Below are 59,282 nucleotides of genomic sequence, written 5' to 3'. Positions count from 1 at the left end.
TGACGCCATCAGGGGTAAAGCAGCGCAACTCTACTGATCTGTTCTGCTCTCTCCAGTCTTCCCTTTCTTCCCAGGGCTTCTGTCAGCAGGGTTTGCTCCTGAGCTCTGGCAGATGCAAACAGAAACCCTTCTGCTGTGGCCGAGGAACTAACTCACCCAGGAGCTGTTTTTCAGAAAGGGCTACGGTTCCTTGTCTGGCATAAGCAACACCCAAACAGAGTTTCTGATGCACCTCCTGAGCACAGCCATGCAAACAAGGGATTGCTAAGACTCAGAGTATCTCTCATCATTTAAGAACCCACAACAGGTACGCTGAATGTGAAAATGAGCACAAAGAAAGGGGTCTTTTCAGAATCGCTGTTTTTTTTCCCTGTCCGTATTTTCCTCACCGTGGGGAGGAAACACAGACTCTGCAGCCCCTGCAGTCAAATATGGTTCTGCAGGACAGGGGGCAGATGAAAGTAGAGAGACCTGAACAGGGAATTTTCAAATCTGTGAAGAATCAAGCAGAAACAGTTGCAAAGCACAGCATCAATTTACAGAAATTTAAACCTGATGGAGCAGAGCAGCAGAAGTATTACAGAGAACTAGAGGGCAGCACTGCAGTCAAAAGGGGCAGCAACGCAGACAGCTCTAACCGCACATTTTCCCCTGATTGCCTTGAACAAAACAGGCTTGGGATCCCCGCTGCTCACTTCAGCCTGGAACAGTCCCATTCCTCGTCTGAAAGCTGCTGTGTGCTCAGCTGAGGACAGACACAATCCACACAGAGAGCAACCACAGCTAAACACTGCACTTTGCTTGGCACAGTATCCTTGGAAAAAATACATTTACTTAAAAAAAAAAAAAAAGTGTTACTGCAAGAACCGGGAAGAAAAAAATCCCTGACAGGTTGACTGGAACTTCCCGGCTGTGGTAAAACCATCCGCCCTCTGTACCCCCATTTCCCAAGAGCCGGCAGCACAGCTTGGCTGGGGGAAAGGCAGGTATCAGACCCTGGGGCCGAGAGAGGGGCACAGGCATCTGCCAGGGGAGCTGCATCCAACCAGGAACATTCCCCGCTTGCTTCTCTGACAACAGAGCCCCACTGCGTGCTTCCACCAGGAGGGAGAAACAACTTCCATGTCTGGAAATCCCCATTTATCAAAGGCTGCCAGCACAGATGGGGCTGTCCATGAGCACCAGACCCACACAAAGGCCTGGGGACAGCAAAGGCCCCTGGCCTGTCCCCACCACAGCATGCCTGCTCCAAAGCCTGGAGCCGCCTGGAGAGAGGAGGCCGCTCTGCCTTCCCCTGGCCTGTGGACATCAAACACCGACCCCCCGCTGTCAGGGCTGGGGCTGGAGACCCTCGGGGCAGCAGCAGGGACCGCCCTGACCCTCCTGGTGGGGCTGTGCCTGGGCTGAGCACTCGGGCCCAGGGCTGGGGACTGGGCCCTGGCGGGGCCCCTGGGCGGTGAGGCCTCCAGGTCCCTCCCCCCAGGCCCATCCGCACTGGCAGATACCTGCTCCTGCTCCTGCTCCTGCTCCTGCTCCTGCAGCTCCCCCGGCCCTGGCCCTGCTCCCCCCGGGCCCCGGCTGCCCCCGGCCCGGCTCTCGCCCCTTTCTCCTCAGGCCCCTGGGCCTCGGCCCCCTCCGGCCCCGCCCCACCCGGCTGTGACTGACAGGCCGCCTCCGGCTCCGCTGATTGGCTCAGCCGTGGCCAATGGCGCGGCCGTTGCCGGGCAGGCTCAGGCAGCCCGGGCCTCTCCTCCCAGAGCCGCCCTGCGCCCGCTGCCCCCCGCAGCGCAGCGGCTCCTCAGCCCGCCGGGACACGGGGCCTGCGGAGAGACGGCCTCCAGAAGGGCCATGGCGCCGGGAGCTGCTCTCTCAGCAGCGCAGGGGGGTGTGTGCACAGCTCTGCCGTCCCTCGGTCCGCTCGGGGGGTCTGGGCCTGCGCAGGGAGGGAGGGGAGGGCAGGGCAGGGGCCAGGGCAGGAGGGGAGGGGAGCTGGCAGGAGGGAGCTTCCCTGGATTTGCCCCGGATCGGCAAGTCTTTCCCAAAACGCGGCTCTGTCTGTGCTGTGTGACGGGAGCTGCTGGCGTGGGCCAGGCCGGCAGCTGGCAGGAGACGGGGCTCTGCCCCGGTCCCAGCGCCCGTGCTGAGCCCAGCACCCAGGGCCTCCCGCAGGCCTCGCCTTGCCCCGGGCGGTGAGGAGGAGAGACGGCCTGTGCTGGCGGGGCCCAGGGCATCCTCCTGCGGCCAGAAGGAAGGACGGAGCCCCGTCCCTCTCCCCACAAGGGCTGACCACTGTCCTTGGCTTCTGTCCCCGGGGCTCCCCAGCGCTGGCAGGCCCCGCAGGGCTCCAGGGCCAAGCAAATGCTGGGGCGCCAGGGGCTCCTGGGGCTCAGGGCAGCTCCGGGCAGCTCCGAAGCTGAGTCACAGCTGCCCCTTTGCTTCTGCAGATGCAGTTGTTTGCTACCCCCTTCGTGGTCAAACCTGTTTCTCCTCGTGGCCTGTGGACTGGACAGATGCCACATCCCTGTTAGTCTGGGAGGACGCCAGGGAAACGAGGAAGCCGCAGCAAGCACACAGGTATGAGGACAGTGAACAGGAGCCGTGTCAAGGTTTTTCTGCTGTTTCAGAGCTGAACTCTGACATTTGTGTGCATCCCAGTACCAAAGTCAGAATTGTTCCTCCAAGCTGCGCAGGTTTTCACCAGCAAAAGTGAGTGGGGCTGAGCTGGCCTTCAGGATAACTTGACTCCTGTCTTTTTTAATTGCCTGCCTACACTTTCCCTTTTCTCCAGTAATTGCTTGTTTTCTCCCGCCCACCCCCACCCCTTCCCCCTCCCATTTCCATCCTCTTTCAAAGGTAATTATAATTTGACTTTCTGGACAGATCATCGAGTAGGTAGACACAGGATATAAGTGTGGTCTGGTGTATACCTCCGGAACTGCAGGCCGAGCTATTCTGCCTTTAAAGGCTGGATAGAGATGGTCTATGGGTAGAGTTCCCGTTTGGCAGTTATTATTTCTTTTGGGGTCCTGTGACAGTGATGGTAAGGTCGTCAGCCTGCAGCTCTGCAGCAGCTCAAACTACCAGTGAAAGAGTTTTGATGGCGGATGCTGTTCTGTGTGTTTCATTTTCAATAATCATTTCATTGAGCTGGAATTATTTTGATGCGGTTAGGTGATGGGGATCTTCTTGCACTGGTCTTCTGTTTCTGGAGCGCGTCCTGACAGCCTTTGTCATCCAGAGCTTTCCCGTCTGTTCCTGAGAGGAGTGATGGCCAGGATGCAGAACGGCTCCTCTGAGTAATGGCTTCACCAATGGGCTTGGATTTAGTGACTCCTCATGGGCAAATGGGTGTAGCAGGTGCTCCAGCCAAGGATTTTGATGTGCTGACACTCTAGAGTGAATTTGGAGGTGTTTCCTCTGCCTCCTCCTCCTCCTCCTCTTCCTCTTCCCTGTTCTTCCTCCGCCGTTTTATCCTCCTTCTGTTCCTTCTCCTCTGGTTCTTCGTCATCGTTGTCCACCTCTTCCTCCTTCTCCTGTTCTTCATGTTGTTCCTCCTCCTGTTCCTCCTCCTCCCTCCTCCTCCTGCTTTTCTTCCTCCTCCTTTTCCTCCTCATCCTCTTTCTCTTCCTTCTCCTCCTCCTCCTTCTGTTCTTCCTCCTCCTGCTCTTCTTCCCCCTCCTCCTTTTCTTCCTCTGCCTTCTGTTCTTTTGCTTTCTTTTCTTCCTCCTCCTTTTCTTCCTCTTCCTCCTTCTGTTCTCAGTTCTTCTCATCTTCCTTCTTTTTTTCTTTCTCCTCCTTTTTGTCATCCTCCTCATCTTTTTCTTTATTCTTCCCTTCCTCCTTATCCTGTTCTTCCTCCTCTTCCTTCATCTCTTCTTCTTTCCTCTCTTCCTCCTCCTCTTCCTCATCCTGTTCTTCCTGTTCTTCCTTCTCTTCCTTCGCTTCCTATTCTTCCTCCCCCCCGTTTCTCTTCCGCTTCTTCCTCCTCCTGCTCTTCTTCCTCCTCCTATTTCTCCTCCTCCTGTTCATTCTCTTCCTCCATTTCTTCCTCCTCTACCTTCTCTTCTTCCTCTTCCTCCTCTTGTCCTTCCTTCTTTTCGTTTTCATGTTCCTCCTCATACTCCTTCCTGGTCTTGTTCTTCCTCTTCCTCTTCTTGTTCTTTCTCATGTTCTTCATCCTGTTTTTCCTACAGTTCTCCCTCCTCCTCCTGTTCTTGTTCTTTCTCGTCCTTTTTGTCTTCATCCAGTTCTTCTTCCACCTCTTCTTCCTCGGTCTCCTTCACTTTCTCCTCCTCAAACACCTTTGCGTGTTCATCTTCTGCATGTTCATCCTTCTCCTGTTCCTGTTCTTCATAGTCCTTCTCCTTATACCCCTCCTTCTCCTCCTCCTCCTCCAACTCTTCCTCCTATTTCCTTCTGGTTTTCTTCCTCCTCTTCCTGTTGTTCTGTTACTCTGTTTACCCTCCTGTTCTTTATCCTCATCCTCCTGTTCCTTCTGTTCTTCTTCCACCTTCTCCTCTTCTTCTACCTCATCCTCCTCCTTCTCCTTCCTTCTCCTCCTCCTCCTGTTCTTCACCATATTCCTCCTCCTTCTTCTCTTCATCTTCTCCTAACTCATATTTCTCTTTTTCTTCCTCCTCCTCCAAATCCTGTTCTTCCTCCTGTTCTTCCTTCTCCTTGTCCTCGTATTCTTCCTAATTTTCGTCCTCTTATTCCTCCTCCTCCTCTTTCTCCTCCCCCTCATCCTCCTGTCTCCCCTCCTCCTTTTTTTTCTTCTCTTTCTCCTCCTCCTCCTCTTCCTCATCTTATTCCGGTTCCTTTTCCTATTTCTTCTCCTGTTCTTCCTCCACCTTTTCTTCTTCTTCCTCTTGCTCATTTCTCATCTTTCTCCTCCTTATCCTGTTCCTTTTCTTCCTCGTCCTATTTCTTCCTCTTCTTTGTCCTCCTCTTCCTTCTTGTGTTGCTCCTTCTCCTTCTCCTTCTCCTACACCTTTTCGTCCAACTTTTCCTCATCCATGTCCTTTTGTTGGTCTTAATCCTTCTCTTGCACTTTCTCCTTCTCCTACAACTGTATGAGATTTAACAAGGCTCAGTGCCAGGTCCTGCACTTGGGTCATAACAACTCCATGCAACGCCAGAGACTTGGGGAAGAGTGGCTGCAGAGCTGCCTGGCGGGAAAGGACCTGGGGGTGTTGGTCGACAGCTGGCTGAAGATGAGCCGGCAGTGTGCCCAGGTGGCCAAGAAGGCCAGTGGCATCCTGGCTTGTATCAGAATTAGAGTGGCCAGCAGGACCAGGGCAGTGATCGTCCCCCTGTACTCAGCACTGGTGAGGCAACACCTTGAATCCTGTGTTCAGTTTTGGGCCCCTCACTCCAAGAAGGACATCGAGGTGCTGGAGAGTGTCCAAAGAAGGGCAACGAAGCTGGTGAAGGGTCTGGAGCACAAGTCCTATGAGGAGCGGCTGAGGGAGCTGGGGTTGTTCAGCCTGGAGAAGAGGAGGCTGAGGGGAGACCTTATTGCTCTCTACAACTACCTGAAAGGAGGCTGTAGTGAGGTGGGGGTCGGTCTCTTCTCCCCAGTAACAAGTGATAGGACGAGAGGAAACATCCTCAAGTTGCACCGGGGAGCTTGAGGTTGGATATTAGAAAAAAATTTCTTCACCGAAAGGGTTATCAAGCATTGGCCCAGGCTGCCCAGGGAAGTGGTTGAGTCCCCATCCCTGGAGGTATTTAAACAATGTGTAGATGTGGCACTTAGGGACATGGTTTAGTGGTGGACTTGGTAGTTTTTGGTTTGCGGTTGGACTCGATGATCTTAAAGGTCTTTTCCAACCTAAATGACTCCGATTCTGAACCCCTCAGCCCCACATGCCGTTCTCCGTGGCTTTGGTAAATCCCCTGTCAGCCTCACCTCACCAGTCTGCCTTCTACAGCTGTATGGTGGAGCCTTGCTCACGTGCTGGAGCGCAGGGCGGTCATGGGAGAAACGCAGGAGGCAGCCACGTGCGTTGCATTTGCTGAGCAGGGTGGAGAGCAGTGGCTTGAAGGGGGGCAGCCTCAGAGCTCGTGAAAGGTTAAGGGGGAATGATGCGAGAGGTGGCCGCACTTCACAGATAATTGAAGGAAGAGCTGGGGTCATTTTGGGGAGAGGAATCTGTCAGGGACAGCGGTACCCAGGAAACCGCATCAGTGATGCCATGGAAGTCCCAGGTGACCTAGCTAACGGCACCTGAAACCCCAACTCTGTTCGCAGATGGGGCAAACCTGGGAGCAAGGGGGGAAAAATAACTGGGGGTGGGCGCCTTGTTTGGGAGGAGACAAAGGCGGAGAAAGGGAGGAGTGAAGGAAGAGGAGGGGGGTGTATAAGCATGGAAAGTGGGGAGAAGGGGGGATCAAGGAGCCAGTCACACATAAGCAAAGTGCTGGTTGATTTGCTTGTTTGCCTGAGCCCTGCACCTGATCACCACAGTCCGTCCTACCTTCTTTCTGAGAGCAATTCCAAATCCTTTTCTGTGTGACCCCACTCTGTGTCCCCAGTGTGACGGGGGTGGGTCCAGAGGCCTGGCTGCTAGCAGCGGCAGAAGGGAACACAGGTCACAGGGCCCCAGCAGCTGGAAACAGCGAGTGTCTGGGGCCAGCTGCTGGTGGGAGCGCTGTGGGCGTGTGCAGTTGGCTAGTGAACTCAAAGCTGGACTAGCTCACGAGCAAGAGGAGAGCGAGCCTTTCAGTCATTTTCAGGAGGCTGGCGTGTGGTTGCAGCCCACCTGGTTGATCAGCCCCAGCACCCACAGACCTCACAAGAGGACCAGGCCTGCCAAGCACCAGCCACATCTCCACCTCCTGGAGTCACGAAGGCCTTGGAGGTGCTTGAGCATGCATACCCTGAGCTGTTTCCCACCTCAGCACGTCCCCTCTGCCCTAGCCGCACAAGGTCCTGGCTCTGAAGCTGCCAGGACCATCCATCCCATCCTCCTCTTGCTGTGCTCTTGGCCCCTGGCAAGTGCTGGTGCTGCAGCTGCCAGCTCTGTTCCCACCCAGGGGTGCAGAGCGTGCCTCCAGCTGAGCTGGGATCTCTGGAGACTGGGGCATGTCCTTTGCTTCACCTTGATGATGGTTTGAAAGGAGCTGTTCTGGCTCTGGAGATGATGCTGTCTCCTGGTCCCTCCCTGAGCCAGTCAGGGTTTCTGTCAAGAGGCCTCAGCTTGAACGTCCAGCAGAGAGCACAGGGTCCCCTGAGCTGCCCTCCTAGCAGGGCTGGCAATCTCCCCAACGCACAGTTTGCTGCCCCAGTGCTCCATCAGTCAGCGGTGTCACTGAGCCAAAGCTGCAGGGTAGCTCTAAGGCTGAGCTTGGGTGGTTGGGGGCGGGGGGGTCTGGTGGATTTGGGATAGGGTTCCAGCACGGAGCAACGGAAGGGGATGGAGCAGCAAGAGGCCAGGAGCAGTGGTGGCAGGAGGGCTTAGGAGTGCAGTTTGGAAGGCAGCAGGGCGGGATCCCTGCCCTTCCTGACCTGGCTGTCCCCAGACTCCATGTGCTGTTCAAAAAGCACTTTCTGCAGTTTGATCTCCTTCAGGACTTGCAGCCGCTCCAGCCCTGCGCCGCTCTGCAGCGGATCATAGTTCTCGGCTGGGTCTGACTCCAGGCCAAAGAGCAGCGGGGGCAAGTGAGGGGTCAGCGGGGTCAGCCCATGGCAGCGCTGGTCTGGGGTTGGAGCACTGTGAAAGGACCCTGCAGCAGAAACCCCCAGGTGGAGCTCAGTTTCTTCTCTTGGAGCTTTGGACAGGCAAACCATAGGGGACTTCACAAAGCTGCCCGTGCAGAGGAGAGGAGGCAGCCCTAACCTGGTGTGAAGCACCGGGCCTTGTACTTCCCAGAGCAGCCGGAACCAGTAGACTTGTGCAGACGGGGGATTTCTCCTTTCAGGTCCACTGGAGCTGAATCAGGTGGGCTCTCGCGCCCAGGAGGCTTGTCCTATCCCAGCCTGATGGATGTGGCTGCTGCTGTTGCCGTGTGTGTGTTCAAGAGACTTACGCTGCATTCCAAAGAGCCAGGTACACAAACACGCACACAGGCTTACACAGTTAATGTGAACGGCAAAGCAGATTCGCATAGAGACAGCAATGCCTTTACCAGCACCCATGTGTACGTAACCACCACTTACGTAAACATGACCACAGCCCCGGCCTTTTCTGCCTTTGCAGATGATCAGGATTGGATGTTTGCTAGTGAAACATAAAGCCACCTTCACTCCCTGGATTCATAAGCACAGCATGTTCCTAGTTTCCTCAAATAACAGTATGGAAATGAAGTCCAGGTAATGTCTGTGGCTGGATGTCAAGCTCCTAAACCTGCCCGATTGTGTTGTTATTGGCCTTGGCCTCTGAACGGGGGTTGAGGCGGTGAGAAAATGCCCGTGATGTTGGCACAGCCCTTAGTGCTGGGTGCAGTCCCATCTGTACCAGGATCCAGTCGTAGAAGTGCTGAGTGGAGGTGTAGACCCCGGGCTGTTTTGCTCTCGCACAGCCTTTCCCCCAGCTGGTCACTCCAACAAGCCAGAAGTAGTCGGTGTTGTTCTCTTTGCACACAAGAGGACCACCGCTGTCACCCTGCAGCGGAGGAGAGAGCGTTAAGGTGTTGTTGGGTGGCCACTGTCGGCACCATGGCTGGCTCCTTCTCTCTCACAGCACCTGCCAGAGCTGTGTTCACTGCACAGAACGGCTCTGCTCAGGTGCTGGAGCCTCCAGCACCTTGTCTGGGAGGGGGCTGTGGGCCTGTAAGGCAGGGCTCTCTCATCTCTGCACAGTGATCCTGGATGGGTGGAAGAGGGAGGTGCCAGGGTTGGGATCTGGAGCTCTGGGCTGCCAAGAGCACTAGATGGGCTTTTTGGGGAAGGGGAGGTGAGCCCCAACAGCGGTGGGGACCCAGCGGTGGCAGGGTGACTTGCCAGGCAAAGCCCGTGCTGGGGTGCGTTTGGGCGGTTGTGTCAGGGCTGCCTGTGCTGCCGGGGGTTGACTTGTAGCACGCCCCTACCTGGCAGGTGTCGATGCCACCCTGCGGATAGCCAGTACACAAGTTGTAGCTGTGGATGGCCCCTCTGTACCACCGGCTGCTGTTACAGAGGTTGACATCAATGAGGCGGACCTTGGCCTCCTGCAGGACATCCGTTGCTCCTCCAGCTGTGAGCACAGAAAGGAATTAACACCCAGCAGCTCATTGCCAGTTCTCCTCGCCTGTCTGGGTGAACCCCTTCAGTGGGGCTTGGCTTTGCGTCGTGAGAGGCGTTGTACCGGTGTTTCCCTTCTGCCCTGCTTTGGGGAATGGCTCAGGCCCATCTCTCTGTAGGCAGACGTCCCTGCAGCCTGACTCTGGCTTTCGCCTCTGCTCTCAGGAAGCCCAGCCCGTCTCCCCAGTGTGCCAAGCTTGCACTCAGGACACGAGCACTTTTTGGGAACTCTCATCTTGTGGTTGTGGAACCCCAGCCACTGACGTAGCAGGTTGTCAGCTCTGACACTCTCAGCGAGGCGTCGGGCACACAGGCAAGCTGTATGTAGTAGCTGCACTGGACAGGCTGGTCCAATTCCAGCAAGGCAATGTCGTTCCTCTCCAAGATATTACTGTAGTGCTTGTGAACGAGGAGCCGCTTAATACGGCGCACTTGGACCTCAGGGCCCAGCTGAGTCAGCTGGGTGGCCCCAACCACCGCGCGCCACATGGTGATGTGCCTGGAAGGCAGATGGAGGGAGGGGTCAGAGGGAGCAGAGCCGTGTGCTGCAGCAGCCCAGCAGTTCCCTGCCTTCTCCTTCACAGGGGAGAGAGGGCAGCAGCGCTACGGAGAGTGCGACTGCCCTCGCATGCCTTAGGTGCAAGGGATGTCGAGCTGGAGGCTGCTAGGAAGCAGTGGCACGAGCCCAGCCTTCTCCTGAGCAGTCTCTCAGCTGGGCTCTGGAGTGCCCAGGCACTGGGCGTGCTGCAAGGAAACGGGATGGGAGTAGCACATGGTGCTGTGTCCAGGGCAGCTGCTAGTGTTGTGGGGAAATGCTCGTTCCCTGGTCCTCCTTACCTGGCCTTGATGAAGCAGTGGGCTGCTGTGAGGACCCACTGTGGGCTGATGAGGGAGCCTCCGCAGATGTGCCCTGTGCCTAATTCCCAGGGCCCCTGGATGCTGACGATCCAGGGCCAGGCCCCTGGCTGGGCATCTCTGCCCCCCACGACGCGCCACGTGCCGTAGTGAGCAGCCATGGGCCGGAGCCCGCAGGTCCCTCTGCAACCAGAAACTCATTACTGTCCTGCTCGACCGCTCGCTGCTGTTGAGGCTGAAGGTCAGCCGTCTTCCCTCCCCACAAGGCGTTGCATGGACAGCAGGGCCAGGGAACCCCGTGGGGTGTGCGTCCGTCTGTCCCTGTTTCTGCTTGAGCCCCGTAGATGAGTTGTGCCGGCAGCCTGGGTGCTGGCAGGGAACTGAGGCTCCCACATGGGGTTCGGGAAGCTGTGGCGTGGCCATGGGGGACAAGCAGGCACCCTCCAGTGAAGCCCATAATGGTTGCCCCAGCTCCCTCCCAGAGCCTCGGGCCACTTACCCACAGCTGTCCCATGTGCCATGCACAGGCCAGCACACGGCCAGCAGGACGAGGAGGGGGAGCAAATTCATCACTGCCACCAGTGCAGCAGCCAACGTAGTGCCCGCAGTAGTCACATTGCCCGCGGTGGCCTTGTCCCCGGGGCTGATGTCACAGAGTCGCTGGTTCCGGGTGCTGGGCACGGTGGCCTGTCAGGGGAGGGGGGCAAAACAGACACCAGAGAAGATAGCTCCTACAGGCAGCATGCACGTGTTTGTTTGGGTGTTGACCCAATCTGGTTACAGCGGCAGCGGGCAAGCAGTGATGTGCAAGGCAAATAAGCCAAGCGTACCCATGCAGTGTCAACCTTCCTGCACAAAGCGCAGTGAAACACGGATGCAGCACGGCCCACACTGGCTCTGTCGGCCACAGCAGCACCCGCTGGCAGGCTTCACGTCCTTGCTGTCTATGAGTTATAGCGCTGTTCTGGGCCAACGCTGACAAGGGCACTTGTGGCGCCTGGTATGCGTGGCCACGGACATGCAACTTTAAGCTCTCGACAGAGAAGGGTGCTCCTGCTCTCAGCCCCACGTGCCATTCTCCATGGCTTTGGTAAATCCTCTGTCAGCCTTGGCAGATTGGCATAGAGTACATCTTCTTCTTTCAGCCTCTCAGGATTGGGATGTGATTCTCTTCTGAGCTGGCTGAGAAAGAATGTCATTCATCTGTTAGGTCCAGATGAGTTCTTGAGTATTAGTCCCTCGGGGCCGTATTTTACCAAACAAGTAGCTGGGTCCTCTCATGACCTTGCATGCTGTCTTCTAGGCTCTTGTTCCTGTTTTACTAGCAATGAAAAATACAAATTTGATCCCTTTAAAGTTTATTCAAGTGATGTCCTTCCAATTCTGTCCTTACCACGCTGCCCATTTCATCCATCAAGAACCCAAAAGGTGATTGGAGCAGTACCTAGTCAAAAATTGCAGGACGTCTTGCTGGAAAAAGAGCATAACCTATTGTGTGGCTTCCCCTGATACAGTCAGTAACTGCCTTTGTCTTGCTAATTCAGCCTGCAGGTTTCCGTGGGACTCCTCTGTGCTCCAGTGTCTAAATATACCTGCTGGCACAAGTGTTCACCTTCCTCTGCAGACACCGGGATGATGCCCTCCTCTTAGGAATGCCAGGTAGGCATCCGTTATTGCTGTCATGTGGGTTGTGATCTGTCTCCTGCATCCTGTGAGAGCACATAACGCGTCAGCTTTCTGCTCAGCATCAGCGAGAGAACACATACCCTTAGGAGCACAGCCTCCTGCTGTTCTCTATCAAGTACAGTGTCGGGCACGGGCTTCCTTGCTGACGTTCATGGTAGAAACCATTGCAGCTGTGAATTGGTGTCTGCACCTGCATGAGGGGTCTGGGCTCCCACTGTAGTCTACGGAAGTTTGTTTGTCGTGGTTTAGGGCGTGACTGATCTTATCTAATAAAAGCCTTTCCTCTAGGACGTGTCAAGCCAGCCTTGAACCCCCTGATTGCAGGGACTGTACGGGAAGTCCAAGGCAAAGGGACTTGGTGTTGACAGCCATATTGTAGACAGAACCTCTGTGTAGGTGTATCCTGCTCTTAGTGTTCTGTGTGTGAGTGGACGCTGCTCCAAGAGCGTCCTCTGCCTTGCCTTCATTTGCTGTATTGCACCCGGAGTAGGAAATGATCAGCCCACAGCTCTTAAGACAGGCCCAGTCTGCAGAACAGTAGATCCGGCTTCCTGCAGAGAGGTGGGGAGCGGCTGCCTGGGCAGTGCTCACGGGCGAGCATTTGGGGTCTGAACTACATCAGCTGTTGTTTCTATGAGAAAAGGCAGATCATCTGGAGCCCTCCTCCTCCTGTGCTGGCATGCAGGCTGTCTGTCTATCAAAACTCTGAGCTGTTACTGCTGTGTCAGCACGTCCTGTAAATACGCAGCAGCTTTGTTCCAAAAGTGAAATAAAGCCTCTGGCCTACTGAGGTTGGGGTAGCGGGACCGTGCTGCCTGTTAAGTAAAAATACATCCCAGTTGAGTCATTGGTACGCTGTGAGCGTGCCCTTGACTCACAGGAATATAGGTAACATGGCAGAAGGGCAGTGGGGAGTTCTGGCACGTTCCAGCTGTCCCAGCATGCTGGCAATGCCGTTGAACACATCCTTTCTAAACTTGACACAAACAGCTAGCACTGGCCCCAGCATCTGCATCAATGGCCAGGTCCAGCGGAGCAATCTGGGGACTGCTTCTGGCTCCTAGTGCCTAAAGGATGAGAAAAGGCGACGCAAGCAGCTCTCTAGTTAATGTCTTTGTCCCAGGATCCCCTGCAGGGCCATGTGCTGGAGGTCTGGCAGAGCCGATTTTCCAAATGCCCTGTATATCTCGTTCAGGGGGCTTGCTGCTTCCCAGCAGAGGTGACTAATACTACCAGTCCATGAAGGAGAATAAGGCCTGCCTGCCAGGGACTTGGAGTTGGAGAGGGGTTTGGGTTATTGGCTAGAGGTGGGGGTTTGTCTGGGGCTTTGTCTTTAAATGCAGCCCTGACGTTATGGGTCACAGCTTTTGGGTGCTTTCAGTAGCTGCTCGTGCTGGATATCATCGCAGGCAGGCAGGTGATTTCACTTTGACTTTTCCAGAAGTATATGCTTTTTTTTTTTTTCTTTTTGTTTTTTATTTTCCGCCCAGGGTGGGACATGGGGTTCAGTGCATCATTACTTAAGGATTTTCCAGGTTCGGTTTCTGAAATGCAGAGCCACTGTAGAGACAGACAGGCGTAGTGCAGCAACATCTCTTCCTACAAAGCAAAGAGAAGGCATTCACAAAAGCATAGGACTTCCTTTCTAATTCAGGATGCTCATAATACTCGAGGAAGACCTTTCTGTTACACAGAAACTCCTTGCAAGAATACCAGGAGAAGGACAAGTGCCAGCTTCTTCTCTTGACAGAGGAATTGTTACACATCCGTCATTATTATCAAAGGTAGCCTGTGGTTTAAAAAAAAAGTTTGAGGTGCATCACTCCCTTTCTTGTCACTCCTCTGTCCCCTGTCAGAAGCAAGGGCAACACAGGTGTTTGGACAAGGTTTTGGAACAAGTGTTTTCTCATGGTTATTCCTCAGAGCATGGTTAATCACGAGGCATTCCCATCTCAGTCTCCTTTAGAGCTGGCTTAGTCTCGGACATTGATTCCAAGTTTCTTTTCTCCTTAGTGTGGAATCAAACACTCCTGGGTACAAAAGAGGGGGTGCTGCTCCTGGCAAGAGCTGTTGATACCAAAGTCTCTCTCCTGATGACAGATGCAGTGAAGGCTCTGTGTACCCTCTGTGTCCTGCCTCAACCTGAAGGCATGTACGTGGTGATAGAAATCCTGCCCTTTGCTGCTCTTGAGCTTTTGACTGGTTCTGGCCTCTCTGTGGAGTCTCTCTTCTGCCTCTGGCTCTTCTCTTCATTTTGTAATTGGTCTGCACATGCGCACCCCTGTCCTGGCTTGTGAGGTGGCTGCTGATCCTCTCTCATTGCAGCTGTGAGCAGGTGCTGGAGACTTTTACTTCTCCTTAGAAGTCCCAAACCACTGACTTCCAGTCCATGCTCACAAGTTTTCTCTTTGATGTGTGTCTGTGTTTTTTTTTCAGGTGGCCTGTATGCAGTTGATCAACGCCATGATCCATCTTGGTTGTGACCTTGACTTGGGAGTTCAGATCCATAGTAAGCTGTCTGTAGACTCCATGTAACTCATCTTGAATTCAGAAAGCAGTGCCAGTCTTTTCGTGGAAAAAAAAAAAAAAAAAAAAGGAAAAAAGACAAAAAAGAAAGGTCGTGCTTTCAAAGGAATAAAATTTATTTAATTTTAGTGACCAGGTAGGTCAACAGAGCATGTACATGCCTTTCCTGGTGTCCAGCTATTAATGTGAGGGGGTATGATTATGAGAACCTGCTATGATACTCTGGTTTTTTTGCATTTTTACCATCTTTCATGAAAAGAACTACCGAAGGTGGTAGCATAAACTGTATGCATTTGACAGTGTTGTCTCAGTGGGGAACTTCAAACCGGTGACTTGCCCGTTATTGCTCCTGTAATCTGTGGCAGAGCTAGGACTTGGAGTGAGATTACCATGCTTAGTCTTACCATTCCAGAGTATTAGAAACATTTCCTTGAAGCACTTTGCCAACACACCAAGACCTGCCCTTCTGAAATAGCTGTTTTCCTAGGAGCTGCACCCGAGCTAAGGCAGATGAGAGAGTCTTGCCTGCTGTCAGCCACTGAGGCTGATGACAGGTCACCCAGCAGTTTTGGCAAGGACAGAACAAGGTAGATAAGTATGCTCCTCCGTGCTGATTGTAAATTCTGGAATTTGTCTTGCATAAAGTGGTCTTCAGGTTTTGCAGGTTGTAGGTTTGGTAGGACCGACTGTGTCTTAAACACAATGGTAATAGCAAAACCTGCAGGCATCCATGTAGGGCATTTTGGATTTCATAGAATCTGCAAGAGTATTGGAACAGTTCCATGTTATGTTGAGGTGCGGTAGTTATAGTGTTATCGGAGGAAAGTCTTGGCAAAGAAGATGAAGACGGCAAAGATACTCAAAAGCATTATAACCTTTGAGTGTGGAAACATGGCATTTACACTTTATATGAACAGTCTACTGTTCTTTTCAGAAATTTACAGAGGACGCTTTGCTTTTCCATATCAGAACTTAGTGATTTTAAGTTAAAGCTCTCCACTGGGATATGTAAAAATGAGCCATGTATCCTAGAAAGAAGAGTAATTACAGAGACTTGATAGTCTTACTCTTGTGTTTTTCAGTTCTCCTTAAAAAGCAGGTGTGGGCTTCTTCACTTGTGTTGTGTAGGGATTACAAAAAAAGCACCCTTGAAACTTCCGCTGAGATTAAAAGTAGGTGAGATGGATCACGTTTTCCTCCCCTTCCATGATCCTGCTTTCTCTTGAACTTGTTTATATCAGCATCATAAATTCTTTGCTTTCACTAGAGCCAAGAGAACATAAGATTTTCATTGTTTTTTCAGGCCGACCATCTCCTGTCAGACAGAGATATCCATGCAGAAGTGCTCGGTCAGAGAGGCCTCGCTGCAAGAGGACTAAGAGGTGGGTGCGTGGTTGGTGATGGTTCTCATCCATGCTTTGGAGGGTTTTCAGGTCGGTGGTAATTAGAGAATAATAGTATGATAATTACTGTGGTAGCCTGAGGGTAGGAGATAAACACAGATTTGGGAGGAGGAGAGGATCCTTTTTATTAGCCATTGGCTTTTACAACACAGTGTTTGTGGGTCACTGACAAGATGATCGTGGAGGCAAGGGCTGAGATTCTGTACTGGAAATTCTTTTGCTCTGGAGCTGAAGCCCCAGTCACCCTCTAACAGTCTTAGTCAGACGACTGAATCTGGAAGCATACAGCTTCTTTTCTCCAAACTGAAGATAATTCAGTTAGAGGGAGAGCCTGTTTGGCAGGTTTAGTAGTTTGGGGGCAGAGGCCAGTTGGGGGCTGGGGCCCTCAGGGGAGGGGGCTGTTTCTGCCCTGTGCCCTTGACCTGGAGCTCCCAGCTGGGAATGGGCTTTCCAAAATCCTGCTGGAAAGTGCTCCGTAAGAAAAAGCTGCAATGTGAAGATGGCTTCCAAGATGCGCACAAGAGAACTTGACAGAGCTTGACATCTCCTATGCAAGTGGGTTTGCTGCTAGAAGAAACCAGACCAAACCGGCTGAAAACAAGCAAAGCTGCAACAAAATTGTGTAAACTCAGCTCATAAATATGCCTTAAGCGCACTTGCACAGAGGGTTCGCCTGTACAAATACTCAAAAGTGAATGGTAACAGACGATATCGTGGCCAAAGCCAATAGGTTGTGTAAATTGTAAAAAGGAGTACATGAATAGTCTTAAGACTGCATATAAGGACTGAAGAGTTGTAACACAGCGTCCTTCTCATGCTCCAAGCTGAGAGCACCTTTATTGCTACCGGTAAAAAGGGATTTAGGCTAGCGTGTACTTCTGCTGCCTGCCTTTTTTCTCGCTACCTGCGCACAAACTGGAAGAAAAGGAAAATGCAAGCAAATCCCTTTTGGTAACAAGAGAGCCAGATGTGGGAGCTGTGGTTGAGCTGGGGGACAGGGAGCACCCCTGGACCAGCCTTGGGGCTTGCTGCCAACCTGCCTTGCTGCCAGCCTGGGAGAGCTCCTTCAAATGAGCTCTTCCCAGCAGGACACTGCCCAGGAGTAACTGTGAGGGTTGCTGTTCTCCCTCCGGAAGCACGGCCCGCACCAAGCACAGCCAGAGCTGCGCCTGTGCCAGGAGAAGCCTTCAAGCAGAGCCGGGGCTGATGGTGACAGCTGCCAGCAGCTGTCCAGGTCAGAGAGATGCAGGTAAGATGGCAGAGAGGGGACACCGACTGATGGCCACTTCTCTTGCAGGAACAGGGTTTAACAGCGGGAGGGAGCCAGGGCACAAGGGCCCATGAGGTGAAAAAATGCATCAAAGAGCCAGAGCACAAAGCAGAGGGAGAAGAGAAATAGGTGCAGGTCCCGTGGCTTTCAAGGTAACATCTGCCACAGAAGCAGAGTAACAGTAAAAGGCATTGGGAGGTCCTGGAGTGACGGAGCAAAGTGCCTGGCAGAGAGAAGAGGCCAGAGAGACAGGAGACAAGCTAGAGATGGAGGTGAAAAAGATGGCATGTGGAAACTGAGGATGCTCCTGCTGCGCAGGTCCTTGTGAAGACCCTGGTGGCTGAGCAGCTGGTGGGGAAGGAGCAGGAAGCTGGCTTCTGCTGCAGGTACTTGTGGTGTCACCTGCTGCTAAGGAGCTGATAGGGCAGGAGTTTTTCAATTGCTTGTGCGGATGCTACTGAGCACTTGCGGCTGAGTAGCAGATAGATAGGAAAAGACGCATGGCCTGCTTAGGTGTCTGTGATGTCATTCGTGGCAGGAACTGGCCTGTTGCTTTTTCAGGTGCTTGTGACGTTACTGGTGGCTGAGTAGCTGATAGGGCAGGAGTCTGTCTGTGATTTGTGAAGATGGTTTTTGATGTGCTATGGGCCTAGAGAAGATGCTAGGGCAGGCATGGAGAACTGTTTTATGCAGGTGCAATATGCGTGGCTAAATAAAGAGAATCAATCCCCTTGGTAATTCTCTGCTGAAGTCTCCTTGCCTCTCTCCTAGGCTGGCAAAGAACTGACTTTTACACAGGTCACCAGAGCAGGACTGCTGCCAAGAAAGATCCCTGTGCTTGGCTGCTCACCTCGACCCTGTTCCTGCTCACATCCCCATTCCCAACGCCTCTCTCGCTGGATTCGATGCCTAGAGGGCACAGTATTCCCAAGTGCTGGCTTCTGGAGATAAAAGAGGATGCCGATGGAGAAGCACCTTCGCTCCTTTTGCAGTGAGTCTCACGGTAGGCTTGGGAGCCGAGTGTTTTATACTTTCTGTGAGGAGAAGTGCCTACATGTTTCTGCCTCGGTTTTGCCTCAGAAACTGATTTCCTATCTAGGACGCCTTGTGACAGGCTCAGAAATGGGCCAGAAGGCGTATGAACTGCAGCTGTTGTGGGACACCGCAGAAGCATCTTCATGGTGAAGTGTGGTCTTTTTTACTCAAAGTCCACTGGCCAAGTTTGCCAGGAAACCAGCTTCTCAACAAGATGACCCTGTTGATGGGGACCGTCAGTGGCAATGCTTGTAATGCCTTGGTTTCCTTGTCTCTCTTGCACGGGATGCTGCACTTGGGAGAAGACAAGGTGAATCACACGCAGGCGACCTGAGCCTCTAATGGAGCAGCACTGGAGATGCTCTGTTCCCAGGCATTTTTTTTCCCTGAGATCTCTACCTGCTAATTTCATATGCTCAGCAGCTGTAAAAACCTTCCACCCTTCTGGATCACAAGGGTGCTTCAATAACGGAAGTCTTGAGTTAAAAAATTTCCAAAAACCCCCGAACCCTTCTGTTCTTTCTTGCATGGTCAAACTCTCTACAGAAATGAGAAGCACCACTTCGGACTGGTTTTGGTTATGATGGCAATTTTATTGTTTCACTTGTAAATGTCAAGTTTGATGGTTAGCATTCTTTTGATAATGTTTGTCTATGGCCTTTGATGGTAAATTGCAGGTTGTGGTGGCAAGCTCAGTCACAAGTCCTGAACGCTTCTTTCCATAAGCCACGCGCCTGAAACACCTGGCAAAGCGTGAGGCAACATTTGCTGGTGATGCTGCAAATGTTGCTTACTTTTGAGTCCTCCTCTCCAGAGTTCTCTTTGGATTTCCTTTTCTTCTTCACTTTCTTGCATTTCTCTATCAATTCTGGAACACCAGGATGCTCGCTTCTGTCTTTTGCTGCTTTCTTTCGGGGTCACTTTCACCCCCCCCTTCACAGGACTGTTTCCTCTTTCTGCATGGTTGTTCTTCATTTGCCTGGCAAGGGCCTGCAGACTCTGGGTGAACTGGCACAGGCGGGAGCGGACGTTGTTGAAGTGAGGATTTGCCCAGCTGCCGCTCACCCAGCGAACCAGGATGCGAGTCTGTTCTGTGGCCGCTCGAGCCGTGCACACCTTCCCCTCCTGAGCTTCTACCGTTATCAGGGCTGCTCCTCTCCCGTTGGGAAGAGCTGCACAGGTTCCCACTGCCATGCGGCAGCTGACAGTGAGGGCGCTTCTGCGTTTCCGCGAGGGCAATGCGCCTCCGCTTCGGAGGCGGGCAGTCTGGCTGGCTTCTGTTCAGCTTCTCCTCCTCCTCCTCGGTGTCAGAGCGTGCTCTCTTCCTGCCGCGGCGCTGATGGGGAGGTCCTGCAGAGTCCCGTGTTTGTCTCTTCCCTTGGATCCTGGGCATAATTTCTCTGCCTTCTTGATTTCTCAGTGCCAGGGTGCCTCCAGAAAATGCCCTCTTCAGCACTTGATCCAGCTTTGTCATGGAAATGCCCTTTGTCTCTTGGCATTCAGCGCCTGCTCCAGGGGTCAAATCGTGGTGCCTGGAGAAGCAACAGTGATCTTAGTCTAGGGTTGTTCTTGCAGCCTCCTCATGGCTTCAGTCTCATCCTGTCACTTTCTGGCAGCACTTGATACGACAGGCAGAAGACTGAAGCAGGGCTAGGAGCTGGAAATGAGATCGTGGTCTTCCAGCCATGTCTGTCCCTCTCAGAGCAGTAACTCATCCTAAACCCTCCTGGACCTCCGTTTGGCCTCTTTTTGCAGCTAGCCAGTCTCAGGGAGCAGACAGCTAGCAAGTTACACAAGCGCTACAGTTTAGTGCCTGACAAGGAGGGAGAAGGCAGGAGGTGGCGAACTGCAGAAGAGACAGAACTCAACGGGACAAACAGGCATTCTCTCCTAGGCCAGAAAGCAAAACCCACCGGAGGAGAACACCACCACCCAGATCAGTGACAGGAGAAGGAGTGTATTCTGAGCACTGTCGCACACTTGTTATTACCTGGCATAGAAGAGTAAATATGCACGCTGGCAGAGAACCGTCTTGATGTCACAACGATCCACAGAGGCATCGTTCATCTTGTACCAGTGTCCATCGCTGGCCTGCAAAGAAAGGCAGCACTATCTTTAGATGAACTGCAGGGGTTTTAAAGCAAAACCACAGGCAGAACACCACTGAAGGACACGGACACCATACACCAGTGCAAATCACAGAGTTGTCTGCTACCTTCACGAAGCAGTAATAGTGTCCTGCCTGGCAGCCGGAGCCTTCATGTACCAGGACAGCATACAAGGAATAGAGGAGTGGTTCTCCAGGGGCTTGAGACATGTACGCGGCAAGGTCCAGAGTTTCCGGATACTGCACAACCTAAAGAGAGACCAAGAAGACCCCTAAATTATCCTGAGAGTCTTGAGGAAGCAGCCTGAGAAAACCTTGCCAGCAAACCCAGGCTAGAGGCATAGAAACAGATCTTCTCAGTTCATCAAAACCAGGTGTTGCCATGTCATCATTGCAGTGGCAGAAAACTGTTGTTGGCCAAAGCAGCTCTTGACGAGCACAGGAAAGGGCTTCTCTTCACATTGGCACTTTCCTCTTCCCACAAGGGAAAGAGCAAGGCATTTGCCTTGATTTTTCTTAGAGGGCCGCACTCGATAGCCGTCGTGTGCAGACATGAACAACTTCCAAAAAAGAGTTCTCCTTCGGGAAAGTCTCCTTCCAAGCAGACAAAGTTGCAGTGCCCTTGTGTACATACCTTGCTAATCTTTCTGCCAGAGAAAGCATCAAATCTCTTCAAGCAGACTGTCAGGACGTTGGAGGAGCGATGTATTGTGAGCCTCTTGGATGCAGTGGCCAGCTGTTCACACCTTGAAACAAGCACAGACCCAACTGTTGCAACCCATCTTCTCCCCACTCTGCCCCCCACCCCTGCAGGGTTGAGTTAAGGCTTGTTTTGCCCAGCGATCGTGCGCACAGGTTTGCATTTCAGACCCCTGAAGCCCACACGCTCTCACCAAAGGCAGCTTTGGTCTGGGGTGGCTCACTTTGGAGAGCAGCACTCTGCAGACTTTACAAGACCAGACCTAGGCATGACACTGTTCAGAGAGCCGGCAGGGGCTGCTGCTGCTCCAAGGACTGAGGTCTCCTGGCCAGAGACGCAAGCATCCAAAAAGCCTTGGCAATTAAATGGGTGTTTGGCTTCTTGAGGAAGCTGCTGTTGCCAAATCCCTGCCCAGAGCTCCTCCTTGCTTTGGCTCCCCACTGCACATGGGGCCTGTCTTTTCCCTTCTGGCCCGAGGGGTAGTTCAGTGGGCAACTTCCTAGCTAGGAAGGTTGACCACCTCCAGGGCAGATGATGCCAGCAATAAAATTCTCATGAAAGCTTTCCAAATATTCAGGCAGAAGAGAAAAAATTACCCGTCTTAGAAATGAATGCATTATTTTCCAAGTTCTGGATGATTCAGGTGGATTAGTCGTACGGGGAAGAAAAAAAAAGGAAAAAACCCCAAGCTGTCTCATGAGTGGGTTTCTCAATTAAGTCAGAACATAACTGGTGCTCCCAGACATGCAATACCCTAAGCCAGTATCTGCTAGGAAGGTGTCATTAGCGATAATCTTACTTGCTACATTTATAGCCATTTTCGCCATCCAGCTGCTCAGGTTTGACAAAGTCTTCCAGAGCTGCAGTGAGAGTTGAGGCTGCCTGGATGAGAAAGAAAGGAGAGCACTAAGCTCCTGGAAACTCAGAATCCCAAGAAATAGCTGCCCGTGTGGGACCAGCGTTATCCCAATAAGCAGCTACCCCTGGGCGGTACCAGAGTTGCCTGTGGTACGCGTGGTCAAAAGCAGCAAAAGCAATCAACCCCATCCGTCCAGCAATCAGACACGTCTTGAGGGAGTCCAAAGCAGGGAGGCATGACAGTGCCATCATGGCTGCAGATACCATCCTTACTCTTTGCCCAGCTGACGCCCATCTGACACCCAGCATCCAGCACAGGCAGACCATTTAGAGAGTTTCCAGAGAAGGAGCCCAGAAGCCCAGTTCCCTTCCCATCCACCACCAAGCTCTGGCGTGGCAACAGCCCACAGTTTTAAGTCAAGGGAGGTAACTGGAGATAACCTCGGCCCCCTGCAGGGGCCTTGAAACCTTTTGCACCACAATTTCCAAACATCTTACCTGGATATCCAAAGCAATATCAAGGAATGCCTCGTAGGTGTCGGAAACGGCTTTGCAGCTCAAGCACGTTACTGGAAGGCAAAGAGAAATGCTTCTCAGGTTGGGAAGGAGGCTAACTGTGCCCATTTCAACGCCCAACACGTACTGCTTTGGAGACACTGGACACAACTGCTGCGTACTAGAAGCTGTTTACCATGACCAGAGAAAGAGCCACAGACACATCTAAGGCCAGTAATATTTGTAAAAAGTACCTCTCGATCTCAGAAAGCCCCCAAATATTTGATGGATGATGGTAGTTGCTTGAGAAGAGATGTCGAAGCTGGGAAGAAATGGTAAGGCAGAGAGTTATCTCCTCCAAGAGTTTTGCTTTGTCTGAAAACCCTGGGCATCGGGTTTCCTTGATGGGAGTACACCAAGGAGTCCAAAGGGCTCAGGAGCATGGAAGAGGTAATTTGCTTGTGCTTACTCGCTGCTTCCACTCAGACAAGCTCTCTGCATGGCATCAACAGTGTAGCGTAAGAACTCGTGGGCGTCTTCCTGCCTGCCAAGCTGCAAATGTTCTCCTATTCCTAAGAAAGAGGTAGTTAGTAGCTGTCTCCTACAAGAAGGGAAGAAAGCATGTAAAAGCAGCTGAAATGCCTTACGTGTGAGGACACTGAGGACAGCCCTAGGCTGGATGGCCCTGGCTGAAGAATGCAGGACCCCGTTGACGTGCGCTTCCATTATGCACATCATGCAGAAGCCTTGCTGGCGACCTGAAGAGGGAGGGAAGGAGGGAGGGAAGCTTCTCAGGTTAGCAAAACACCCACAGCAATGGGAAACTTAATGGGGATCTTGAAATTAGAAGATAACAGTCTCCAGTCCCCTTCTCCCAAGGTGCCAATGTCCCAAGAAGCCCAGGCCATTTTAGCGCATAGAAAGCTTTCTTCAAGGGGATGCTTAAGTGACAGCAGTTTTCTGTGCCATAAGCAAAGAGAGTTGAACTGGCAGGAACAGGGACCGAGACCTGGGGCCAGAAAGTGGTGCCTTTCTGAAGATGAACACACCTAGATAGGACAAGAGCCTTCTAGGCTTGAGTGTTCAAAGAACGCCACTCAGGGGGCCGACAAAGAAGAGCTGCTTTTCTCCTAAATCAGATTCCAGATGCTGGGAATCCTTGGGAAGTGCCCAACAGATGTACAAGGAGATGTTCCTGAAAGTACTCACATGACCGGCTGTGCTCACGCGAGAGCAGGTAGTTGGCCAGAGGGGGTGTGTACGTCAGGCACTGCAGGACGGAGTTGAGGTAGCAGGTATTGCCCAGGTTGTGGAGTCCTGCTCCAGCTCTCTGTCTTTGCTGCCAGTCCATGCAAATCTTCTCCAGGGGAAAGAGGATGCGTTGTGGCAGAGCCATTCCCTTGGCAAGGACTGCAGGGAAATGACGTTTGAAAAGAGATGAGACGATGCTGTTGTATGAGAACCTATTTTGAGAGTTGACTTCTGTAGAGAAGCACCGAGGTAAACCGGCTCTGACCTCCAAGAGAGAAACATTGGGGGAAGCCTAACACTGCCATTGGCATTTCCTGGTTAAGAAACAGTTTTGGAAAAGAGTCTGCTCCCCTGCTTACTTTGCTGAAAGTCCAACAAACCCACACTCTGATTTCTGTGCCTCGGGCTGCCTTCCTTTCCTTCTAGACTCTTGAACAGGCTTATCAGGTCAAGTCTTCCCTTTTCCTGATTGTAACTTGATGAAAAGAAGCAAGTCCCTAGCCCAGAAGGTAACCCTACTGATGTCAGATCTTTCTAGGAGCAATGTCATCTTTCCAAGTCTTGTACATAGTGGCAGAGGAGTGACCACACGCATTTTTCCTTTGTCTAATCGCAAACACCTGGGTGAGTCTGGCTGCTACCAGGAAACGCCCTGAATTCCCTCTAGGTTGTCAGCACATCAGCATTCAGGGATGGAGCACCAGCCACGTCCATTGCCTTTGGGGATTCATAAAGTCCAAGCCTGCTGGTGAAGGCGTTACTCACCAGAGTCGTTCCCCATTGTGGCCATGGCTTCTCTCAGGAACAGAGGGGAAAGCTTTGGGTGACAAAGGATGTCAGGACACGCTCGAGAAAGAGAAGATCAGCGCCAATCCCGTCACCTGATCACAAAGAAATAATTGTAGCTCAACAAAATGATTCCAAGAACCCCAAATGTAACCCACAGAACAGCGTCCGCCATCAAAAGTCTTTCAGTGGTACTTGTAACTGCTGCAGAGCTGCAGGCTGATGGCCCTGCTGTCCCTGTCGCCGGACTCCAGTTGACAGCATTTGCCAAGGCCCTTTTGAAAGGCTGCATTGCGTGTCACCTTCTCCGAAGAGGACCTGCTGCTTACCTGCTGCTAGCGTTAGCAGCAGAGCCCTCTGGCTCTCCAGCCCACACTTTCCCACCTTGTACGCAGGTGGGACCGGCTTTCAGCCGCTACTTTAACGGCTGCCTTTGCTGTGCTCCTTTTCTGTCTCCCTTCCTACTGCACCATTCAGGGTGGGCTTCTCGTCATTCTAGGCTGAGCTCAATGCCTCAGACTACACTGCCCCCCCGCTACTTAACCTATGCTAGGGTATGGTAAAGAAAGAAGAGTTAGCAACTAGGAACTCTAGCCGTAGCCCTGGCCAGCCTGTAAAGGTGTAAGAGCTCAGCCTACGGCTCAGAAGGTATAGACCAGCCTATACTTTTATCCCCTATTTACCTAGTCTATGATCTGTCCTGAAAGTCAAATCATAATTACCTTTGAAAGAGGATGGAAGTTGAGGAGAAGTGGGCAGTAAACGATAAATGGTCGGAAAAAAGTAGGCAAGCAAGTAGCAAAGGGAGGAGCCAAGTTATCCCGAAGGCCAGCTCAGCCCAACTGGCTTTTGCTGGCCCACTTTTCAGGATCCCAAGGCCTGGCCAGGTGAGCTCACAAGCACCGGATGGGTGCCGCATCACTGCCCCTTTGTGACACAGGGCCAGACGGGGACGTGTCCCCTCGGGGCCACACAGCTGCCACGGCCTGGGCACCTCCCGCAGCTGGCAGCCGCTGGGCTTCCCCACGCGCTGCTGGCGAAGGGCCGTTCGCCCACCGGCAGCACTCCCACCTCTTCCCCAAGCCGCCCCAGGCCAATGGATAAAAACCTGCCCAGGGCTGTAAGCGTGCCTGTTCACAGCTTTGGCTGGAACATTGCGGGTGCTGAGGGTTTCTTTTGCACTCTTCCCAGGTACAGGAACAGCATTTACCAGCAGAAGGGAGGCAGGACAGAAGGGCCCATGATGTCCAAAAGCGCATCAAACAACTGGTGCAGTGATGATGAGAGCAGAAGGAGATGAGAAGGAGATGCAGGTGACCCATCTGGGACAGTGCTTGCGAGGTAACATCTGCCACCCGAACCCAGAGGCAGCCAGAGGCAGTGGGAGGTGGTGGAGTGGGTGAGGAAGGTGCGTGGGAGAGGGGAGAGCAGGGGGAGATGGGAGACAGAGATGGAGATGGAGGGGGAAAAGTTGGGGTGTTGGCAGTGAGGATGCTTCTGCTGTGGAGGTGCTTGTGATGTCACTGGTGCCTGAGGAGCTGATAGGGCAGGAGCAGGCCCCTGGCTTGTGCAGATGCTAGTGAGGTCATAGGCACCAGAGTACGTGATAAGTTGTGAACAGGCCCCTGGCTTGAGCAGCTGCTTGTGATTTGAGGGGAGACCTCATCGCGGCCTACAGCTTCCTCACAAGGGGAAGAGGAGGGGCAGGCGCTGATCTCTTCTCCCTGACGACCAATGACAGAACCCGAGGGAACGGCAGGAAGATATGCAGGGGAGGTTTAGGTTGGGTGTGAGGAAAAGGTTCTTCACGCAGAGGGGGGTGGAGCACTGGAACAGGCTGACCCTGGAGGCAGTCACATCGCCAAGCCTGACAATATTCAAGAAGCATTTGGACAACGCCCTCAGAGATACGGTGTGAGTTTTGGGGTTGTCCTGTGCAGGGACAGGAGTGGGACTCGATGATCCTTGTGGGTCCCTTCCAGCTCAGGACATTCTGTGATTCTGTGATTTCCCAGGTGGATAAGTAGGTGATGGAGCAGAAGGAATCACCTGGCTTGTTCACGTGCTTGCGATCTCTCCTGTGCCTGAAGAGGTGATAGGGCAGGGGCAGGACCTGCGCTGTCCCTGGCAGCTCTGTAGCTGTCGGGGCAGGAGCATGGCGCTGGGCCGTGCAGGTGTTTGGGATGCCACGTGTACGTGAGTAGGGGCTAGGGCTGGAGCAGGCCCCTCCTGTGTGCAAGTGCTTATGGTGTCCGAGGTGCCTGAGTAGGGGATGGGGCAGGAGCGGGCCCCTGGCTGGTGCAGGTGCTTGTGATGTCATATGTGCTTGAGTAGGTGATAGGTTAGGAACTGGCACCTGGCTTGTGCAGCTGCTTGTGATGTCACTGGTGGCTAAGTAGCTGATTAGGTATGAACAGACAGCTGGCTGGTGCAGGTGCTTGTGATGTCACTGGTGACTAAACAAGCAGGCATGTGGTTTGTGCTGCTGCTTATGTTGTCACTGGTGGCCAAGGAGCTGATAGGGCAGGAGAATTCACCTGGCCTGCGAAGGCCCTTGTGAGGTAAGGGGTGTTTCTCTAGGCATTAGGGCAGGAGCATGCAGGTGGCTTCCACAGGGGCTTGCGGAGGTTTCAGACCAGGAGCAGGCCGCTGCCTTAGAATGACAGCACCACAGAATATGTCAGGTTGGAAGGGACCCCTGAGGATCATCGAGTCCAACTCCCTGCTCCTCCCCGGACTACCTAACACTGAACCATATGACTAAGAGCGTCGTCCAGACGCTCCTTGAACTCTGACAGGCTTGGTGCTGTGGGCACTTCCCTGGGGAGCCTGTTGCAGGGACCGAGCACCCTCTCAGTGAAGAACCTTTTCCTAATGTCCAGTCTGAACTTCCCCTGACACAGCTTCATTCCGTTGCCTCGTGTCCTGTCGCTGGTCACCAGAGAGAGGAGATCAGCACCTCCCCCTCCGCTGCCCCCCCCGAGGAAGCTGTAGACTGCAATGAGGTCACCCCTCAGCCTTCTCTTCTCCAAGCTGAACACACCAAGGGACCTCAGGCGCTCCTCGTAAGTCTTGCCCCCGAGACCCTTCACCATCTTGGTTGCCCTTCTCTGGACACACTCCTAGTTTGATGTCCTTCTTATACTGAGGCGCCCAAAACTGCACCCAGCGCTCGAGGTGGTGCTGCACCAGGGCAGTGTAGAGTGGGACAGTCGCCTCCCTCGACCGGCTAGCGGTGCTGTGCTTGATGCACCCCAGGACACGGCTGGCCCCTTTGGCTGCCAGGGCACGCTGTTGACTCCTGTTCAACTTGCCATCAACCCAGACCCCCAGATCTCTTTCCGCAGGGCTGCTCGCCAGCCTCTCATCCCCCCGTTTGTACGGATAACCAGGATTACCCCGTCCCAGGGGAGAATCCAGCACTTGTTCTTGATAAACTTTGTACGGTTGGTGATGGCCCAGCTCTCGAGTCTATCCAGATCTCTCTGGAAGGCCTCTCTAGCCTCGAGGGAGACCACAGCTCCTCCTACTTTAGGATCGTCAGCAAATTGACTTCATGTACCTTCAACTCCTGTGTCTGGATCATTCCTAAAAACATGAAAGAGCACTGGCCCTAAAATGGAGCCCTGGGGAACCCCACTGGTGACTGTCCACCAGCCTGATGTAAGCCCATTTACTCTAACGCTTTGAGCCCCTTGTGGTCCCCAAAGCCTCATTTTGAGGGCCCAAATCCTCCTTGGTAGGGTCCAAACCTCTCTTTTCTTACCCATAGCCTTTCTTCAGGGCTCACAGTTTAATTTTGAGGGTCTAAAGCCTCATTTTTTACTGCGTCCAGCTCTGGAGTTCTCAGCTCAGGAAGGACATGGACCTGTTGGAGTGGGTCCAGAGGAGGCCCCAAAACTGATCAGAGAGCAGAACACCTCTGCTATGAGGAAAGGCTGAAAGAGCTGGGATCGTTCAGCCTGGCAAAGAGAAGGCTGTGGGGAGACCTTATAGCAGCCTTTCAGTACTTAAGGGGGGGCCTGCAAGTAAGATGGGGATGGTCTTTTTAGAAAGGTCTGCTGCGAGAGGACAAGGGGGAATGGTTTTAAACTAAAGGAGGGTAGATTTAGACTAAACACCAGAAACAAATTTTTCACGATGAGGGTGGTGAAACAGTGGAACAGGTTGCCCAGATGCCCCAGCCTTGGAAACATTCAAGGCCAGGCTGGATGGGGCTCTGAGCAACCTCATCTAGTTGAAGATGTCCCTGCCCATTGCAGGGGGGATGGACTAGATGACCTTTAAAGGTCCCTTCCATCCCAAAGCATTCTATGCTTCTATGAGTTTTAGGGCAGAAAGCCTCATTTTTAGGGCAGAAAGCCTCATTTCTGTGGTCCAGAGGCTCAGTTTTAGTTTGAGAAGTCTCCTTTTTGGAGTCCAAAGACACATTTTTACTTTCCAAAGCCTCAGTTTCAGCCTCCAAAGTGGCATTTTTAGGACCCAGCCCGTCATTTTTTGCTCTGACTGAGCAGACTTGTCTTCAGCGATGGCCGTCTGTCAGAACAAGGGTGCCGATGGGCACTGGCCATGCCTCGTTGCACACTGCTGGTGTGTGCCTTGCACCTTCCAGCTGGCTGCGCCTATTCCCCTGGCACGCTTGTTGGAAACCTCATGTATTAGCAGAGCATTCAAAACGTCCGGATGCTGTTACTCCTTGGCTTTTTCTTCTCTTTTTGGCGAGGAATGTGAAGAAAAGAGAAAAAGAGTTGAGGAACAGCTAAAACACATGCCCCAGGTTTTATGAGAACACCAAAACAAATGACCTGACCCATCATCCCCTGTGCCCGAATTGTTGCCAATTCAGGGTGTTGGCAGTGAGGACGCTTCTGCTGTGCAGGTGCTTGTGATGTCACTGGTGCCTGAGGAGCTGATAGGGCAGGAGCAGGCCCCTGGCTTGAGCAGGTGCTTGTGAGGTCACTGGTGCCTGAGGAGCTGATAGGGCAGGAGCGGGCAGGTGTGAGCAGCCATAAAGGTGACTGCTTAGAAAGGGAAATGCCCGAGCAGAAGAACGTTCCTGCGAGCCCGGGAGCTGTGAGCCTGGCGATCAGAAGCATCCCTGAAACGTGCAGCTGGGCGCTTTGCAGCACAGCTGGGGACCGAGAGTCCAGGCACCTCCAGATCATCTCAGAGGTGAGACTCTGTCTATCACATTATTGTTTCCCCTTTTGGAGTCGGTTAGGTTTATCCACCCACCTCGGGGATGGCTGGGTCACCTGTGGGATCGCTTTGTCCTCCCCTCTGGGATGATGCTTTGGCCCTTTCTGGAATCTGTCTAATTCACTTTATGCACATATCTCCATATAAGTAATCCATCATCAGTATATCTGCTGCTATTTGGAGAATAAATTCCCTGCCTAATGACAACTTTTTAATAACCTGGTTGTTGCTGTTCTGTTGCTTATTCCTAAAGGATTGGTTGTTGCTATATGATTGCTTGCTGCTTTTACTGACTGCTGCCATCCTATTGATTGATGCTCTGCCATTGATTGCTGATAGGAATGGGAAGCAGGTCCATGCCCTGGAGCTCCCCAGGACTCCTCCCAGGCATCTGCCCCAGTGTTTTGTCCTGCTGTGGAGGGAGCTGAAGTCCTGGGTAGCAGCCCCAGCCTGCACCAGGGGAGATAGCTGAAGAGTTTGGTGCATGTCAGAGGCACTCTGGAACTCCTCGCAGGGATTTCCCGGAGTCTTTTGGTTTCCTCTGGAGACAAGTGAATTCCCAGGTAGCAGCCCCAGAATCTTCTAAGGTGGCTACCCAGAGAGCATTGTGCATGTTGGGGACAGGTCTATTCCTGGTTTTGCTTCAGGACTTTTCCCATATATCTAACGGACTGTTTTCATTTTCTTTACAGACAGCTAATGTCCCAGGTAGCTGCAACACAACTTTCCTGGTTAGTTAGTTGCAGAGTTTTCTTTGTCTTGGAGGCAGGCCATGCCTGATAGCTCCTCAGGAATCCTCGGAGGAATCTCCAGAATGTTTTGGCCTCCCCTGGAGACAGCTGAATTGAGCAGGTAGCTGTGCCAGACTTTTCCAAGGTAGCTACCCAAGATGTTTTGTGTATGCTGGAGGCAGGCCCATGCTCGGTAGACCTCTGGGAGTCCTCCAAGGCAGCATGGGAGTGTTTTGCCTTTCCCTGGAGCCAGCTGAAGTCCTGGATAGAAGACACATATGACGCCTGTATGGTTACCTGAAAGGTTTTGTTCATGTGGGGGGCAGGTCCATGCCTGGTAGCTCCCTGGGAATTTTCCCAGTTATCTCTAGGACTGTGTTGGCCTCCCTGGGGACAGCTGAATTTTGCAGGTAGCAGACCCAGACGCTACAAGGTTGTTAGTTGAGGAGTTTTCTTGAACTTGAAGGCAGGTCCATGCCTGGTAGCTTCCCAGGGACTCCCAAGCAGCTCTGCAATGTTTTGGCCTCCCCTGGAGATGGCAGAATTCTGAAGGTAGCAGCCTCAGACTCCCCCACGGAAGCTACGCAAAGAGTTTTGCCTCTATTGGAGGCAGCTCCATGCCCTGTAGCTCTCTGAGACTCCTCCCAGGCAGCTTTGGAGTGTTTGGACTTTGCCTGGAGACAGCTGAAGTCCTCAGTAACAGCCGCAGCCTCGTCCTAGGTAGTTCCCTGAAGAGTTTTCTTCATGTGTGAGGCAGGTTTATTCCCAGAAGGTCCCCGAGACTCCTTCCAGGCATCTCCAATGTCCAGTGTTTTGGCTTCATCTGGAGACAGGTGAATTCCCAGCAGCAGCCCCAGGCTCTTTGAAGGTAGCTATGCAAAGAGCATTGTGTATGTTGGGGGAAGGTCTGTGCTCAGTAGCTGGGTGGGAATTCTCCCAGGCACGTTCAGGATTGTCTTGGCCTGCTCTGGGGAAAGCTGAAGTCCCAGGCAGCGGCCCCAGACTCCTGCACGGTAGCTCCCCGAAGTGTTTTGTCCATGTTGGAGGCAGGTGCAAGCCCGGTAGCTCCCTGGGACTCCTCCCAGGCAGCTGCAGAATTTGTTGGTCTTCCCTGGAGAGAGCTGAATTTCACAGGTAGCAGCCCCTGACTCCTCCAAGGAATCCACTCAAGGAGTGTTTTCACTGTTGGGGGATGGTCCATGCCCTGTAGCTTTCTGGGAGTCCTCCCAGGCAGCTTTGGAGTTTTCTGGCCTTCCCTGGATAGAGCTGAAGTCTCGGGTAGGAGCCCCAGAGTCCTCCTAGTTACTTACTCCAAGAGCTTTCTTCATATTGAAGGCAGGTCAATGGCCGATAGCTCTCTGGAACTCCTCTCGGGCATCTCCAAGAGTGTTTTGGCTTCATCTGGAGACAGCTGAAGTCATGGGTAGTAGCCCCAAACTCCTCCTAGGCTGCTAATTTAATTGTTTGTCCATGTTGGAGGCAGGTCCATGCCTGGCAGCTCCCCAGGATTCCTCCTAGGCATCACCAAGAGTGTGTTCACTTCCTCTGGAGGTGGCTGAAGTCTTGGGTAGTAGCCCAGTAACCCTCCTAGGTATTTTGTTGAATAGTCTTGTTCCTGTTGAAGGCAGGTCCATGTCTGGTAGCTCCCTGTGACTCTACCCAGGTATCTCCAGGATTGTGTTGGCCTGTGCTGGAGAAAGCTGAATTCCCAGGTAGCAGCCCCAGACTCTTCTGCACGTAGCTACCCAGAGAGCATTGTGTGTGCTGGGGGAAGGTCCATGCCCCGCAGATCCTTTGGACTCCTCTCAGGCAGCTCCGGAATGTTTTGGCCTCCCCTGCAGACCGGGGAGTTTCACAGGGAGCAGCCCCAGAGTCCTCCAGGGAATCCACTCGAGGAGTTATATCAATGTTGGAGGCAAGTCCATGCTCAGTACTTTGCTGGGACTCCTCTGAGGCAGCCTGGGAGTGTTTTTTCCTTCCCTGGAGATGGCTGAATTTTCTGGATAGCAGCCACAGACTCCTCCTCGGTAGTTACCTGAAAAGTTTTCTTCATGTAGGACTCAGGTGCATGCCTGGTAGCTCCCCGGGACTCCTCCGAGTCATCTGCACAAGTGTTTTGGCCTCCTCTGGAGATGGATGAATTCTCCGGCAGGAGCCCGAGACTCTTCAAAGGTAGCTATGCTACTGAGCATTGTGTATGTTGGAGGCCGGTCATGCTCTGTAGCTCCCCGGGACCTCTCCCAGGCAGCTCCAGAATGTTTTGGCCTTTTCAGGAGATGGATGAATTCATTGGTGAGCAGCCCCAGACTCTTCCAAGGTTGCTAGAACAGGTGTTTTGTCGATATTGGAGGCATGTCCATGCTTTGTACCTTGCTGGGACACCTCTCAGGCAGCTTGGGAGTGTTTTGGCCTTCCCTGGACACAGCTGAAGTCTCAGGTAGCAGCCCCAGAGTCCTCTCTAGTTACCTGAAGAGCTTTCTTCATATTGAAGGCAGGTCCATGCCCTGCAGCTCCCCAGGACTCCTCTCTGGCATCTCCAGGAGCACTTTGGTTTCTTCTGGAGACTGGGGAATTCCCTGGTAGCAGCCCCAGACTATTCTAAGGTAACTGCCTGAACAGCAATGTGTATGTTGGGGGAAAGTCCATGCCCAGTAGCTCCCCAGGACTCTTCCCAGGCATCTCCTGGATGGTGGTGGACTTGGCAGTGCTAGGTCAATGGTTGGACTTGATGATCTTAAAGGTCTTTTCCAGCCTAAACAATTCTATGATTCTCCAGGGGTGTCTTGGCCTCCTCTGCAGAAGGAGGAATTCCCAGGTAGCAACCCCCAACTCCTCCAAGGAAGCTCCCTGAGGCATTTTGTCAACGTTGGAGGCAGGTCCATGCCTGGTAGCTGCCCGATACTCCTCCCAGGCATCTCAGGAGCATTTTGGTTTCCTCTGCAGACAGATGAATTCCCAGGCAGTAGCCACAGACTTTTCTAGAGTAGCTACCCGAAGAGCATTGTGTATGTTGGGGGCAGGTCCATGCCTGGTAGCTCTTCTGCACCTCTCACAGGCAGCTCTGCAATGTTTTGGCCTCCCCTGGAGACCATGGAATTTCACAGGGAGCAGCCCCAGACTCCCCCAGGGAATCCACCCGAGGAGTTATATCAGTGTTGGAGGCAGGTCCATGCTCTGTACCTTGCAGGTATAGGAGTAGGGATTTGGACTCGGTGATCCTTATGGGTCTCTTCCATCTCAAGGTTTTTCTGTGATTCTATGATGTGTAGACAGGTAGGATGCTGAAGAGGTTTTAATTGCCTCTAAAATCAATAACTCATGGATCCAGCTGCACCTACTGCCTTCAATTTCTGATGCAGTTTGGAGCATCACCTCTGGTTAAAGTTCTCTAATCCTTGCCCTTATAACGCCCTCTAATTTGTCACTTTTAACACTAACAAACGTGGCTGAGGAGGGTGACCTTTTTCCAGGGGTTCAGTGACTTTTCCTCAGGTTTCAGCACACAGTTTGGGAGACAAGCCAGAGCTGCTTTACTCCTTTTAGACGCTCATCAGACATGGCCTGAGGTTTGTGAGCATTCCCACACTGCTGCCCAGCTGCACAGAGGCTTTTCTCCATGGCACTGACATAGCACTTGCCCTCGTCTGGTGTGGAAGTCTTGGTCTCATGCCCTTGCCACTGACAAGTGCAGATCATCTTGTGTACTCAGTAGCCCTTGCTTTATGAGTCTGTGATTTTTCTGAGGAAGGTTTCTTAGCTCTGCTGTAGGAGATGGGTACAATGCAAATGAAGTAGATGTGTTTCAGATGCGCTGTTTCTTCAAGGGCACTTCTGGCAGGGGTAGAAAGAGAACATGGTTATCCTGACCCAGGAGATTCTGTGTTCCCTCTTGTGGTTTTCCCTCTGAGGAGGATCAGGTGATGAAGAAAGAGACATGTTTTCATCACAGATGGTTAGCAGCTAGGCTGTCAGTGCCTTTCTATTGCATTTGCCTTGTCACCACTGACTCAAGCAGGAACCGTTTGTTCTTCTTCATGTGGAGACCTGGTGGTCTGACATCTTCTGAGGGGCATGCCATTTTAGGAGTCCTTCCCAAGGAGGGCAGCAAGGGTCGCAGAGCACATGACCTCAGAGGGCCAATGGAGACAACCGATGTCCATTTTCTGTTGGGGTGTAGTTTTTCCTTGTTTACTTCCCAGAAGTCCCCATGTTGCTGCACATTCTTTGGATCAAGTTTACCCCACTGAATCATCAGGTGTAGGCATGACTTTTAAAGCTCAGCCAACCCCAACACGTGTCATTGCTCATGCTTTTGCTTTCCATAGCTGCACTCGGAAGAGCTTGGAGAGCGTGGAATGGAGGTGGATGCCAGACAGATGCGCCTCCTAAGAGACCACCACTTTACTCTCCACCCTGGCAGAGCCAGGAGGAGCCCTGGCCAGCAAGCAGAAGGAGAGGTATGAGGCAAAGCCAGGCTCCAAAGCCCTGTTGCAAGGCATCGCATGTGCAAAATCACTTTCTGATGCAAAACCAGGGTAGACGCACACAGGAACTGCTCCACAGTCTGCTGTGACAACTGTAAAATTAGCAAGGGTGCTTCTTTTTAGGCATGGCTTCTGCCTCTTTCAGCTCAAAATGACCATGTTTAGCAATGCTGTGCCCTGTCGAAGTAGAGTGCAGCCGGAGAGGAGTTGGGAAGGGGGATGTGAGCAGCAGTAGCGTCCAGGTGAGCAGCAAACCCCAGGTGTCTTCCATGGAAGCCGTCCTGCTCTGGTCACCCTGCGTGGTTAGATGTCTGGTCAAGAGGACAAACCTGGCAGCATTTTCCTTCTGTACCTGGTGCGGTCACAAGTCAAGCAGTTAGCCTGGCCATTTTCATTATGGTGACGTCCTAAATGAATCCTTGCAAGGCTCTGAAATAAAAAAAAAACACCATCCTCCTACCTAGTAAGCTAAGTAGTTGTACACATGCAGTCATGATTTCCAAGGAGTCAGGGACTGATAAGGGCGATACCCCATTAGCAGTCAACAGAAAAGGCAAGGCTTCTTCTTTATGATGATATTGATTTAAAATAATACAATGTTATTTATAATAAAATTTGTCAGCATTATAATGATAATAATTATCCACCTTTAAAATGATAATTATTCACTGTTCATCAGCCTATTCCTTTACATTCGTGGCTGGGCAGAGTGTTTTTGCTTTCAAACAAAGCCAGTTTGAAAACTAACATTTCTGGTCAGCTGTAGTTTTCTTGTTGGGTTTGGGTTGGTTTGGGGAGTTTTATTGTGTGTTGGTTTTGTTTTTCCTGAGAAGAGCTGCTTTTGTATTGCTGTGAATTAAGTGGCTGGTTTGCAGCAGTAGAGCATGGAGGAGGAATCCGTATTGTAATAAAAGTGTTTTGGCTGGCAAGACAAAGAGGTCCCAGTTTGGAGAGTCCTTCTGCATGGTTATGAAGGATTACCAGAGCAAGGCAGCAAGGAGTCAATGTTAGAAACTCGATGTTACTGTTGCTTAACTCCAGAGCGATTGCTGAGGTTGAGGGGGCTCTGGCCCAGCTCCAAAAAGGGGGGGAAAGTGAGGAAACAGTCAAGAGTTAAGACAGCTGACTTCTCCTGAGAGATGTCATTTGGTTCTGGCAAAGGGAATCTCTGCTAGCAAGGATGGTCATCCCTTGTGATTGTAACAAAATGGAAATGACTGCCAAGTTCCTGCCCTTCCTCCTTAATACAGAAGCGCATTTTCGTGCTTTCTTCTGGTCAAATTACTCAAGCCCTTGAGAGAGACTTCCTTCTGTGGCTGATGGCAGATGGAGATGGGGGAGAAGATGGAGCAGAAGATTCTTGGGAGCAACGAGCTTGGATGCAAGTTACAAAATCTTGGATTACATAAAAAGTTTGGCATAATGGTACGTGCAACGATAACTGCAATGGTATCTTCATCTGCAGTGGTACCTGCCTCTGCAGTTGTATCTGCCTCTGCAGTGGCATTTGCCTCTGACGTGTAACCTTAATCTGTTATGGTATCTGCAGCTGAAATGGCGTCTCAAATGGTGTCTACATCTCCAGTGGTAGCTGCAATGGTATCTGCATGTGCAGTGGCATCTGCGTCTGCCTACAACTTACAAGTTACTAAATCTTGGAATATAATCTGCACTGCATAATATTCTTGGCTTCTTTTTAGTTATTTATTTTTCTGTTTATATTTCACCTTTTGGGAAGAAAGCAAACATGGACGGGGTTATTTTGGATTAAGAGAGAAGGTGTCATTTTGACCAGAACTTCAGATTCCCAAAGTTGTTTGTTTTTTTTCTTTTTACTTTTGATTTTTGCAATCAGATGCCCCTGTATGCTCTGGCTGCTCCATTTCCCAGCCCCCGGGGCAGCGGGAGCATGCTGACCAATAGCACTGGCCTGCCCCTGCTTTTACTGTTTTCTGCGTTGCCTGGCTCACGCCCGTCCCCCGCTGCTGAGGAAGCGGCGTCTCTGCAAAGAGCCAGGGCAGAGCGTGTTCTGCAGCGGGGTCTGGAGATACAGACGCTGCGGTTGTCGGTGGCTCCTTACCCGCTTCTGCAACAGGGTCGGGACAACTCTAGTCGGGTCCGTGTTGCAGCCGTTTGAGTGTCGGAGGCAATGAAGGGATTTCTTTGGTCCCTCCCCAACAAAGGCAGTGTGGGCTGGGAGTAAGAGTGTTGCAGTGGTCAGGAGGGTGTTTTCTTCCTCACAGAGACGAGCGTGCCTCCTGTATGAGCAGGACTCAACCTGCGAATCCCCAGCAGAAGGTTTCTTGAGCAGCGCTGTGCCCCCTTCCCCCAGCTCTGAGCTCCTGGGCCCCTGGGGAGGCAGGAGGAGGGCAGGGACTGTGAGAGCCGGAGGCAGAGGCCAGGAGAGGGGATGGGGGAGCGGGGTGGAAGGTGACATTGCTGGGGTGCGGTGAGGTCACTTGCATGGGAGGAAGCTGATTGGTCAGGAGCAGCAGGTGGCAGTGAGGTGCTCAGTGCCTGCCAGTGACAGCGCAGAGAGGAGGGAGCTGGGGGGCAGAGGAGAGGCCGGTTGGGGGGCAGGCAAGGGGCCAGCAGCGAGGGGAGGGCTGGGGCGGGGCTGGTGAGGTCACTTCTGCCGGAGATGCTGATAGGGTAGGAGCAGGCCCGTGGCTTGGAAGTTGCTTGTGAGGTCACTTCTGTCCCTGCAGGTGATAGGCCAGCAGCCGGCTTGTGGCTGGGTGGGTGTTTGTGAGGTCCCTTCAGCTGGAGCTGCTGCTAGGCCGGCAGCAGGCTGGAGGGGCATTGCCGGGTCTCTCCTCTCCACTGTGGCCGTGGTGTCTCCTCCTCCTGCCCCCTACCAGGACGAAGAGCCTGGCTGAAGGTCCTGGTGGGCTGCGACAAGCCCTGGAGCCCTCTCCTGCCCGGGCTGAGCCGCCCCGTGCCCTCGGCCTCTCCCTGGGTGGGGAGTGCTCCCACGTCCTGGCTCCAGCTGGTGGATGTCTGTCCTGTATCGGGATGGGGGGGCCGTGTGGGTGTGGAGGGAGGAAGCCCCGTATGCGGCACGGTGTCGCATATGTGGTCTGAGCAGTGCTGAGCAGGGCATAATGCCCCGGTGTGCTGTGTGTGTATCTGTAATGGTGTCGCTGTCTGCATTGGCCTGTGGAATGCTGTCGATATCTGCAACGGGATCAATATCTGCAATGGCCTCTGCATCTGCAATGGTATTTGAATCTGCCGTGGCATCTACGAAGGTATCTGCATCTGGAATGCTGTGTGTGCAACCGTACCGTTGTCTGCAACTCTCCAGTGCAGATGGCGTTGCAGGTGCAGGTACCATTGCAGATAGCGTTGCAGATGCAGATATGATCAAAGATTCGGATGCCATTGCAGATAACATTGCAGATGCAGGTAGTATTTCAGAGGCGGGTGTCACTGCAGGAATCACTGCAGATGCAGGGACAACTGCAGGTGCTGTTGCAGATGCCAGAAGAGATGCAGATTCCATTGCAGTTACAATGGCAGATGCAGATACCATTTCAGATGCAATTGCAGGTGTGGGTATTGGTGTCTCTGTGTTAGTATCGGTGTCTGTAATGGTAACTGTATGAGTACCTGCATGTGTAATAGTGCCTGTATCTGAATCTACAGTTGTATTTGTCTCAATGTCTGCAATTCTATTTGTCTCAATAGCTTAACTTGGAATGGTAACTCCGTCCCTTGGAGAATGGACTCTCATTGTATCTGTACTTCTCTGTGCAATTGTATCTGTATTTGTACTTGCATCTGCGGTGGTATTCGTGTAATGGTGCCCGGGAGTGCACTTCTGTACTGTTTCATTATATCTTTATCTGCCATTGTATCTGGAACTTTATGGATTTTGTGCCTGTATGTGCAATTGTATCTGAAATTCCATGGGCATCTGTATCTGTAATTATACTGGTTTATGCAGTGGTATGGATGATGGTGCTGGTACCTGTGGTGGTGATGGTGCCAGTAGTATCTGTGCCTCTAATGCTATCTCTGTCTGTGCCTGTAAGTGTACCTGCATAGGGAATGGTACCTGTGCCTGCACATGGACTCGCAATGGTTTCTGTAGGTGTCTGTGTATTTGGTTTCTGTATGCGCGTGAGTCGTTCTCTCGCTAGCTGCAATAGTATCAGCACGGCTATCTCTAATGGTCTCTGTACCGCTGACGGTCTGGGTATGGGTGTGACTGCCTGTAATGGTGTCGCGGTCTCTGTACTGGTATCAGGAGCTGTAAGAGTAGTGGTAGAGGCATCTGCACTGGTATTGGTACCTGCCTGGGTAAGTGCAATGCTGTCGATATCTGCAATGGGATCAGCATCTGCAGTGGCATCAGCAGTGGTTTCTGCAGTGGCAGTGGTACCTGCATCTGCAGTGTTATTTGCTTTGCCAATGGCATCTGCAGGGTTATCAGCAGCGGTACGTGAATCTGAAATGGTGCCTGCCCTGGTGTTTGAACCTGCAGTGCCATCTGCCAAGGTATCTGCATCTGGAATGCTGTGGGTGCAACTGTGCTGTCATCTGCAACTCTCCAATGTAGACACCATTGCAGATGCAGAAACCATTGCTGATAACATTGCCAATGCTATTGCAGATGCAGACGCTGTTGCAGATGCCATTGCAGAAGCAAATACAATTTCGGATGCAATTGCCGATGGAGATGCTGTTGAAGATGCAGATGCCTTTGCAGATACCAGTGCAGATGTAGATACTCCCTGTGTCTTCGATGGTATGTGTATCACTACCTGGATGTGTAATCGTACCCCTACCAGGAATGAGATCAGTGGCTGTACGTGTATCTATAGGTGTAACTGAATGTGTACTTGTGTCTGTGGCTCGTCTTGCATCTGTGATCGCATGTGCAGTTCTGTCTGTATGTGCCACTGTATCGGCAATTGTATCTGTAATTGCATCAGTATCTTTCTAATGGTATTGGTATCTGAAGGTGTATCCGAAATGGCATTGTCGATGGTGTCTGCAATGTCACCTGCAACGGCATCTGCAACGGCCTCTGCATCTGCAATGCTATCTGCAGCTGCAAAGGTATCTGCAGCTGCAACGGCATTTGTAATGCTGTGAGTGTCTGCTGTAGCCTCTGCATCTTCAGCGATACCTGCATCTGCAACGGCGTCGGCATCCCCTATTTTGTCTTCACCTGACTTTCAATCAGCAATGGTTTCTACAGTGGTATCTGCATCTGAAATGGCGTCTGCATCTGCAATGGTGTTTGCTTTGGTGTCTGCACCTGCCGCGTTACCGGGAACATGATGTGCATCTGCAAAGGTCTATGCAATGGTTTCTGCAATGGTATTTTAATCTGCAATGCCATTTGTAATGGTATCTGCATCTGAAATGGTATCTACATCCGCAATGGTATCTGTAATTGCTCTGGCATCAGCAGTGCTCCCTGCATCATCAATAGCCTTTGCAATGATACCTTCTGCTGCAATGGCATCTACATCTCCATCTGCAGTCGTATGTTCACCTGCAATGCTATCTGCAATCGTATTTGCACCTGGAATGGCATCTGCAACGGTCTGTGTGCAGGTATGTGAAATGCAATAGCATCTGTAATGTCCTTTGCATCTGCCTCCGTCCCTGCATCTGCAATGCTATCTGCCACAGCATCTGCGTTGATACTGCATCTGCTCGTGCTACGATGTGAGCATCTGCAATGGCATCAGTGGAGGCGGTGATGCGTGCTGAGATTATGCTACCTGCAGCTCTCTGCACCACTATCTGCAGCGGTGCAAGCAATGGTATTTGAGTATAAAGCGGCACCCGCAATGCTATATTCATCTGCAGGGGTATCTGCAATGACACTGCATCTGCAAGGCTGCCTGCAACGGCGCCGCCACCTTGAAAGGTGTCTGCCATGGTACCTGCGTTTGCAGTGGTCTTGGCTTCTTCAGAAGTATTTAGTTCTGGAAGAGCATCTGCATCTGCAAAGGCATCTGCCGTGGTCTCTGCAATGCCAATTCATTCTGCAATGCCATAGGCAATGGTCTCTGCATCTGCTATGGTAGCTGCGTCTGAAATGGAATCTGCCATGGGATTTGCATTGCTCTTGGCTATCAGCACTTTCCAAGATATCTGCATTTGCAGTAGCACCTACAATGGCACCAGCATCTTCAATGGCATCTCCATCTGCAGTTCCATTGGAAATTTCATCTACGCCTGCAGCGTTCTCTGGAATGGTCTCTGCAATGGGATCTGCCTCTGCCTGGGCTGCTGCGTCTTCAGTGGCATCTTTGGTGGTCAGTCTGTGCTCTCTTTTCTCGGTCCCCTTCTCAGAAATGTGCTCAGGAAGGTGATAGTGGAGGACATGGTTCTTGATTCTGCCAGGGAGCAAGGTGAGGCTGACCAGCCTCGGGGTCCCCGGGGCTGCTTTTGGTAGCTGTGTTTCTATCAATGTCTTTATGTGTAATGGTTCCTCCTGGTCTGTTGTGGATTCTCGGTGGGTAATGATGTCACTTCTGTATCTGCTTTTTTTTGAGCAATTGAATCTGCACTTGTATCTGCAATGGCCTCTGCATCTGCAGTGGCACCAGCAATGGTTTCTTCAATGCCAGTGGCACCTGCACCTGAAGCGTTATTTGCCAATGGCATCTGCAGGGTTATCAGCAGCGGTACGTGCATCTGAAATGGTGCCTGCCCTGGTGTTGGAACCTGCAGTGCCACCTGCAGTGGTATGTGCAGTGGCACCTTCTCTCTGTTTATCGGTATGTGTAGTGGTATCTGTATGTGTAATGCTGTCTGTAAGTGTAATTGTATCCGTACCTCCAGCTGTCTCTGGATCAGCAATTGTGTCTGTGGGTGTTGCGGAGTCTGGAGCTGGAGTTCTGTCTCTGCTTGTACCTCTGTGGGTATTTGTGTCCGTCTCTGTAACTGCACCCGTGTCCGTCGTTGTCTTTGTATCCATGTCAGCATCCTCATCCACCTCCCTGTCGGTGACTGGCTGTGTAGTTATCTGTATATTTCTCTGTACCTCTGCCTGTAACAGCACATCTGTGTGTAACGGCAGCTGCAGTTGTATCAGTGCCTTTATGTGTAAGGGTTCCTTTGTCTGTCGTGGTACCTCAGTCGGTAGTGGCGTCACTTGCTGCAGCTGCTCATTGGTGTAATTGAATGTGCACTTGCATGTGAGACTGTCCTTGTATCATCAGTTGTGTGTGTAATTGTACCTTTATCTGGAATGGTGTCTGTTCTGTGCCTGTATTTGCAATTGTATCGGCAGTTCAATGTGAATCTGTGTCTGTAATTCTGTCGGTCGCTGTGATGGTACTGGTACCTGCATTTCTAATGGTGCCAGCATGCGTGTCTCCAATGGCGTCTGTAGCTGAGCCTGTCCTTCGGCCCGTTACTGTATCTGCAATGATACTGCATCTGCAATGGTGCCTGCAATTCTTCAGTGCCACCTGGAATGCAGTATTGGATCTGCAATGGTATCTGGATCTGCAATGGTATCTGCATCTGCAACAGCATCTGCAATGGTGTCTGCATGTGGAATGGCATTTCTCTCTGAATTTTTGCATGCATCCGCAATGGCATCTGTGGTCATATCTGCACCTGCAGTAGCATCTGCAATGGTGTCTTCGATGGTATCCTCATGCAATCAGATGTTCCTCTGCCACTCTAGCTGCATCTGCAACATCGTCTGCAATGGCATGTGTCTCTGCAATGCTATTTGCATTGCTATCTCCATCTGTGATGTTCTGAGGAATGCATTGTGCCTCAGCAATGCCATCTGCAAGGGTGTCTGCAATGCTAATTCATTCTGCAATGCCATCTGCAATGGCATCTGCACCTGCTGTGGTATCTGCGTCTGTAATGGAATGTGCAACAGCATACACATTGCTAAGAGCTTCTGGAATTGCTCCTACAGTGGTATCTGCATCTGCAATGGCGTCTGCATCTGCAATGGTGTCTGCATCTGCAATGGTGTCTGCATCTGCAATGGCATCTGCAGTGGTATCTGCATCTGGAGTGGTCTCTGCAATGGCATTTGCTGTGGTATCTTCAATGGCACCTTCAATGCTATCGGAGCATGGACTGAAACTGCAATGGCATCTGCGTGGTATCTGCATCTGCAATGGCATTTGCCACTATTTCTGCATTTGCATGGGTATCTGTATCTGCAATGGCACCTGCAGTAACATCTGCTTCTGCACTGGTGTCTGCCACTGCAGTGGTATCTCCAATGGTATCTGTGTTGGCACCTGTACCTGCAATGGCATCAGCACCTTCAAATGTTTCATTTGCAATGGCACCTGCAATGGCACCAGCATCTTCAGTGGCGTCTCCATCTGCAGTTCCATCTAAAATCTCATCTGCATCTGCAGTGTGATCTGGAGTGGTCTCTGCAATGGTGTCTGCGTCTGCCATGGGATCTTCATCTGCAGTCACGTCTGCAATGGTGTGTGCATCTGCTATGGCATCTGCAATGGAGTCTGTAATGGGATCTCCAATATTTTGTGCCAGTACCTCTCACTGTATCTGCATATTTAATGGGTGTCTATCAGTATCTGAGATGGTATTTGTGATGCTCTTAATAGCTGTATTTCTGATGGGACCAGCATCTGTCTCTCATATGCTGGCTTTACCCGTAATTGTACCTGTAACTGTATCTGTCTTGGCAATGGTATCTGCATCTGCACGTGTACTTGTAACGGCTTCTGTGAGTGGACGTGTATCAGTATCTGCAGAGGTGTCTCCCTCTGCAATGCTATTTGCATCTGTGTTGGCACCTGCAATTGTCTCTGCGTCTGCAGTGGTATCTGCGTCCCCAGCGGTGTCTCCACCTGCTATGGAATCTGCACTGATATCTGCATCTGCCGTGCTCTCTGCATCAGGATCTGCAATGGTATCTCCATCTGCAGGTGCCTCTTTAATTTTAACTGCCTCTGCAGCTGGTATGGTGCTCTGCTTTGGATTTGCTCCTACACCAGTGCTGATATCACAGGGGTGTTTTGCTTATTGCTGAGCAGTTCTTACTTAGATAGCATGGAGGCCTTTTCTGCTTCTCGCAGTGCCCTGCCAGTGAGCAGGCTGGGGGGGCACGAGAAGCTGGGAGGGGACACAGCTGGGACCGCTGACCCCAGCTGACCAAAGGGGTATTCCAGCCCATCGGATGTTGTGCTCAGCAATCAAACGGGGGAGGTGGCGGGGGTGGGTGGGGAGGGGATACTTGCAGGGGGCTGCTGTTTCTCAGGTACTGGCTGGGCATCGATCGGGTTGGTGGTGAGCACTTGGGGTTTTTTGCATCACGTACTTTCCCTGGGTTTGTTTTTCTTCCTTGTTTTATTCTCCTCTTTTTCTTCTTATTAAACTGTCTTTATCTCAACGCTGGAGTTTTTTCACTTTTACCCTTCCCATTCTCTCCCCATCCCACTGTGGGCTGGGAAGTGATCGAGCGGCTGTGTGATGCTCAGCTGCCTACTGGGGTTAAGCCCAACATGGGGCTCAAAGGGTCTGGGGTAACAAAAGATTTGACCAGAGCATATTAGAGGGAACCTGTGATTATGACATCTGCTTAACAGTTGTGGTTGCAGTGTTGACTTATCTGTTCTCGACATGGGTTTATGTGATCTGTGCCATGCTGCCTTTTTTGCTGTGCTGTGTAGCACTTGGTGGTGTTTTGCCTGGAAGGATGATGATAAAAGCAGTGGCCTTGAGCCTGCTTTGGTATTTGTGCTGTGCATTGATGCCTTCCCTGTATTTTGGGAACCATCTTATGGAGACAATGAACAATTCCTTTTCTTCCCTTTTCTCCTCCGAGAGCCAGTCGGTGGAGGAAACAGAGAATGTCACCTTCCCCTTTTTCTTCTGTGGGGCAGGTATTTTCTCCCTTGTTACAATAACTCTTCAGTATCTTGATCATCCTTGGGTAACCAGAATACTCCTGTTGGTGCTTCTCAAGAATATTGTTCCTGCTTTTTCAAAGGTTAACCAACTAGAAATATCAGCATAGGGATATGACCCAAGGCAGCGTGGTTATAGGTGGGAAGGCATGTGGAAGAATATGGGCAGGTACCTGGAAGAGTTGTCACCTCCAGTGGTCTGGGACTTCAGCCCCGAACAAGTGTGGGATCCCAATGAAGTGACAGAAGGTTTGAAAAAAAGGATGTCCTGGCCCTGACTGTGCCGAAGAGACACAAATTGTCGCTCTGTTCTGGGGCCTGGCCTGTGCCTACTGAGCACTGTTCATTCCCTGTTCAGCAGCCTCAAGGAGAAGAGAGGGTCTCTGCATCTGAAGACATACAAGCAGCCACTGTGGCTAAACCGGAGACCCAAGCCCCAGCTCTATCAGTTACCCCTACAGTTGGCTCCAGCTGAGCGTGAAGGAAAGGCATCCCTTCAAAGAAGATGGTGCAAATGACCAAGTCAAGTAGACCCCTGCTGAGGGGCGTATGCAGTATCTGAGGGAATTAGCTGGGAAGACAAACATCATAGCCCCAAACATACCACCCCCCGCCTTACTCCTTCTTTCCCCAGCTTTATTGCTGAGCACGATGTCATCTGGTACAGAATATCCCTTTGGTCTGTTGGGGTCAGCTGTCCTGGCTATGGCCCCTCGCAGCTTCTTGCCCACCCCCAGCCTACTCACAGGTGGGTCAGAGTGAGGGACAGAGAAGCCCTTGATGCTGTGCAAGCACTGTTCAGCAACAGCTGAAACATCCGTGTTTTATCAGGACTGTTTTGGTCACAGATCCAAAACACAGCCCCATCTGGGCTGCCATGAAGAAGATGAACTCCATCCCAGCCCAAACCAGTGCAGTGAAGCATGTGCTATTCCTACCATGAGAGCGACACAAAGCAGAGAGAGAGTGTTCAGTAACATGGGAGGGGCTGTTTTATCCCACAGGCCTTCAATGCCATCTCTTGAAAACAGCCCGACTGCAGCCAACCCGAAACCCCCGCCTGCCTGCACGGGCTCCCAGTAGCAGAGACGTGTTGGTGCAGGGGGCAGATGCAATTTTTGGCAGAGGACTTGGGAGAAAGGGGGTGCCTGTTTCTCAGGACAAGAGGGAAGATCTCTCGCCTCTCTCCCCTGTTGTGCCATCTCCCTGCTCGTGTCATAATGGCCCTTCAGATGATGTGGGCTGATGTCACAGGGGGATGCACTGCATGACAGGGAGGTGTCCCCGGTGCCACGGCAGTGCCGGCACTTGCCAGCGAGGCCTGGGTGCTGCTGGGCACCGCTCAGCGGCTCCCCACCGCTGCCCTTCAGAGCTGCTCCACAGCTGGGAGCAGGGTCGGGAGGCACCAGGGATGGGCTGGGGGACCCTCGCTGACAGACAGGAGAGGAGCAGGTCAGAGGGGAGTTTTGGGTGAGGAGGCGGGAAGAGTGTCCCTTTTCCTGAGCTGAGGGCAAGCAGCAAGCGCGATGGAGGGCTGCTGCACCATGGCCGTCAGCTTGAAGCTGAGCTGCTTGTTCCCCACACTCCTGCAGCTCTGCAGCAAGGGTGAGGGTTTGGGGAGCTCCTTCCTGAGGGGTCGCCTCAGGGCTGTCAGCTGTCAAAAGCTGGACTTGTTGGGCTGTGGGGGTGGCTGGAGAGGGCTGGGGGCTGCCACGAGAGCCCTGCCTGAGGATCCCCCTGGGCTTGGGACACAATGTGGCTGGCAGGAGTGCAGGTCCTGGTACTGGGGCTGCCCTGAGTATCAAAGCTCCTTTGGGCATGGCTCGGTCCCCTCAAAAGTGGGGCCATTGAGGGCCAGCTTTCTGTGGGAGCTGGCAGTCTGAAAGTGGGGCACAGCCCAGCTCCACAGCCATGGCAGTGTTTTTCTGGGCTCTTTGTGTACACCAGCATCTGTCATTGCCTGGGCAAGGAGCTTGCTGAGAGTCTGTGAGCTGGCCAGCCCAGGGCCTGAGACCTCTTTCCCTTGCTTTGCAGAGATCGTGGCTATCTGGGGAGCTGTGTCTGATGGCATCCTGGGACAGCTGAAGCTGGACAAGGGAGGCTGGTGTCCTGGTCCCTCTCGCCCTGCAGGGGTTCAGTCCTCCTGAGAGCCGGGGCCCTGAGGAACGATCCCTCCCTGAGCATCATAGCAGCTCACCAAGAGCAGCCCATGTGCCCAGAGCAGCTTCTTGGCCAACCGGGAGAGAAACCAAGTCCAGATCCAGCCTGAGAAAGCATGCAGCACGCCCTAGGGCTTCACTCTTCCCAGTGGTCAGAGTGGAGAGACCAAGCAGAGAGAAAGGGGATGACGCTTGACCCGCTTAGTGGATGAGGGGAAGGCTGTGGATGTTGTCTACTTGGACTTCAGTAAGGCCTTTGACACAGTCTCCCACAGCATTGTCCTGGAGAAGCTGGCTGCTCACGGCCTGGATGGGTGCACTCTACGCTGGGTTAAAAACTGGCTGGACGGCCGAGCCCAGAGGATGGTGGTGAATGGAGTCAAATCCAGTTGGCGGCCGGTCACCAGTGGTGTTCCCCAGAGCTCAGTACTGGGGCCGGTCCTGTTCAACATCTTCATTGATGATCTGGATGCGGGGATCGAGTGCACCCTCAGTAAGTTTGCAGATAACACCAAGTTGGGTGGAAGTGTCGATCTGCTGGAGGGTAGGAAGGCCCTGCAGAGGGACCTTGACAGGCTGGATCGATGGGCCGGGGCCAACTGCATGAGATTTAACAAGGCTCAGGGCCGGGTCCTGCACTTGGGTCACAACAACCCCATGCAATGCTACAGGCTGGGGGAAGAGTGGCTGGAGAGCTGCCTGGCGGAAAAGGACCTGGGGGTGTTGGTCGACAGCCGCCTGAACATGAGCCAGCAGTGTGCTCAGGTGGCCAAGAGGGCCAATGGCATCCTGGCCTGTATCAAGAATAGCGTGGCCAGCAGGAGCAGGGAGCTGATGGTGCCCCTGTACTGGGCACTGGTGAGGCCGCACCTCGAGTACTGTGTTCAGTGTTGGGCCCCTCACTACAAGAAGGACATTGAGGTGCTGGAGAGTGTCCAAAGAAGGGCAATGAAGTTGGTGAAGGGTCTAGAGCACAGGTCTTATGAGGAGCAGCTGAGGGAACTGGGGTTGTTTAGTCTGGAGAAGAGGAGGCTGAGGGGAGACTTTATTGCTCTCTACAACTACCGGAAAGGAGGTTGTAGCAAGGTGGGGGTTGGTCTCTTCTCCCTGGTAATGAGTGATAGGACGAGAGGAAACATCCTCAAGCTACGCCAGGGGAGGTTTAGGTTAGACATTAGGAAAAACTTCTTCACTGAGAGGGTGGTCAAGCATTGGAAGAGGCTGCCCAGGGAAGTGGTTGAGTCTCCATCTCTGGAGGTACTTCAAGAACGGATAGATATGGTGCTCGAAGACATGGTATAGTTGGACTTGGCAGTGCTACGTTAACGGTTGGACTCGATGGTCTTAAGGGTCTTTTCCAACCTTTACGATTCTATGATTCTATGATTCTATCCTGGGTCTGTGCCACGGATAATCCCTGGCAATAAATCCCAGGGGTATTCCTTGTGCTGGAAATGCCTGGGATCATCTCTAGCCAAGAGATGGTTGCAAATATTTTGAGGCGGGGAAGGAAAAAAATGGAGAACATGTTTTTTTTTTTTTACCAAAGCTTTCACTTTTCCTCTCTAGATCTAAAGTACTCACTCATCAGCCCTTTTGTCTTTTCCCTGGGCAGGGTGTCCTGGTTGCAGGACTCGGGACCTTTGCTATGGTCCAAGAGTGATTCCACAGCAAAGGAGTGGTGTTTGCTGCTTGCAGATCCATCTTCCAGCTGGACATTGATGAGTTATGGCTGCTGAAGCTTGTGTTCCCCACAGGGATTATCCCTGGTGAGAAGGCAACGGCCACCCTCCGCTTTCCCCTTCCAGCTCTAGGGGATCATGGGTTGCATGCCCCCTGTTCCTTGCAAAGGGCTGGGAGAAGTAGACATTTGCTGCCAAAGGGTGGGGGACAGCTTGAGCTCCCCCAACACAAATGACTCCCCAAGAGCTGATTCTATAAACGACCTTTTCGCTAGAATTTTGCTATGAATCTTGCATGGAAATGTGGCCTGCTGTGGCAGTGATGACGTTCCTCCTCCTTGCAGATGATGTCAAGGTGGAGCCACTGAACTACAAGCTACGATCATGAGCCACCCCCTTCCCGTGGCCTGTTGTGGATACCTGTGTGCAAGAGTGTCACCTGAGAGCAAGGGGACAGCCAGGTTCTTTTAGGGATATTTGGCAGAATGATTACGGCACTAAATTGTAGTTAAAATTCAGCTTTATTTTCTTAACAGGATACTATGATTAGCATAGCACTGAATTTATGATTAGAATAGCTCAGGATTTCTACGAGCAGAATCAATGTAGTACAATTTATAAGTAGTGTAATAGAGAATTTATAATACAACTTAACTTCTGATTTCTAATGACCTGGATCCTAACCTAACTTAACTTCTGATTTCTAATCACCTGGGCCCTCTGCAGATTGGGTCAAATCTTAATACATGGTTTGCTGTGTCAACATAACAATCATAATCAAGACTCGAAAAGTGTGTAAAAGAATAGGAGTCACTCACTCAGGCCTCGGAAGGAGCAGACCATGGTGGAGGCGTCCTTGGCCACGGGAGGGTCACAGGTCTCAGTGTCCTGCAGCAGTTCCAGTCCAAGGTCCCCCCTTAGGACTTGTAAATACTTGATTTGTAAGCAGCGCTGTGTCTCTAAAAACAAGGAAGCAACAAGAGGACACAGGAGGAAAGGGAGAAGGAAGCCACAGGAGGCAAGGAAAGCAAAACAAAAAAAGGAGGAGACAACAGGATGAAACAAGAGGGAAGAGGAGGCAAGAAGAGGAGGAGGAAGAGGCAATAGGAGTCCAGAGAAGGAAATAGGAGAAGGAAAAACAGGAGGCAAGAGAAGGACAAAGCAGGACCCAGGAGGTAAAGGAGGAGGAGGCGACAAGAGGACACAGAAGGAGAAGGAGGAGGAGGCAACAGGAGGTGAAAAAAGAAAACTGAACAAGAGAAGAGAGCAAGAAAACAAGGGGGAAAGAAGCATGAGGAAAGGAGGAAACAGGAAGAAAAAGAGGAGGAGGCAAAAGGATGCAACAAGAGAAGGAGGAAAGAGGAGAAAACAAGAGGAAAGAGGAAGAGGCAGAGGAGAAAATGAAGGGACATAAAAGGAGTCAATGGGAGATAACAGGAGAAGCAGGAGGAAAAGAGAGCAGGGCATATCAGGAGCAGACATAAGGAAGAGGAACAGGAGGATGAGAAGGAAAAGGCAAGAGGAGGAGGAGAAGTAGGCAACAGGATGCAAGTAGAGGGAAGAGGAGGCGACAGGAGGCTGCAGAGGAAGAAAAGGAAAAAGGCGCATGAGACAACAGGAGGGAAGAGGAGGCAAGAGAGTGCAACAGCAGGCCAGAAAAGGAGTAGGAGATAATGAAGGAGAAGGAGGCAAGAGGAGTCAAAGGGAGGCAAGAGGAAGAAGAAGAGGAGGAGGCAAGAGGAAGACACAGCAAGAAATTGAAGGTAAATGAGGAGTCAAAAGGAAGCAACAGGAAGAAAAAGAGGAGGCAACAGGATGCCGTAAGGCCCAAGAGAAGGAAAGGGGATGCAAAAGACAAAGGAGTCAGAGGAGTGAGAGGAGGAGGAAGGAGGCAACAGGAGTCAACAGGAGCAATAGGAAAGAACATGGGGAGGGGGGAGACAACTGCAGGCAGGAGCAGGCAACAGGAGGCAAAAGGAAATGGTGTCTTCCTTCTTGCGCCTCCTCTTTCCTTTTACTGCCTCCGGCCCCACGTGCTCCAGTCTGCTGCTCTTGCCTCCTGCTGCCTCCTCTTTCCTTCTCCTTCTCCTCTTCCTCCTCTTCTTCCTTTCCTTTGCCTACATTATTCTCCTCCTCCACTTTCCTCCTTTTTTCCTCCTTCCCCTCCTGCTCTCGCAACCTCTTGCCTCCTCCTTCTCCTCTTGCCTCCAGCTCCTTCTCCTCATTTTGCTTCTTTCTTCTCTTGCCTCCTTCCTCTTCCTTTTTCTGCCTTTTTTGCTTCCCCTTCCTCCTCCTCCTCTTCCGCTTACTATTGCCTCCTCTTGCCTCCTGTTGCCTCTGGTTTCTTCCACCTCCTCCTCCTCTTGCCTCTTGTCTCCTCCTCCTCTTCCCTTCTCTTGCCTTTCCTTGCCTGCTGTTCCTTCATTCTCCTCTTACCTCCTGTTCCCTCCTGGAGGTAAAGTGAATATCAGGAGGAGGAGGAGGAGGCAAGAGAAAAATACAGGCAGCAACAGGTGACAAGAAGAGAAAAAAGGAAGAGGGATAGAAGAAGGAAGAGGAGGAGGAAGCAAAAGGAGCTAAGATGAAGATGAGAAACTGGAGGCAAGAGGAAGCAACAGAAGACAAAGAGTTGAGGAGAAGAAGCCTACGAGGTGGAGATAAAAACAGTCAAGAGGAGGGAAAAGCAAGCAAGAGGGAGATTAGGAGGCAGAGGTAGCAGGAGGCAAGAGGAGGCAAATGGAGGAGGAGGAAGCAAGAGGAGGCAACGGGGCAGGGAAAAAGTGGAGGCAAGAATAGGACACAGCAGGACACAGGAAGTATAGGAGAGGGAAGCAAGAGGAGGTAAGAGGAAAAGAAGGAGGAGGAGGCAAGAAGAGGCAAGACGAGGAAAAAAGGAGGAGGGAACAGGATGCCATAGGAGGTAAGAGTAGGAGGAGGCAGCAATAGGAGGCAATGGGAGACAGCAGGAGAAGGAAAGGCAAGAGGACATAAGAGGAGGTAGAATGAGGAAGAAGAAGGGGAGCAGGAGAAGTGGAAAAATGGATGCAAGAAGAAGAAAGGAGAAGGAGGAAGAGGCAAGAGGAGCCCAGAGATGGGAATAAGAGTCTGTACGAGAATGCAGAGGAAGAGAAGGGAAGGGCAACAGGGGGCAAGGAGAGGCAAGAGGAGGAGGAGGAAGCAGGAGGCAAAAGGAGGGAAGAAAAGGCAAGGGGAGGAGGAGGAGGAGGCAAGAGGAGAAAAGAGGAGGGAAGAAGAGGCCAGGATGACACAGAAGTAAAGGAGGGGGATGCAAAATGAGAGAAGAAAAAGAGAAAAAGGAAAAGACAAGAGGATGCTACATGATGTAAGGAGAGTCAATAGAAGAAGGAGGTGGCTGAAACACGAGGCGTCAAGCTAATGGTAAAAGAGGAGGCAAGAGGAGGTCACAGTAGGCCAGAATACCAAAGAAGGAGGAGGAAGGAGGAGACAAGAAAAAGCAGAAAAGGAGGACGCAATTAAAGGCAAGAGGAGGCAAGAGTAAAGAAGAGGAGGGAAGAGGAGGAGGAGACAAGAAGAGCAACAGGAGACAAAAGGAGAAGAAGTGGCAGAAGGAAACATGATGTAACAGCTAGTGAAAAGAAGAAGAGGAATGAGAAAAGAAAAAGGAAAAGTAAGGAGAGAAGTAGGTAAGAGTAGTCAGGAGGAGGGAGGAGAAAGAGAACAGGAGGATGCAGAGGAAGAGAAGGAAAAAGGCACATGATGCAAGAGGAAGAAAAAGGAGGCAGCAGGATGCCCCAGGAGGCAAGAGGAGGCAAGAGGAGGAGGAGAAAAGAGGAGAGGGCAAGAGGAGGCCAGAGCAGGAGCCAGAAGGAGGAGGCAAGAGGAGGGAGGAGAGCAAAAGCGAAAAAGCATGAGGACAGGAATATGCGAAATGAGATTGCAGGAGGCAATAGGAGAAGCGGGAAGGCAATAGGGCGAGAGCAGGAGGAGGGCAAAAGAGAGCGCGAGGAGGTGAGAGCAGGCGAGAAGGCCAAAGAAGGAGGAGGCAAGCAAAAGCGTAAAAGGAGGAGGCGCGAGGAGGGCAGAAGAGGCGCGAGGAGGGAGGAGGCAATAAGGAGGCAACGGTAGGCGCGAGGAGGAGGAGGAGGAATAGAGAGCAGGGTTACAGAGGAGCAAAGAGGAGGAAGAGGCAAGGGAGGCTGATTTGAAAAGGCAAGAGGAAGAAGAGAAGTCGTCCCTAGGATGGAAGAGGAGGGAAGAGGAGGCTTGAGGAGCTGTGGAGGAAGAGAAGGCAAAGGCCGCTGAGGCCAGGAGAGGCAAGAGGAGGAGGAGGCGAGAGAGAGCAAGGCGGCGTCAGAAGAGGAGTAGGAGGTAAAGAAGGAGAAGGAGACAAGTGGAGGCGGCGTGAGGCAAGAGGAAGATGCAGAAGAGGAGGTGCGAGGAGGCCAGAGGCGGAGAGAGGAGGGTGAAGGAGGAGGAGAGAAGAAGAGGGAAGAAGAAAAGCAGGAGGAGGAGCAAGAAGATGGCAGAGGAGGCAAGAGGAAGCGCGAGGAGGAGAGAGCAGGATTGCGGAGGGAAAGGAGGATGAGGCAAAAGGAAGCAGAAGAGAAAAAGGCTAGAGGACGCCGTAAGGCACAAGAGGAGGCAAGAAGATGTCAGAGGAAGAGGAGTGGTAGGAGAAGGAGGAGGAGGTGGTGGAGTCAACGGGAGCAACGGGAAAGCACCTGAGGAGGGAGGAGGCGAGTGCAGGCAAGAGCAGGCAAGAGGAGGCAAAAGGCAATGGCGTCTTCCTCCTGGCGCCCTCCTCTTGCCTTTGCTTGCCTCCTGCTCCCCTCTTCTGCTCTTGCCTCCTGCTGCCGCCTCTTGCCTTCTCCTTCTCCTCTTCCTCCTCCTCTTGCTTTCCCTTGCCTCCTTTTCTCTCCTCTCCGCTTGCCTCCTTTTGGCCTCCTTCTCCTCCTCCTCTTCCCACCACTTGCCTCCTCCTCCTCCTCCCTCTTGCCTCCTCCTCCTCCTCCTTCTGCCTCTTCTCTTGCCGCTTGCCTCTTCTTCCTTCTCACTCCTCTCGCCTCTCACTCCCCTTGCCTCCTCTTGCCTCCTCCTCCTCTTGCCTTCTCTCTGCTCCTCCTCTTGCCTTCGCTTGCTTTACCTTGACTGCTCTTCCCTCCTTCTCCTCTTACCTCCTCTTTCGTCCTGGAGGGGAAGGGAAGAGGAGGAGAAGGAGGCAAGAGTGTAAACGAGGGAGTAAGAGGAGGCAAGAGGAGGCAAGAGGAGAGGGGGAGGGTGAGGAGTAGAGAAGAGTGAGGAGAAAGCAGGCAAAGGAGGAGCAGGAGGAGGAGGAGGAAGGCAGAGGAAAGCAGAGGCGGCTGAGGAAGTGGAGGCAAGAGGAGGCAAGAAGCATCAATAGTTGAATTGAAGAGGAGTGTGAGGTGAAGAAAAGAGGAAGAGGAGGAGACTGAGGCAAGAGGAGGCAAGGTGTGGGAAGAGGAGGCGGTCGGAGGCTGCAGAACAAGAGACGGGAAAGGCAAGAGGAGGCAAGGTGAGGCCCGCAGGAGCAGGTGCGACGAGGAGGCAGCAGGATGGCCCAAGAGGCACGAGGAGGCGCGAGGAGGAGGAGGAGGAGGAGGTAGCGAGGTGGAGGCAAAAAGGAGAGGCGCGAGGAGGGCAGAGCAGGAGGCAGAAGGTAAAGGAGGAGGAGGCAAGCAAAAGCGCCAAAGGAGGAGAGGTGAAGATGCGAGGTGAGGTCAGCAGGAGGCAACAGGAGGAGGATGAGGAGGCAATGGGCGAGAGCAGGAGGAGGGCAAAAGAGGAGGCGCGAGGAGGTGAGAGCAGGCGAGAAGGCAAAGAAGGAGGAGGCAAGCAAAAGCGTAAAAGGAAGAGGCGCGAGGAGGGCAGAAGAGGCCGCGAGGAGGAGGAGGCAATAGGAGGCAATGGTAGGCGCGAGGAGGAGGAGGAGGAATAGAGAGCAGGGTTACAGAGGAGCAAAGAGGAGGAAGAGGCAAGGGAGGCTGATTTGAAAAGGCAAGAGGAAGAAGAGAAGTCGTCCCTAGGATGGAAGAGGAGGGAAGAGGAGGCTTGAGGAGGCTGTGGAGGAAGAGAAGGCCAAAGGCCGCTGAGCATGGAGAGGCAAGAGGAGGAGGAGGAGGCGAGAGAGAGCAAGGCGGCGTCAGAAGAGGAGTAGGAGGTAAAGAAGGAGAAGGAGAGAAGAGGAGGCAGCGTGAGTCCAGAGGAAGACGCAGAAGAGGAGGGGCGAGGAGGCGAGAGGCGGAGAGAGGAGGTGAAGGAGGAGGAGAGAAGAAGAGGGAAGAAGAAAAGCAGGAGGAGGAGGCAAGAAGATGGCAGAGTAGGCAAGAGGAGGCACGAGGAGGAGGCAAAAGAGGAGGCGCGAGGAGGCGAGAGGCGGAGAGAGGAGGTGAAGGAGGAGGAGAGAAGAAGAGGCAGAAGAAAAGCAGGAGGAGGAGGCAAGAAGATGGCAGAGTAGGCAAGAGGAGGCACGAGGAGGAGGCAAAAGAGGAGGCGTGAGGAGGAGAGAGCAGGATCGCGGAGGGAAAGGAGGATGAGGCAAAAGGAAGCAGAAGAGAAGGAGGCTAGAGGACGCCGTAAGGCGCAAGAGGAGGCAAGAAGATGTCAGAGGAAGAGGAGTGGTAGGAGCAGGAGGAGGAGGCGGTGGAGTCAACGGGAGCACCAGGAAGAAGCTGAGGAGGGAGGAGGGGAGTGCAGGCAAGAGCAGGCAAGAGGAGGCAAGGCAATGGCGTCTTCCTCCTGGCGCCTCCTCTTGCCTTTGCTTGCCTCCTGCTCCCCTCTTCTGCTCTTGCCTCCTGCTGCCTCCTCTTGCCTTCTCCTTCTCCTCTTCCTCCTCCTCTTGCTTTCCCTTGCCTCCTTTTCTCTCCTCCTCCACTTGCCTCCTTTGGCTTCCTTCTCCTCCTCGTCCCACCACTTGCCTCTTGCTCCTCCTCCTCCTCCTTCTGCCTCTTCTTCTCTTGCCTCTTGCCTCTTCTTCCTTCTCACTCCTCTTGCCTCCTCTTGCCTCCTCCTCCTCTTGCCTTCTCTCTGCTCCTCCTCTTGCCTTCGCTTGCTTTTCCTTGCCTGCTCTTCCCTCCTTCTCCTCTTGCCTCCGCTTTCGTCCTGGAGGAGAAGGGAAGAGGAGGAGAGGAGGCAAGAGTGTAAAAGAGGGAGGAAGAGGAGGCAAGAGGAGGCAAGAGGAAGAGGGGGAGGCTGAGGAGTAGAGCAGAAGAGTGAGGAGAAAGCAGGCAAAGGAGGAGCAGGAGGAGGAGGAGGAAGGCAGAGAAAGAAGAGGCGGCTGAGGAAGTGGAGGCAAGAGGAGGCAAGAGGCGTCAAGAGTTGAGGAGAGGAGGCGTGTGAGGTGGAGAAGAAGAGCGCGTCAAGAGGAGGGAAGAGACAGGCAGAGGGGTGTCAGGAGGCTGAGGTAGCAGGAGGGAAAGGGAGGCAAGAGGCAACGGAGGAGGAGGCAAGAGGAGGCAAGGGAGGGAAGAGGAGGCACCGGGGCAGGGCAAAAGTCGAGGCGCAAAGAGGGCAGAGCAGGAGAGAGGAGGTAAAGGAGGAGGAGGCAAGAGGAGAAGAAGGAGGAGGAGGCAAGAGGAGAAGAAGGAGGAGGAGTCGCGAAGGTGCCGTAGGAGGCAAGAGGAGGAGGAGTATGGAAGAGGAGGCAGTGGGAGAAAGCAGGAGGAGGCAAAGGCAGGAGGCGGTAAGAGGAAGGAGTAGGAGGAAGAGGAAGAGAAGGAGGCAAAGGAGAAGGCCAAAGGGTGTCAGGTGAAGCAAAGAGGAAGAGGAGGAGCCTGAGGCAAGAGGAGGCAAGGTGTGGAAGAGGAGGCGGTGGGAGGCTGCAGAAGAAGACACGGGAAGGGCAAGAGGAGGCAAGGTGAGGCCGCAGGAGGAGGCGCGGAGTGGAGGCAGCAGGATGGACCAAGAGGCGCGAGGAGGCGCAAGGAGAAGGCAAAAAGGAGAGGCGCGAGGAGAGCAGAGCAGGAGGCAGAAGGTAAAGGAGGAGGAGGCAAGCAAAAGCGCCAAAGGAGGAGAGGCGAGGATGCGAGGTGAGGTAGCAGGAGGCAACAGGAGAAGGAGGAGGAGGCAACGGGCGAGAGCAGGAGGAGGGCAGAAGAGGAAGGCGCGAGGAGGTGAGAGCAGGCGAGAAGGCCAAAGAAGGAGGAGGCAAGCAAAAGCGTAAAAGGAGGAGGCGCGAGGAGGGCAGAAGAGGCGCGAGGAGGAGGAGGCAATAGGAGGCAACGGTAGGCGCGAGGAGGAGGAGGAGGAATAGAGAGCAGGGTTACAGAGGAGCAAAGAGGCGGAAGAGGCAAGGGAGGCTGATTTGAAAAGGCAAGAGGAAGAAGAGAAGTCGTCCCTAGGATGGAAGAGGAGGGAAGAGGAGCTTGAGGAGGCTGTGGAGGAAGAGAAGGCCAAAGGCCACTGAGGCATGGAGAGGGCAAGAGGAGGAGGAGGAGGCGAGAGAGAGCAAGGCGGCGTCAGAAGAGGAGTAGGAGGTAAAGAAGGAGAAGGAGAGAAGAGGAGGCAGCGTGAGTCCAGAGGAAGACGCAGAAGAGGAGGGGCGAGGAGGCGAGAGGCGGAGAGAGGAGGTGAAGGAGGAGGAGAGAAGAAGAGGCAAGAAGAAAAGCAGGAGGAGGAGGCAAGAAGATGGCAGAGTAGGCAAGAGGAGGCACGAGGAGGAGGCAAAAGAGGAGGCGCGAGGAGGAGAGAGCAGGATCGCGGAGGGAAAGGAGGATGAGGCAAAAGGAAGCAGAAGAGAAGGAGGCTAGAGGACGCCGTAAGGCGCAAGAGGAGGCAAGAAGATGTCAGAGGAAGAGGAGGGGTAGGAGAAGGAGGGAGGAGGCGGTGGAGTCAACGGGAGCACCAGGAAAGAAGCTGAGGAGGGAGGAGGGGAGTGCAGGCAAGAGCAGGCAAGAGGAGGCAAAAGGCAATGGCGTCTTCCTCCTGGCGCCTCCTCTTGCCTTTGATTGCCTCCTGCTCCCCTCTTTGGCTCTTGCCTCCTGCTGCCTCCTCTTGCCTTCTCCTTCTCCTCTTCCTCCTCCTCTTGCTTTCCCTTGCCTCCTTTTCTCTCCTCCTCCACTTGCCTCCTTTTGGCTTCCTTCTCCTCCTCCTCTTCCCACCACTTGCCTCCTCCTCCTCCTCTTGCCTCCTGCTCCTCCTCCTCCTCCTTCTGCCTCTTCCTTCTCTTGCCTCTTGCCTCTTCTTCCTTCTCACTCCTCTTGCCTCCTCTTGCCTCCTCCTCCTCTTGCCTTCTCTCTGCTCCTCCTCTTGCCTTCGCTTGCTTTTCCTTGCCTGCTCTTCCCTCCTTCTCCTCTTGCCTCCGCTTTTGTCCTGGAGGAGAAGGGAAGAGGAGGAGAAGGAGGCAAGAGTGTAAAAGAGGGAGGAAGAGGAGGCAAGAGGAGGCAAGAGGAAGAGGAGGAGGGTGAGGTGTAGAGCAGAAGAGTGAGGAGAAAGCAGGCAAAGGAGGAGCAGGAGGAGGAGGAGGAAGGCAGAGGAAAGAAGAGGCGGCTGAGGAAGTGGAGGCAAGAGGAGGCAAGAGGCGTCAAGCGTTGAGGAGAGGAGGCGTGTGAGGTGGAGAAGAAGAGCGCGTCAAGAGGAGGGAAGAGAAAGGCAGAGGGGGTGTCAGGAGGCCGAGGTAGCAGGAGGGAAAGGGAGGCAAGAGGCAACAGAGGAGGAGGCAAGGGAGGGAAGAGGAGGCACCGGGGCAGGGCAAAAGTCGAGGCGCGAAGAGGGCAGAGCAGGAGTGAGGAGGTAAAGGAGGAGGAGGCAAGAGGAGAAGAAGGAGGAGGAGGCGCGAGGAGGCCAAAGAGGTGGAGGCGCGAAGGTGCCATAGGAGGCAAGAGGAGGAGGAGTATGGAAGAGGAGGCAGTGGGAGAAAGCAGGAGGAGGCAAAGGCAGGAGGCGGTAAGAGGAAGGAGTAGGAGGAAGAGGAAGAGAAGGAGGCAAAGGAGAAGGCCAAAGGGTGTCAGGTGAAGCAAAGAGGAAGAGGAGGAGCCTGAGGCAAGAGGAGGCAAGGTGTGGGAAGAGGAGGCGGTGGGAGGCTGCAGAAGAAGACACGGGAAGGGCAAGAGGAGGCAAGGTGAGGCCGCAGGAGGAGGCGCGGAGTGGAGGCAGCAGGATGGACCAAGAGGCGCGAGGAGGCGCAAGGAGAAGGCAAAAAGGAGAGGCGCGAGGAGAGCAGAGCAGGAGGCAGAAGGTAAAGGAGGAGGAGGCAAGCAAAAGCGCCAAAGGAGGAGAGGCGAGGATGCGAGGTGAGGTAGCAGGAGGCAACAGGAGAAGGAGGAGGAGGCAACGGGCGAGAGCAGGAGGAGGGCAAAAGAGGAGGCGCGAGGAGGTGAGAGCAGGCGAGAAGGCCAAAGAAGGAGGAGGCAAGCAAAAGCGTAAAAGGAGGAGGCGCGAGGAGGGCAGAAGAGGCGCGAGGAGGAGGAGGCAATAGGAGGCAACGGTAGGCGCGAGGAGGAGGAGGAGGAATAGAGAGCAGGGTTACAGAGGAGCAAAGAGGAGGAAGAGGCAAGGGAGGCTGATTTGAAAAGGCAAGAGGAAGAAGAGAAGTCGTCCCTAGGATGGAAGAGGAGGGAAGAGGAGGCTTGAGGAGGCTGTGGAGGAAGAGAAGGCCAAAGGCCGCTGAGGCAAGGAGAGGCAAGAGGAGGAGGAGGCGAGAGAGAGCAAGGCGGCGTCAGAAGAGGAGTAGGAGGTAAAGAAGGAGAAGGAGAGAAGAGGAGGCAGCGTGAGGCAAGAGGAAGACGCAGAAGAGGAGGGGCGAGGAGGCGAGAGGCGGAGAGAGGAGGTGAAGGAGGAGGAGAGAAGAAGAGGGAAGAAGAAAAGCAGGAGGAGGAGGCAAGAAGATGGCAGAGGAGGCAAGAGGAGGCATGAGGAGGAGGCAAAAGAGGAGGCGCGAGGAGGAGAGAGCAGGATCGCGGAGGGAAAGGAGGATGAGGCAAAAGGAAGCAGAAGAGAAGGAGGCTAGAGG

At 52.8% G+C, this 59,282-nt stretch overlaps 2 protein-coding genes across 2 annotated transcripts; both read right to left on the bottom strand.

Moving 5' to 3' along the window:
- Nucleotides 1-8,459: 8,459 nt before the first annotated feature.
- On the bottom strand, nt 8,460-10,239 carry LOC309604130 (acrosin-like; the record flags this gene model as incomplete). Its single annotated transcript, XM_082339042.1, has 4 exons — nt 8,460-8,606; nt 9,031-9,176; nt 9,457-9,722; nt 10,061-10,239. Coding segments are annotated over 4 exons (738 nt in total), but the record flags the coding sequence as incomplete, so codon positions are not given.
- A 12,384-nt stretch (nt 10,240-22,623) lies between these two features.
- LOC309604131 (putative ubiquitin carboxyl-terminal hydrolase 17-like protein 23) lies at nt 22,624-23,554 on the bottom strand (the record flags this gene model as incomplete). The annotated part of the gene is made up of 2 exons (XM_082339043.1): nt 22,624-22,695; nt 23,387-23,554. 2 exons carry the CDS (start codon nt 23,552-23,554, stop codon nt 22,624-22,626), a joined length of 240 nt encoding a protein of 79 aa, XP_082195169.1.
- Nucleotides 23,555-59,282: the final 35,728 nt, after the last annotated feature.

Source organism: Platalea leucorodia (assembly GCF_965183815.1).
Source record: "Platalea leucorodia genome assembly, contig: HAP1_HAP1_SCAFFOLD_374, whole genome shotgun sequence".
Classification (NCBI taxonomy): Eukaryota; Metazoa; Chordata; class Aves; order Pelecaniformes; family Threskiornithidae; genus Platalea; species Platalea leucorodia.
Note: the sequence above shows the minus strand (reverse complement) of the source record. Positions and strands in the feature narration are given on the sequence as shown.